Genomic DNA, 56,641 nt, shown 5'->3' with positions numbered 1-56,641 from the left:
CTCTCCCACTAATTGATTAATATACACACAAAGTATATTTAAAGTTTGTGAGTGTAGGTATGGGGGTTGAATACATGTTTATTTCAACATTACAAATAACAACTTTTACAAACAATGGCAACACTGCTATGTTGCACTGAGCCTTTCTGTTGGAAAACCACATCAGTGTCTTGACTTTCGGCTGTTGCAGATGCACCTCTCCCGACTTTACACCTTGGATTTTGTCTACAGTTGGTTGCTTTAAAGGTAAACTCACACACTACAGATAATTAAAGTACGTAGCATAGCGCAGAGAGCGGTGGAGGCGATGTTATCGCTTGGTTCCTTGATATGATCTATTTGCTATATAGGCTATTCCTCAAAGTAGCCTATTTTGCATTAATAACCGACCAAATATAATCTCAGCGGCTGTTCAAATAGTAAACCACACAACAAGAAACTGCCCCAAAAGGTGTTTTGTTTAGAAGTAATAAGGAGTGATTCCAGGCTATTGAGAAATGGTAGAACCTGCTGTTGCCAACTAGCTAGCCATGGGCTTTTTTTGTCTGACCAAACATGATGACGTTCTACTTTTAGCTGATTTCAGAATGATTATTTCACACGGAGATGTAGGGAGCTAAAAAGGCTAGCTAGCTTGCTATGATTTTCGCCAGACTAAAGCCAGCAGCCAGGCTCTTTCCATGACATAGACTATCCAGGTGAAAGCTATGATCCCTTATTGATGTCAGTTGTTAAATCCACTTCAATCGGTGTAGATGAAGGGGAGGAGACAGGATTCTTTATCCTTTAGACAATTTGACATTGATTGGGTATATGTGCTATTCAGAGAGTGACAAAAGGCAAGACAAAAGTTTTAAGTGTCTTTGAACTGGGTATGGTAGTAGGTGCCAGGCGCACTGGTTGTATGTAAAGAACTGCAACGCTGCTGGGTTTTTCATGCTCAACAGTTTCCCATGTGTACCAAGAATGGCTCATCACCCAAAGGACATCCAGCTAACTTGACACACCTGTAAGAAGAATTGGAGTCAACATGGGCCAGCATCCCTGTGGAATGCTTCTGACACCTTGTAGTGTAACATTAATGTTTTGTAGCGCCCCTTGTGTGTATACCCCCGTATGGTAAAGAAATGGTATGATGGTATGAAATCTGGATACCACACAACTCTAGTGACCACCCTCCTGAAGCGTCTCTACCTGTCTGAAGGAGTCTGTGCAAGGGGCGACTTTTCAGACTGAAGAGTGAGTTTCACAGATCCCCATCTGCGACACTTAAAATTGATGTCAAGGGCAGAAGCACCTTGATTGTCTGATTTTAAAGATGCCACGAGAATTTATATTCTTCTAAATCAGACTACAGTTGAGGAAGGTCATAGATAATTCAGTAGAAAGAAAATGTATGACGGAAAAGTATTGAATTCAAAGTGAAACAAGGTACGCTGGGTCTGTAACTTATAGGCCACAAGGTTTTTAAGAACACATGACAGTGCATGTATTTTGATGAGGTTTTATGAAGCATTTGTAAATCAACTTCTGTCAGGATGAATGATCTTGGAAAGACAAATTGCCATCTTTAACCCATTTGCAGGCATAGATCCACTCACAGTTTATTGTGCGTGAACTCTTGGTTCATGACCATGGCCTTTTGTGGATCGTCCTGTGACAATAACCTAGTAAAACCTGTCATGAAAATACACAGTGTACAAAACATTAGGAACACCTTCCTATTATTAAGTTGCACCTCCTTTTGCCCTCAGAACAGCCTCAATTCATCGGGCATGGACTCTACAACTTGTCGACAGCGTTCCACAGGGATGCTGCTGGGTTTCTGCTGGCCCAGGTTGACTCCAATGCTTCCCACAGTTGTGTCAAGTTGACTGGATGTCCTTTGGGTGGTGGACCATTCTTGATACCGACAGGATACCCAACTGTTGAGCGTGGGAAACTGTTGAATGTGAAAAACCCAGCAGCATTTGCAGTCATTGACATACACCATTCACCATTCAAAGGCACTTAAATATGTTGTCTTGCCCATTCACCCTCTGAATGGCACACATAAACAATCCATGTCTCAATTGTCTCAAGGCTTACAAATCATTCTTTAACCTGTCTTCATATACACTGGATTTAACAAGTGGTATCAATAAGAGATCATAGCTTTCAGCTGGATTCACCTGGACAGTCTATTAATGGAAACATTAGGTGTTCCTAATGTTGTGTACACTCAGTGTATAATGGAACCTAACTAATTGAATATGGAGGGAGCAGTGTAGAGGAAAGAGAGAGATAAAGTGAGATAGAGTGGTGTCTGTGCGTGTGACATGGGTGTGCGGGTATGTGTGTGTGAGGGAGAGAGAGAGAGTGAGTCCGGGGGTGGGGGAGAAGATTACTGTGTGTTTTACGTAAGAAGCTTATGTTGGCTACAGGGGAAATACACTGCAAACAGATGGGTCCCCATCTGCCAACATCTAACCCCTCTGTCAGATTGGACAGAGGTCTTTACACATTCAGAATAAACATGGAAACAAATATTCACATTTGGTATACTTATTACAGGAAACCTATATCATGGCTGTATTGTGTGACCAGAAGATTCACCTTCATAACTGAACTGATTAATCAATGGATTTAATAGTGATGATATTCCAATCTTATCTTGTTTTAGCATCATGGTGTTTCAAGGAATAATAACAAAATTCCCAGAAAAAGCAGCGTGTGGTGGTGGATTGCCCTCCTTAAATGCTTTTATAAACATTATGTAACATGTTGAACGGATTACTTGTTTCACATTTCCTGTAACATTTCTTGGGTTTATGACTGGGAACATCGTTTCATAATATAAACAGACATAATCTGTGATTTAATTTGATCTGTGAAAAAGCGGGGGGGGGGGGGGGATATCTACATTTGTTATAAAGCTTCGACTGCCTCTTTGCCTTTAAATGTCACATCAAGTCACCATCAGTATGTATCAAGCATACAGTGGCGGCCAAATTTTGTACCTTAGCACTTTTCTTATTTCTTATAAAATAACGTTGGTCTCCACGTGTTGCTTTTATATTGTCAACATTGCAGAACCAATTTTGTTTTGGAAAACTTAAGTTTACAATGACAAAATGATTGGCACCCAGGCGCTAATACTTGGTTAAACAGCCTTTGGTGAAGATAACTGCAAAAAATGCTTATTGTAGCCATCAATGAGCTTGCTGCACCTTTCTACAGGTAATTTATCCCACTCTTCAGCTGCAAACTGCTCCAATTCTTCAATGTTTGAGTGGTGCCTTCCATCAACTGCTGTTTTCAGGTCTCTATAGGCCACTCCATAGGTTTATGACGGAATTCAGATCTGGACTCATCGCTAGCCACTCCAAAACAGTCCAGTGTTTATTCATGAACCATTCCTGGGTGCTTTCCTGGGTGCCTCACTTCCTCTATCCATTTTTCCTCTGAAGTGTGTGTGTGTGTATGTGTGGGCGGAGAACCCTTAGTGTGCGGTGACCCGCTGCTCCCAAGGGCCATCGCATCCCGCCTGCTGCCTGGCAACACACTGTCACCATGGCAACAAAACCAACAAAAGCGCCCACCCACAGCCCACTTCCACATTACCCGCATATAGGGATGGGAATGCGTGCTGTGTGTGTGTGTGTGTGTGTGTGTGTGTGTGTGTGTGTGTGAGTGTGTGTGTGACAGGCAGACAAATGAGGCAGACAGACAGAGGAAATGAGAGCAACAATAATAGGGATGTAAAAAAGTACAGGGTTCAACATCATTTTTCTATAGTACTACTAACTACATAGATGGCATGATAGAAGATTGTAATACAGTACTTATGATATTGTAGGATGTAGACTGGAGGTTTTGTGATAATAATGTAAGTAACTCACTGGCAACACCGCTATTAAAGCTCTGCTGCTCTTTATCTATTTTTATACTATGACATACAGTTGAAGTCGGAAGTTTACATACACCTTAGCCAAATACATTTAAACTCAGTTTTACACAATTCCTGACATTTAATCCTAGTAAACATTCTCTGTCTTTGGTCAGTTAGGATCACCACTTTATTTTAAGAATGTGAAATGTCAGAATACTAATAGAGAGAATTATTTATTTCAGCTTTTATTTCTTTCATCACATTCCCACTGGGTCAGAAGTTTACATACACTCAATTAGTATTTGGTAGCATTGCCTTTAAATTGTTTAAATTGGGTCAAACTTTTCGGGTAGCCTGCCACAAGCTTCCCACAATAATTTTGGTGAAATTTGGCACATTCCTCCTGTCAGAGCTGGGGTAACAGTCAGGTTTGTAGGCCTTGCTCGCACACGTTTTTTCAGTTCTGCCCACAAATTTTCTATGGGATTGAGGTCAGGGCTATGTGATGGCCACTCCAATACCTTGACTTTGTTGTCCTTAAGCCATTTTGCCACAATTTTGGAAGTATGCTTGGGGTCATTGTCCATTTGGAAGACCCATTTGCGACCAAGTCTTGAGATGTTGCTTCAATATATCCCCATCATTTTCCTCCCTCGTGATGCCATCTATTTTGTGAAGTGCACCTGTCCCTCCTGCAGCAAAGCACTCTCACAACATGATGCTACCACCCCCGTGCTTCACGGTTGGGATGGTGTTCTTCGGCTTGCAAGCCTCCCCCTTTTTCCTCTAAACCGCCAAACAGTTCTATTTTTGTTTCATCAGACCAGAGAACATTTCTCCAAAAAGTACAAACTTTGTTCCCATGTGTAGACCGTAGTCTGGCTTTTTTATGGCAGTTTTGGAGCAGTGGCTTCTTCCTTGCTGAGCGGCCTTTCAGGTTATGTTGATATAGGACTCGTTTTACTGTGGATATCGATACTTTTGTACCTGTTTCCTCCAGCATCTTCACAAGGTCATTTTCTGTTGTTCTGGAATTGATTTGCACTTTTCGCACCAAAGTACGTTTATCTCTAGGAGACAGAACGTGTCTCCTTCCTGAGCGGTATGACGGATGCGTGGTCCCATGGGATTTATACTTGCATACTATTGTTTGTACAGATGAACATGGTACCTTCAGGCGTTTGGAAATTGCTCCCAAGGATGAACCAGACTTGTGGAGGTCTACAATTATTTTTCTAAGGTCTTGGCTGATTTCTTTTGATTTTCCCATGATGTCAAGCAAAGAGCCACTGAGTTTGAAGGTAGGCCTTGAAATACATCCACAGGTACACCTCCAATTGACTCAAATGATGTCATGAGCCATGACATCATGGAAAAGCCATGACATCATGGAAAAGCCATGACATAATTTTCTGGAATTTTCCAAGCTGTTTAAAGGCAGAGTCAACTTAGTGTATGTAAACTTCTGACCCACTGGAATTGTGATAAAGTGAATTATAAGTGAAATAATCTATCTGTAAACAATTGTTGGAAAACTTACTTGTGTCATGCACAAAGTAGATGTCCTAACCGACTTGCCAAAACTATAGTTTGTTAACAAGATATTTGTAGAGTGGTTGAAAAACGAGTGTTAATGACTCCAACCTAAGTGTATGTAAACTTCCGACTTCAACTGTTGATTGACATTACTGCATTTGGCCTCATCAGTCACAATTGGCTAATGCTCTTTCAATTGTACGTTTTTTCGCCAAATGAACCATTACCATTGAAAATTCTGTAAATATTGCACATTATAGTCTACCTTTACAATTCGACACATTAGAATTCCCCACCCAACAGTTAAATATTGACTCTTGATTTTTATAAAGAGAGAACGTCTCAACTCTAAATATGTGTAGTGCAACTTCGGAAACAGCAGGGGGACACAGAATCCTATACGTTGTCAGCTCCCAGCATAAGTAAAGCAGGTGGCATGTGAAATACACAAAAACACCACATGATGGAAGCATAGTCTTTAGAATGGTTATTATTTTTATTCCGTCTCCACTTTCCACAGATAATAATTACATACAGTGGAGGCGTTTCACAATTGTTCCTACATCAAATAGTCATTAGTGCAAGCAAATTAGTAGTGACAGTTGTAGTGGCTTAACTGTTCTGTAACAGTTACAGAAGAATTGACTGAATTGAGGTTACCTCTTTTACTAAATGTATTACACTTCATTTAAGCTACCTCATTTGAGATTTAATAAATAAATAAAAACAACAAGAAGAGTTATTTCAAATGAGAAAAAAAAAACATATTTAAGCGAATTATTTAATACAATAAATTAATGCACAATAAGGAATTAATGATATATTCATACTATTTGTTTAAACCAGGGTTGGGGTTAATTAGTTTCAATTGAAGGGATAGTTCAGCAATTTTAAATATTTAGATATTTGTTTCCCTACCTATTTGTTTCCCTACCTAAAGCAGTCTATGGAGTGACTGCAATCCACACTTTAGTTTTGTTACACTAGCCACTGCCAAAATTGTATTGGCATTTTCGGATTCCACTGAAGCATGTATTTGCCCAAGTCCTCTCCTAAATTGATTATATTACTCATTAACAATAAAAAATTTTTTTTAACTATTTTCAATTCTTAAACTTGAATGTCAATGTATTTCCTGAAATGAAACGGAATTAACTCTAGTTTAAACCAGATACATATATTATATATTAACAAAATACATGGCTCAGATTTATCTAATTTCAAGTCTTGTGTTGACAGGATAGTAAAAATAACATGCCTTGTATTGGACATATAGCATATGATTAATAGTAAAATAGTGAGAATGCATGTTTCCTATAATCTCTATCTGAAATAATGTGAAGATTTTGCCTCAAAATGAAAAATGAAAAAAGAAAGATAAATCGACTCTCATTGATGTATGTAAATACCAAATTGTTTGCAAGAAAGGGATATGACACATATGAGTAGACCTACTGTACATATTAAAAATACAACAGAGTAGGACTTGCACGCCTGCTCGGGCTGACAACTATAGTGATCTTTGCTTGGTCAATAGCAACGCGATGTCGCAGAGTATGCAACTAAAGTTCAGATTTCACCAACTTTAGTCCCACCCTGTTCATGCTTCCTCGCCCATACTTGCATCACCCAATGGTCCCCCCCTGCCCAACGGTCCCCTGCCCACTAAGCTTCCCTTCATTGAAGATGAAAAAGACTGTTGTTTCATCGCCCCCAAAATTCTAGATAAGCGTTTCCCAAACTAGTGGTCGCATTTTTTGAAAATGGGGTCGCTAGAGAAACTCTAAAATTAAACGAAATATCAATTGGTTCATAGAGCCGTGGTTATGTCAGTAGGTTACGGCTAGATGTGGTTGTAGTAAAAACAGCAGATCTTTCCACTTTGCTGGCTCTGGGATTCGAACCAGCAACCTTTCTGTTACTACCTGCCACACATTTACATGGTGGTTTTGCAAAATACACTACATGTCCAAAAGTATGTGGACACCTGCTTGTCGAACATCTAATTCCAAAATCATGGGCATTAATATGGAGTTGGTTCCCCCTTTGCTGCCACAACAGCCTCCACTCTTCTGGGAAGGTTTTCCACCAGATGTTGGAACATTGCTGCGGGGACTTGCTTCCATTCAGCCACAAGAGCATTACTGAGGTCGGACACTGATGTTGGGCGATTAGGCCTGGCTCGCAGTCGGCATTCCAATTCATCCCAAAGGTGTTCGATGTGGTTGAGGTCTCAGGTTTCTGTGCAGGCAAGTCAAGTTCTTCCACGCCGATCTCGACAAACCATTTCTGTATGGACCTTGCTTTGTGAACAAGGGCATTGTCATGCTGAAACATGAAAGGGCCTTCCCAAAACTGTTGGCCCAAAGTTGGAAGCACAGAATCATCTAGAACGTCATTGTGTAGAGTTAAGATTGCCCTTCACTGGAACTAAGGGGCCTAGCCCGAACCATGAAAAACAGCCCAGGCCATTATTCCTCCTCCACCAAACTTTACAGTTGGCACTACGCATTTGGGCAGGTAGTGTTCTCATTGCATCTACCAAACCCAGATTTGTCCGTCAGACTGCCAGATGGTGAAGCGTGAATCCTCACTCCAGGGAATGCGTTTGCACTGCTCCAGAGTCCACTTCCTGGCTGAGCCATTGTTACTCCTTGACGTTTCCACTTCACAGTAAAATCAATTACAGTTGACAGGGGACGCTCTAGCAGGGCAGAAATTTGACCGGCTGACTTGTTGGAAAGGTGGCATCCTATGAAGGTGCCACATTGAAAGTCACTAAGCTCTTCAGTAAGGCCATTCTACTGCCAATGTTTGTCTATGGAGATTGCATGACTGTGTGCTCAATTTTATACACCTGCCAGCAACGGGTGTGGCTGAAATAGCCGAATCCACTCATTTGAAGGGGTGTCCACATACTTTTGTATATATAGTGTTTATAGTCCGTTGTTACGTTTTCCAAAGGAATCACTGGAATTCTTATAATTTCCACCATAAAGGATTGTCAAATATGCCACCCTAATAATTTGTTTTAATTCTCAGTAGTCAAATGAACTCAAATCGAATAGATCGAATTAACGAAGCGTAGCCTACCAATAAACTTCTGATATGGACAGAAAGTGAAGAAAAAAATAGGCAATGTCACGCTTACAATGATACAAAGGATGGGATGAAAATGGAAGTGATTTATATTTGCGTTTTGGAACATTGACAGAAAAACAGTTAGTAGCCTATTGGCCTAGATACAAATAGGTAACGTATGAGGTTGTAAAATACCACAGACAAAAAAAAATTACTTGAAACGGAATTCATTTTAAATTGACTATATTGAATAAACCAGCGTTTTCTTAGTGGTTCATTGTGTAGCCTATAAGCGATATTCTATGTTACAGACTCTCTGTTACAATTAGAGATTTTAAACTTTTTTCGTCGCGTAACACAATGCAATGTTTGTTCCATTGCAACTTTTTTGTTAGACTAAGTGGCACTGTGTAACCTACTTCGAAATATATGTGCGTATAAACATGAGAACATGCTGTTTCTGTTCAATTAACCAAACATGATGAATGTTTTATCTGGGTTTATTATAATAAGTCTATTGTTATTAGGCTATTATTATCATGAGCCTAAATAGTCTCCCGCAAATGATTTCCCTGTCATGTATTGAAATTGCCATAAAAAAGTACAATAAAAAGTAATATTGGGCAATTTCATAATAATAATTAAGTAATTTCAATAAATGATTATATGAGTGAGAGGTGTTCATGATAGGCATTCGAAATCTATAGTTACCGTAAGAAAATATAAACATTGTATTTAGCGTATTAATATCATAATCTCGTCACCTGTTTTTCCCCTTTCAATCAGAGTTTACGAGAGCGACGCCAATTCTAATTTCCTAGTGCGGGACGCCATTTGAACAGGGGAACAAAGCAATAGATTCTCACATTTGTCCGAACGTTAGTTGAAAGTGGCAAAGGTTGGGAACCTCTAAACTCAGTCAGGAGCGCTTTGTCCGTGCGCTCCAGCCTGAGTTCATTAGCTCGAGCTTCCATCCACACCGTTGCTCCTCTGTTCAAACGGTCCTAATAAAGAAGGCCTCATGCTGGTAACTCAATCACCGAGGTTAGATGCCTTAAGACCGGCTTCTTTGACATCTATAGCCTGCCCTATACCCTGTAATTTCGCCTTCCAGTACTGATATTCTTTTCCATTACTATGGGGATCTTGCCATAACACGGAACTGGCATTTCTTTCGTGTCCTTATTATCTGAATGGAGACTTATCAGTGAGATAATGGACAGAACAGAGAGAGAGAGAGAGAGAGAGAGAGAAATGTGAAGAGAGGGATGGGTGAAGTTAGAGAGAGAGAGAGGTGAAGGTAGGCAAGTCGGTCAAATGGAGGTTAATCTTTTGATATTATTTTAACCAATGTCTTTTTTACACAGTACCTGAGAAATAATGGATGTATGCACACCACTGTGTCATTTATTTTCATGATGAATGACATGACAGTGGTGCAACAACTCACAATGCCATAAAAACAATGTGTGTGTAGGGGGGACCTTTTACTCAATACCAACAGTTGCATAATAAAATACAAAAAGTGTAATAAGCATGTATAAACCCAACCTGGTCTCAGAGCATTTTGTATTATTCTGTACGTAAATCCGAGACACTCCATTTAGTATGCTATTTTACATTTCATATGGTATCTATTAATTTGTGGATGTCCATCACCCATTTCGTAATATATGTAATGAATTTGCCAAATGTACAATATGTTAAAAATGTCAAAATGTACAAAATGTTACGAATTAGCAAAACATTTCATATGTTACGAATTCTAGCTAGCTGGCTAATGTTAGCTAGGCTAGGGGTTAGAGTTAGGGTTACGTTTAGGAGTTAAGTTAAAGGGTTAACCCATTAGAAAGTATTTACTAAAGTGATATGATTCATAATTTTGCTCACAATGTACTTTCCTTTCATTTAATTTGAGTAACATCAAGTGACACTTCGGATTCAGAAACACCAAATGATCAATGGAATAATTTTATGACATACTAAAAGGATGTTATTAGCTAATCATTTTTATATAGACCCTTCCCAGATAACAGTTTGCCACTGGAGGGAATGCACAAGGTCCTTGCATATCTTAGTAGTGAGTGATTTTCAAGACAGTAACACCAATGACGTGAAATTAGGGATACTTATTATATTCATAAAAAGTATTTTAATAGCCTTCTTTGTTTTGATTGATCTATACAATATATTCAATACTTTTGTTTACTTTCTAGCATTCAGAATAATACATAGTTATCTCTAAATCCCCAAAACACTACAACTCTGATGGGTCACTACTGGGACAAGCCAATTTGCTTTTTTAAAACAATGCATAAACATAAAGTGTTGCAGTATATATGACTTGCATTATGTTGTATCATTGATAAACAATTCAATATCAACCAAAACATGTATGATGTGTAACTATTTGTAACGATCGTCTTCGGGAGAAAGAGAGGAGGACCAAAGCGCAGCGTGGTAAGTGTTCATGATGATGTTTTTAATTAAACTCAGAACACTAAACAAAACAATAAACGATGTGAACAAACGAAACAGTACCGTGTGGCGACAAACACTGACACGGAAAACAAACACCCACAAACCAAAAGACAAAACAGGGTACCTAAATATGGTTCCCAATCAGAGACAACGACTAACACCTGCCTCTGATTGAGAACCATATCATGCCAACCACAGAAACAGACAAACTAGACATACAACATAGAATGCCCACTCAGATCACACCCTGACCAAACAAAACATATAAACATACAGAGCAAACAATGATCAGGGCGTGACACTATTTGTCATTTTAAAGTGTTTTTCAAATCCAATCCAATTTTATTGGTCACATACACTTATTTAGCAGATGTTATTGTGGGTGTAGTGAGAATCTTGTGTTCCTAGCTCCAACAGTGCAGTAATATCTAACAATACACACAAATCTAAAAGTAAAATAATCAAATTAATAAATATTAGGACGAGCAATGTCGGAGTGGCATTGGCTAACATACAGTAGAATATAATACAGTATATACATATGAAATGAGTAAAGCAGTATGTAAACATTATTAAACTGACTAGTGTTCCATTATTAAAGTGACCAGTGATTCCATGTCTATGTACATAGGGCCTCTAAGGCTTCTCGGTCCGAGCTTTGATGCACCTGTACTGACCTCGCCTTCTGGATGATAGCGGGGTGAACAAGCCGTGGCTCGGGTAATTGATATCCTTGATGGTCTATTGGCCCTTCCTGTGACATCAGGTGCTGTAGATGTCCTGGAGGGCAGGCTGTGTGACCCCTGGTGATGCGTTGGGGAGTGCGCACCACCCTCTGGAGAGCCCTGCAGGCGGTGCAGTTGCCGTACCAGGCGGTGATACATCCCGACAGGATGCTCTCAATTGTGCATCTGTAAAAGTTTGTGAGGGTCTTAGTGGCCAAGACAAATTGTTTCAACCTCCTGAGGTTGAAGAGGCGATGTTGCACCTTCTTCACCACACTGTCTGTGTGGGTGGACCATTTCAGATCGTCAGTGATGTGTAAACCGAGGAACTTGAGCTTTCCACCTTCTCCACTGCGGTCCCGTCAATGTGGATAGGGGCGTGCTCCCTCTGTTTTTTTCTGAAGTCCATGATCAGCTCCTTCATTTTGTTGACGTTGAGGGAGAGGTTATTTTTCTGGCACCACTCACCCAGGGCCCTCACCTCCTCCCTGTAGGCTGTCTCGTCATTGTTGGTAATCAGGCCTACTATGGTTGTGTTGTCTGCAAACTTGATGATTGAGTTGGAGGTGTGTGTAGCCACGCAGTCATGGGTGAACAGGGAGTACAGGAGGGGGCTAAGCATGCACCCTTGTGGGGTCCCTGTGTTGAGGATCAGTGAAGCGGAGGTGTTGTTTCCTTCCTTCATCACCTGGGGGCGGCCCGTCAGGAAGTCCAAGTCCCAGTTGCACAGGGTGGGGTTCAGACCCAGGGCCCCGAGCTTGATGATGAGCTTGAAGGGTACTATGGTGTTGAAGGCTGAGCAATAGTCAATGAACAGAATTCTTATATAGGTATTCCTCTTGTCCAGATGGGATAGGGCAGTGTGCAGTGCAATGGCGATTGCATTGTCTGTGGATCTATTGGGGCGGTAAACAAATTTAAGTGGGTCTAGGGTGTCAAGTAAGGTAGAGGTGATATGATCCTTAACTAGCCTCTCAAAGTACTTCATGATGACAAAAGTGAGTGCTACGGGGCGACAGTAGTTTAGTTCAGTTACCTTTGCTTTCTTGGGTACAGGAACAATGGTGGACATATTGAAGCAAGTGGGGACAGCAGACTGGGATAGGGAGAGATTGAATATGTCTGTAAACACTCCAGCCAGTTGGTCTGCGCATGCTTTGAGGACGCGGCTAGGGATGCCGTGTGGGCCGGCAACCTTGCGAGGGTTAACACGCTTAAATGTCTTACTCACGTCGGCCACAGAGAACGAGAGCCCACAATACTTTCGAGCGGGCCGCGTCGATGACACTGTGTTATCCTCAAAGCGGGCTAAGAAGATGTTTAGCTTGTCAGGGAGCAAGACGTCGGTGTCTGCGACGTGGCTGGTTTTCCCTTTGTAATCCGTGATTGTCTGTAGACCCTGCCACATATGTCTTGTGTCTGAGCCATTGAATTGCGTCTCCACTTTGTCTCTGTACTGACATTTTGCCTGTTTGATTGCCTTACGGAGGGAATAACTACACTGTTTATATTCAACCATATTAACAGTTACCTTGCCATGGTTAAATGCGGTGGTTCACGCTTTCAGTTTAACACAAATGCTGCTATCTATCCACGGTTTCTGGTTTGGATAGGTTTTAATAGTCACAGTGGGAACAACATCCCCTATACACTTCCTGATGAACTCAGTCACTGTGTCCGTGTATACATCACTGTTAATCTCCGAGGCTACCCGGAACATGCATGTTAAAGTTGGAAGTTTACATACACCTTAGCCAAATACATTTAAACTCAGTTTTTCACAATTCCTGACATTTAATCCTAGTAAATATTCCCTGTTTTAGGGCAGTTAGGATCATCACTTCATTTTAAGAATGTGAAATGTCAGAATAATAGTAGAGAGAATGATTTATTTCAGCTTTTATTTCTTTCATCACATTCCCAGTGGGTCAGAAGTTTACATACACTCAATTAGTATTTGGTAGCATTGCCTTTAAATTGTTTAACTTGAGTCAAACGTTTCTGTCACGACTTCCGCCGAAGTCGGCTCCTCTTCTTGTTCGAGTGGCGTTCGGCGGTTGACATTACCGGCTTTCTAGCCATCGCCGCTCCATTTTTCATGTATCCATTTGTTTTGTCTTGTTCCCTGCACACCTGGTTTTCATTCCCCAATCAATCTACATGTATTTATTCCTCTGTTCCCCATCATGTTTTTGTGTAAGATTGTTTGATGTTACGTGTGTATTGTTGATGCGCCAAACTGGCTTGTTTTTTCAGTGTTATTTTTCACGAAGATGTTTATTGTTAAACATAATTCTTGTGACTGTATTGCGCGTTTGGCACTTTTGCCTAAATAAAGTGTGCGCCTGTTCACAAATCTCTGCTCTTTTGCACCCGACTTCGCTACCAGTACGCACACAATTCTGACAGAATCAGGAGCAGGTACCCCGGTCAGAGGAGTCGAGGCGTGCGTCCAGGAACACGCAGCAATGCTACATCATCTCGGTGCCATGATGGATCGCGTTGTCCAAACCATGGGCCGCTGGGAGAGAGAGGAAGTCTCTCCAGTGCCTCGAACAGCGCAACCGGGGTTACCTCTACCCGTCCCGTCCAGATCCAGCTCCAGTGGGATGCGTCTCTCCCTTCCCAGGGAGTATGATGGGACGGCCGCACAGTGCCAGGGGTTCCTTTTACAACTAGACCTATACCTGGCCACCGTTCACCCAGCTCCCTCGGGAAGGAAGAGAGTATCCGCCCTCGTCTCATGCCTCTCGGGGAGAGCTCTGGAGTGGGCAAACGCCATGTGGAGAGAGGAAGACGCGGCCGGTGAACTCCTCGAAGTGGTCCAACGCCGCTTCTGGGCCGTCTTTGACCATCCGCCCAAAGGTAGAGCGGCGGGGGAACAACTCTTCATTTGAGGCAGGGGACGAGGAGTGCACAGGAGTTCGCGCTAGAGTTCCGGACCTTGACCGCCGGAGCAGGATGGAACGACAGGGCCCTCATCGACCACTATCGATGCAGCCTGCGTGAGGACGTCCGATGGGAGTTGGCCTGCAGGGATGACACCTTTGACCAACTGGTGGATCTGTCCATCCGGTTGGATAACCTGCTGGTCATCCGTGGACGTCCTGAGGGGGCTCTGTTGGTTCCATCTACCAGCACTCCCGCTCCGGTGCCCATGGAGTTGGGAGGGGCTGCGCGTAGGGAGGCTGGAGGAGGAGACTTCACGTGCACCATCTGTGGCCGCAGAGGGCACACTGCCGGTCGGTGCCGGGTTGGTCCCTCTGGGAGTCGTGGCAGCAGGCAGGGCACTCTGGCGTCACCCCAGGTGATTCTGCACCACTCTCATCCAGAGTCCTCTGTTGTCCACCTGTTTGTACCTGTTTGTTTCCCTGAGTTCTCACCGCATTCCCAGCATAAGGCGCTCGTCGATTCAGGCGAAGCTAGGAATTTTATCGACAGAGCGTTAGCTCTTAGTTCAGGGATCCCCATTATTCCTGTGGATAGACCTTCCCCGGTTCACGCTCTGGATAGTCGACCATTAGGGTCCGTGCTAATCAGGGAAGCCACCATCCCCCTGGCCATGGAGATGCAGGGGGGTCATGAGGAGAGAATCAGTCTCTTTCTCATTGACTCTCCTGCGTTTCCCGTGGTACTAGGCCTTCCCTGGTTGGCTCGTCATTACCTCACCATTTCCTAGCAACAGAGGGCTCTTGCGGTGTGGTCGCGAGAGAGCTCAGGCAGGTGTGTAGGGGTTTCCGTTGGTGCTACCACGGTGGAAAGTCCAGACCAGGTCTCCACCGTGCGCATTCCCCTAGAATATGCCTGATTTGGCTCTCGCCTTCTGTAAAAAGAAGGCGACTCAATTACCACCCCATCGACGGGGGGATTGTGCAATTAATCTCCTGGTAGACGCTGTACTTCCCAGGAGTCACGTGTATCCCCTGTCACAAGCGGAGACGGTGGCTATGGAGACATATGTCTCTGAATCCCTGCGTCAGGGGTACATTCGGTCCTCCACTTCACCCGCCTCCTCGAGTTTATTTTTTGTGAAGAAGAAGGATGGAGGTCTGCGCCCGTGCATTGACTATAGAGGTCTAAATCAGATTACGGTGAGGTACAGTTACCCGCTACCTCTTATTGCCACGGTGATTGAGTCAATGCACGGGGCGCGCTTCTTCACTAAACTGGATCTCAGGAGTGCGTACAATCTGGTGCGTATCCGGGAGGGAGACGAGTGGAAGACGGCGTTTAGTACCACCTCAGGGCATTATGAGTACCTCGTCATGCCGTACGGGTTGATGAATGCTCCATCAGTCTTTCAATCCTTTGTAGACGAGATTTTCAGGGACCTGCACGGGCAGGGTGTAGTGGTGTATATCGATGACATTCTGATATACTCCGCTACACGCGCCGAGCATGTGTCCTTGGTGCGCAAGGTACTTGGACGACTGTTGGAGCATGACCTGTACGTCAAGAATGAGAAATGCCTGTTCTTTCAGCAGGCGTCTCCTTCCTAGGGTATCGCATTTCCACATCAGGGGTGGAGATGGAGAGTGACCGCATTGCAGCTGTGCGTAATTGGCCGACTCCCACCACGGTAAAGGAGGTGCAGCAATTTTTAGGGTTTGCCTATTACTACCGGAGATTTATCCGGGGTTTTGGCCAGGTGGCTGCTCCCATTACCTCACTGCTGAAGGGGGATCCTGTACATCTGCAGTGGTCGGTTGAGGCGGACAGGGCTTTTGGGCACCTAAGAGCTCTGTTTACCTCGGCTCCCGTGCTGGCCCAATCCGGATCCCTCTTTGGCATTTATAGTGGAGGTGGACGCGTCAGAGGCTGAGATCGGAGCCGTGCTCTCTCAGCGCTCGGGCACGCCACCGAAGCTCCGCCTCTGTACTTTCTTCTCGAAGTAGCTCAGTCCGGCGGAGCGGAACTATGATGTTGGGGACTGGGAGCTGTTGGCTGTGGATAAGGCTTTGAAGGCGTGGAGACATTGGCTTGAGGGGGCTAAACACCCTTTCCTCATCTGGACTGACCACTGCAACCTGGAGTACATCCAGGCAGCTAGGAGACTGAATCCTCGTCAGGCAAGGTGGGCCATGTTCTTTACCCGTTTTGTGTTTACCCTGTCCTACAGACCAGGTTCCCAGAATGTGAAGGCAGACGCACTATCCCGGCTGTATGACACAGAGGAGCGGCCCATGGATCAGACTCCCATTCTCCCGGCCTCCTGCCTGGTAGCGCCGGTCGTGTGGGAGCTGGACGCGGACATTGAGCAGGCGTTGTGTACAGAGCCCGCTCCCCTCCAGTGTCCCGTCGGGCATCAGTACGTTCCGTCTGCTGTCCGTGACCACTTGATCTATTGGGCCCACACATCACCCTCCTCTGGTCATCCGGGGATTGGTCGGACGGTGCGCTGTCTGACTGGGAAGTACTGGTGGCCCACCTTGGCTCGGGACATGAGGGTTTACGTTTCCTCCTGCTCGGTGTTCGCTCAGTGTAAGGCTCCTAGACACCTGCCCAGAGGTAAGCCACATCCCTTACCCATTCCACAACGGCCTTTGTCACACCTGTCGGTGGATTTTCTAACGGATCTCCCTCCCTCACAGAGAAACACCACGATCCGGGTCGTTGTGGATCATTTCTCTGTCCTGTCGTCTCCTCCCTCTGCCCGGTCTCCCTACGACCCTACAAACTGCGGAGGCCCTGTTTACACACGTCTTCCGGCACTACGGGGTGCCTGAGGATATAGTGTCTGATCGAGGTCCCCAGTTCACTTCGAGAGTCTGGAGGGCGTTCATGGAACATTTGGGGGTCTGGATCAGCCTCACCTTGGGTTTCCACCCCGAGAGTAATGGGCAGGTGGAGAGAGTGAACCAGGATGTGGGCAGGTTTCTGCGGTCCTATTGCCAAGACCAGCCGGGGGAGTGGGCGGAGTTCGTGCCCTGGGCAAAGATGGCGCAGAACTCACTCCGCCACTCCTCCACTAACCTCTCCCCCTTTCAGTGTGTATTGGGGTACCAGCCGGTTCTGGCACCGTGGCATCAGAGTCAGACCGAGGCTCCTGCAGTGGACGATTGGTTCAGATGCGTGGAGGAGACCTGGGAAGCCGCCCATGGACACCTCCAGCAGGCCGCGCTAAGCCAAAAGACCAGTGCGGACCGTCACCGAAGTGAGGCCCCAGTGTTCGCACCGGGAAACAGGGTCTGGCTCTTGACCCGAAACCTGCCCCTCCGCCTGCCCTGCCGGAAGCTGGGCCCATGGTTTGTGGGGCCATTCAAAGTCCTGAGGAGAGTGAACGAGGTATGTTACATGTTACAGCTTTCCCCCGATTACCATATTAACCCCTTCTTCCTTGTGTCTCTCCTCAGGCCGGTGGTGGCTGGTCCGCTCCAGGCGTCTGAGGTGCGGGAGGTTCCTCCGCCCCCTCTGGACATCAAGGGGGCCCCGGCGTACTCCGTCCGTTCCATCCTGGATTCGAGGCGTCGGGCCTTCAGTACCTCGTGGAGTGGGAGGATCACCTCGTCGCCGGCCGGATCACCCTACGCCTCGCCCTCCGGGTCGTCCCCGAGGCCGGTGTCGACGCACCACTGGAGCCGCGCGTCGGGGGGGGGGGGGTACTGTCACTACTTCCGCCGAAATCGTCTCCTCTCCTTGTTCAGGCGGCGTTCTGCGGTCGACGTCACCGGCTTTCTAGCCATCGCCGCTCCATTTTTATTGTATCCATCATTATGTTTGGAGGAAAACGGGGGAGGCTTGCAAGCCAAAAAAACACCATCCCAACCGTGAAGCACGGGGGTGGCAGCATCATCTTGTGGGGGTGCTTTGCTGCAGAAGGAACTGGTGCACTTCACAAACTTGATGGCATCATGAGGAAGTAAAACTATGTGGATATATTGAAGCAACATGTCAAGACATCAGTCAGGAAGTTAAAGCTTGGTCGCAAATGGGTCTTCCAAATGGACAATGACCCTGTCAAGGTAGTTGGAATAAATGGACCAAGGCGCAGCGTGCGTAGAGTTCCACATGTTTATTTAATGAAACTCACAAAAAACAATAAAGAGTAACAAAACGTGAAGCAAATGCAGTGCTCACAGGCACTACACAAAAACAAGATCCCACAACCACAGTGGGGAAAGGCTGCCTAAATATGATCCCCAATCAGAGACAACGATAGACAGCTGCCTCTGATTGGGAACCATACCAGGCCAACATAGAAATACAAAAACTAGAGTACCCACCCTAGTCACACCCTGACCTAACCAAAATAGAGAATAAAAAGGCTCTCTAAGGTCAGGGCGTGACAGACCCCAAGCATACTTACAAAGTTGGGGCAAAATGGCTTAAGGACAACAAAGTCAAGATATTGGAGTGGCCATCACATAGCCCTGACCTCAATCCTATAGAAAATGTGTGGGCAGAACTGAAAAAGCGTGTGCGAGCAAGCAGGCCTCCAAACCTGACTCAGTTACACCAGCTCTGTCAGGAGGAATGGGCCAAAATTCACCCAACTTATTGTGGGAAGCTTGTGGAAGGCTACCCAAAACGTTTGACCACAGTTAAACAATGTAAAAGGCAATGCTACCAAATACTAATTGAGTGTAAGTACACTTCTGACCCACTGGGAATGTGATGAAAGAATTAAAAGCTGAAATAAATTATTCTCTCTACTATTATTCTGACATTTCACATTCTTAAAATAAAGTGGTGATCCTAACTGACCTAAAACAGGGATTTTTTTACTAGGATTACATGTCAGGAATTGTGTAAAACTGAGTTTAAATGTATTTGGCTAAGGTGTATGTAAACTTCAGACTTCAACTGTATATATACCAGTGGAGGCTGCTGAGGGGAAAACGGATCATATTAATGGCTGGAGCGGAGTTTTATGGCTGGAATGGAGTGAATGGAATAGTATCAAACAATTGTGTTTCATAGCATTCCATTACCTCCATTCCAGGAAATTATTATGAGTGGTCCTCCCCTCAGCAGCCTCCACTGAAATAGACTGCATATTTGGATATTGACTCCTATCCATGCAGAAGACTGACCCTGTATCTGTGAGTTAGAAATGACGATGAGCATGACGTGTTGCTTCTCTGGTGAGTGTGACATCTCTACTCTAACGCCCAGGAGGCTCTGATTCCATCTCCCATTAGATGGCTCAGCAAGTGTTATAAAATGTCAAAATACATTAATTTCTCACCAAATATGGAGTTTCGCTGAGCAAACGCTGAGCAACTGTTTTCATTTACTCCCGTTATGGCGGTATGTACTTCCAAAAAAGGTCTAAATAAAATTTTACAACCAAACGAAAAAATGTTCAGCAGAAGGCTAAAGCCTAATTGTATAAAACCGTCCTGAAATGTCCACATTGCACCTTTTTCCTTCACATCATTCATCATTCTCCTTCAACACTCTCCTCATTCAAATCATAGCCTCTAAATTTGAATATTGGCGCGACAGGGATGTAACCATCTCAGAATAGAGACAGGGGTGGGGGGAGTGTGAGAGGCTGCCAGCGATTTAATTATTTTTAGAACAGGGACCCTAAAAATAACCATAAAGCATCCTGCTTGGTCATTTTCCTTATGCGTGTTTATTTGACCCTTTATTCAATTAGATTTATCAAAACATTATGTTGATACACTGCGAACATAGGCTATGTCGCTGGCTCTAAATGTTTTGAAAATGAATCTTAGAAATGTAATTCACTCTATAAAAAACATTGAAGATGTAGAAATTAAACATCGAAACACAACATAAGCGGTCTACACTCGCCCTCTGCTTCAAAATAATTAATTCGCTCGTGATTCTTATGATTCCCTCCACGTTAGTTTTCTCAGTCAGTCTTGGTTCTCTCTAAATTGCATTGCGCGTGCGTAGTAGCCTTTTGTTATCTACTTTTGCATATATTTCTCACGTTGTACCGCTAAATGTATTGGTCTCGTCTGGTAGCGCCGCTGATAAAGCAATAGTGTGATCATGTATGTGGTATGCAGCTGTCTGCAAGGTTCTGAGATTGTGACGTACGACCTGCCAAGTATCTGCTTCTCACGCATGGTACTGTATCTTGGCAACTTGTGTCGCGCGCCTGTGTGTGTGACTGGAAGTTGGGGAGGAGGGAGTGGGGAGGTTCGGGTTGATAATGAACTTGAGTCATCTCATCAAGATTCTGAAATTCTCTTGTCAACTGCTACGGATCCGGGTTCCCATACATTGCTGGGAGAAAACCGGGGCCATTGTGTATTATCCATAGCCCATTAGCCGCACTTCCAAAAGGAGCCCCGTGGCCGAGAGCGGTTTAGGCTGTATTTATAAGGTGGTTTCCAGGAAAATATTTTAAAAAATGTAGAAGACAAGGCCATATTTTTTCAGTTATTCATATCAACAATAAGGGGTGAGCCAGTAACTACAATGGCTGTTTGGTGGATTCGCCCCTATTGAACAAATATTCAAAGGGGTTTCTTAGCCCCAACCCCATGTGTGATTATCATGATAACAACGCACCCAGCCCAGACTGCCCCCCTAAAACTCGCTTTCTTGGAAGTCTGAACCTGGCTGACAATTTAAGTGCACTTTCCAAACCTTATGACCTAACGGACGCGCTCTAGTTTGCTATGCATGAATTGTTGTAAATAGTTGAATACAACTAGCGGACCATTATGAAATATACTATTATGCATAAAATATATTTCACTTTGGTGTTTTTCTCCATCATGAATTGTATTAATTTATCCAGGCCAATATCTTGGTTACAATTCACGACGTCCACATGAATATACCCCAGTTGAATGTAATGCTAAGCTATTTTGGTTACTTCAATTTACACCCCAGTATGTAGTCCTATAATATTATAAGTTTGTTTGTGATGATTGATGTGTATAGGCCAGAGACAAAATTGTGTGTGTGTGTGTGTGTGTGTGTGTGTGTGTGTGTGTGTGTGTGTGTGTGTGTGTGTGTGTGTGTGTGTGTGTGTGTGTGTGTGTGTGTGTGTGTGTGTGTGTGTGTGTGTGTGAGAGAGAGAGAGAAAGAGAAAGAGAAAGAGAAAGAGAGAGAGAGAGAGAGAGAGGTGCGTGAATGCGTGCGTGTATATGGGATGCGGGAGGGGAGGGGGTTGGAATGTTACGGCAGGTCCACATTGTCACTCCACCGACTTGTCTGGTTAATTTCAGATGGTGGAGACAATGATGTTACCGCATTGTCACAAAGGGGTGGGCCTTGGCAATGGTATATGATTTCGGACACACGAGATCCAGACCATAACCAGTCTATCTTCAGGTTGGAAGACGAGGAGAACGGACAGCCCCAACTCTGCCTTTTACAGGGGGGAGGACGGGGTTGTCTGTGTGGGGAAATATTGCTACTACGATAGCTGTGAAGAAACAGGAGGACCCGGTTGATTTAAAACAGATGGATGATCCCAGGCGACGTCACTATCAACCGTCCGCACGAAGCTCGAGAACCTACTGCTGTTATTCTTAAAGTGCTCGTGTCGTTTACGTCGCTCTGCTCATACAGACAAGTCGGCAGTTGTGAGAGGCGCTTGACAACCCCACTAGATCCACCCTTGTCTTCTGAGGGTAAGAGTCGAACGTTATGGAATCAATGAACAATGTACAGGCCTATTTGTGACTGATGTTGCCAGCGAAATGTCTTTATGCATATGGTGACTGTTGGTTCTGCATTCTGGGTATGCGTAATGCATTACAGGTTCCTTGCCTGGCAAGAGGGATAGTCGCAGTCAAAAGGGAACTAACGTCATACAGTTGAAAGGGAAACAACGATTTGTGGATTAAATCGATATTACTTAAATGGTCAATATCTAACACTTGTACATTTGTAATTTTCACGAATCAGATTGGCTCTTCTCTTATGGAAGGCTAGTATGGGAAGGTAGAACGTCACCAACACAATAAGTATCCCAAAACATGTAAGCCTTCTATAGCCTATTGTTATCATGGAGATGCAGATATGACGAGAGCAGCCTATGTGAGCGAATGCGCACGATTCATTAGGCTATATAGGACGATGCCATTCGGGGTAAGTTTCCTTGGGTACGGAGTTGGAAGGTCACGCTGGCTTTCTATCCGATTAAAATCGCATTCACTGGGACATATGGCTCTCTCCCTCTCTGCTCTTTTATTATCGTTTTGCTGGTGTGGTCTGCGAATGTAAAGCCTACATAGGCTCACTTCGGTTAAGGAGATAATGAGAGATACTTATTCATACGTGCGTGCTTTTCGCGTTTGATGTTTGCAGACTTATTTGAGGCTTTGTGGGGAAACCTATTTAGGACCATGCAAAACTCACCAAATACCGTCATACGGTGAGTTCCTCTTACACAGCTCTTCTTATTGTATGGTCATTGCAGTGTTTGCGCCATATGGTGATCTTAGCCTACAACTAATAGCAAAACGAAAACAGATATTATAGGCCTTCCTTAGGCTACAATGAACACACACTCCATATGACTCCCCATATGACGGAACAAGCCATCACTGTATAAGCCTATATTCCTTTTGCCAACCTTGGAGGTAGACTACCCGATAGGCCTACATTCAAACTTGCCTCGTCTGCCTAGGTGTCACTTAAATCTAGCCCATCTTCTTCAACACACTATATAGGCTAAAATGTAACTGTTTTTCAAAACGATTGTTTAATGTATAGGCAGGCCTATGTCTTCGCATATGGCTATGGTGTATTGAGCAAGGCTATCCAGACAATCCCAAAATAATTGTTTTATATGTTTGAAATGCACTGTTAAAATATTAGTGGTCTATTCATAAAGGGCCAAGAGTAAAAAGCAAAGATGATTACATGATTACGTGAAACCAGCTGCGCGCGGACACAACACATGGGCTCGAGCAGCATGGGGATTATAGAGCAAAGCGCTTTATGGGGCCTGTTACGTAAATCATGTTTAACATTTGTGAGGGATTTCAAACATCTAATGTGCACTTTCTGTTTTCTCAAACAGACAACCTTGTTATATGAGTGGTTTACCTCCCAAACAGAAGGTCGTCATCCGACGTGAGTCGTTTTCTCATGGCTATTAGTCCAATCTATACGTCCCTTTCATAACAGGCATGTAATTGGAAATAAATCGCACATTTGTCAATTGAAATATCTGCTAGTGAGCTGGGAAGTTGTGCTCGGGCGATTATTTTCTCGCGTCACCCCACCTCCTTGTGAAATGTGTGATTACAAGGATTGGGGTATTTTGGGACTAAACTCCTGTAAATCTGATTTTGAAAGAGGTTGATTAAAAACCTTTTCGATTGTGGATTGGGAGTGGTGTTGAAACGTGACGTAGTTTTATGGCTTAAACTAGGCAGGCCTATAGAGTTTGGTTCTATATTAAACGATTAAATTCCTAACTTAATAACATTAGGCCTATCATTAACTATGAAATGCCCATTATTGTTATTATTATTGTTATTATTAATATTATGAATAGTTACTAGTTAGGCCCATTAGTAATTATTATTAGGCTTGTTGTTGCTATTATTACTGTGTTAGCCTATTCTGTTCTGCATAACATGGTGTTTATGCTAAGCCGAAGATGATTTGATGTTGCCAACTTAGAGGTTGCTAACTTAAATGGTAGCATTGTTGCCATGCCCTGTATTATGCTGTTACAAGCAAGATATAAGGGTAGTTATTGATGAGGTTACACAATGCATCTACGATATGACTGATGCAGGGTAAGAATAACTATTGTTTTATAGTGGCCTATTATGGTCATCAATGGGGGTGGAACAATACAAGTGTTTTGGTGATTAAAAGCACTTGCCTGCAAGCTACTTTAAGTGTGATTACTTGGTTTGTATTGGTTATTTGCGGTCTTGTCATTAACCATGCTTAAGACTGTTTGAATTGAACATGACACGTGAGTCAGGTATTTTCACACACACACACACACTGATTTGGGATCACTAACGCTTGGCACAAACAAGCATGTGTATCTTACTGCAGTTGTATTTATTCCCATGGCTTTCAGCAACCCTATGGCTTTCAGCAGCCCTTTCAGCAGCCCTATAAAATATATTTTATGGCGTTATTTTATAGCTGCATCTGAATTATGAGATTGCTTGGGTATTATTTTCCATTTTCGAGCACTAACGTCTTATTCCTTCAATTTCAGCACTTCCTCCCACAATATAAGATGAAGTAGCATACGACGCTGCACAGGTAAACATAATACATTTAGTCTATATATATATATATATATATATACTTTTTTTTAAATTAGTACTTTTTTTAACCGTTGATAGTCCTATATAGGCCTACACTATACATGCCATAAACAAGCGATTTGTACAACCAGTCAATTTGTCCCATATCAGTCTAAAATTAACTTGAATGGATCCTTCATTTGTACACCTTGGCCTCTTAGGATCACTAGAGTAAGCTACAAAGACAGAGGATATTCAAAATATACCAGATGGAATTTAAAATTCGTTTGATAGGCCTACCTGTGTAGCAGCAATCACATGACTCATGAGCAATAGGAACTAACGAAATGACATCTGTTTCTCTTTGGGGACACTTCGAGTGGGGCTTTGCGCATCGTTAGAAATGTACAGGAGACCATAGTGCTGCATACAACGTGTTCAGTGTGTGTGTTCTTCAGATACAAATCAAGTCTAATTTTGCACTATGAAAATGTCTCGCTCTCTTTCTCTCTCTTCCTCTCACACCACACTTACACACACACACACACACACTCACACAAATACACACTCACACTCAACTTGTATATCAAGGTATCGCCATCATTTTTATAAAGTTTATTGTAGGCCTATACGTTTAATATCTAGGCCTATATCAATATCATATTTAAAATGGCAAAAATAATTTCAAGTAAGACGTAAAGGTGTCCTCAATATCTTGTCCCTGATGGTTTTGGCTTCTTCGTTGATATTTGTTCTTATAGTTGATAACACAAAATAAAAAAAATCGACCTCTTGAGCAGCCGCACCAATCCATCCCTTTCAATTAAATGTATCACGAACTGGACATTCGAAAAACTTTCTAGACATCTTGACCAATATCCAAATGTTAATTTATAAGACAGAAGGAGCTCTGACATTTAAAAAACGTTTGAAGAATAGGCCTATAGCCTATTTCAAGAATCGTAGATGTTTGTATTGTTTGAATTGTCATAGGTTACAGAATTTGTTCCAAATAGTCAGCATTCAAATAAATAATCTTCATTTTCCTAATGTGTTTGTTTAGAGTATAATAATCATCTATCAGATATATTATGAAATGCATACTAATTTGATCCGATTAACACGAATACTCAAAGAATATGGAATAAATATGCATTGCGTTATTACAGAAAAGACCCCTAACAAACAGATCGGAAAGTGGGTTTTAGTTGTGCGTCTTCCTTATGAAAGACGTCACTTCACCTGTTCTGCCAATGACGATGCAGTGTTCATTTCTGTAAAGAAAATACATTATACAACCAATTTATTGTGCTTAGAAATTAAGCTTTTTTGCAATCAACTTAATAGTGTAGGCATATGCAACATAAATATATTATTTTATTAGAAAATAATTTCTCAGGGTTTTGTTTCATATTAACGGTTGAATTCATTCATCAAATCATCGTGATATTGGAATTACGCAACTAGATGGGGTCAAATATTCGATTGGATATTAATGTAGATACATATATGGAAGCGTGGGTCATTTAAATTAGGCCCCGTTGCGGGCAATGCACCGACTTTGCATTACTTATTCCTTTTGGAAAACAGTGAATGATGTTACAGTGGAAAATCATTCACTGTAATACAGTTTTAATTGAATCCAACAGTGATACATTTGCAAACAAGAATCCCTGCGTCTCAGATGCATTGTAACACAACGAAACACAAATTATGTAATTATTCAGACACTTATTATTTGATTAAATAAATATACTAAATATAAATATGTATAATTACGGTTATTGTATATAATATGCAAAATAATCATAATAATGAAAAACAGTAATAACACATCTCTTTTTATAAGGACCTTCACTTTGCCGAACTTATTGTGAAGAAAATGTGTTATTGTTTATGGTCTCAAAATGGCTGTCTCAACATCCCTATTTAGCTGAATAGTGCTTCCAATAGTCCTCTATATATACCTAAGCAATAAGGCACAAGGGGGTGTGGTATATGGCCAATATAGCTACGGGCAGCTTACGCAACGTGGAGTGCCAGCCTTTAGCCGGTATATTCGCCATTCACCACAAACCCCCGAGGTGCCTTATTGCTATTATAAATTGGTTACCAACGTAATTAGAACAGTACAAATATTTGTTTTTCTCATACCGGTGGTATATGGGTTTTCAGCCAATCAGCATTCAGGGCTCAAACAACCTGGTTTGTAATAAGTAATAATCTATAGGATGTCAATGGAATGCTTTTACATCAACCTATTCTTAGCTTTTAGGTAGACTTTGTTTTACAAACCTCAGTATATATCATGAAACACTACAATTCTGAGCGGGTAAGCGTACTTAACAAATTATATTAGGCCTACATAAGACATTAGAAACAGAGCCCTGCAAAAACCATGATGTGGCCTCTGCAAGAGGAATGTGGAATGATATTGAAACCAATTCCAAACATGAAACAGAGAAGTGATGTTCAAAATTCAAAAGTGACTAACGCGAATACAGTATGTGATAACCCTAAAACATGTCATTCTGTTAGCTTGTAGTTAAATAGATAGTATATTCATCATGAGATTTTTCAATTTTTTATTGTTTGGGGTAAATGTCTTCTGAGAATACATTGGAAATTAATCCCTAATCAATACACCATTACACGAAAGGCTTCAAATTACAGTGTGTGTGTGTGCGTGTGTGTGTGATTATGTGTGTGTGTGTGTGTGTGTGTGTGTGTGTGTGTGTGTGTGTGTGTGATTATGTGTGTGTGTGTGTGTGTGTGTGTGTGTGTGTGTTGTTATACTGTGTGCTCCTCTGTTGGCTGCTCTCATCTTGATGAGAAGTCACACCTTGCTGCAGACACACGAATGGAAATGCAACGAGTTCGCTCTGCCATCATCCCTCTCTCCGGCTTCATCCCTCTCTCTGGTGTCATCCCTCTCTCTCACACACACACTCCCTCACCCTTATGCTCATGAAATGCTCATCATTTATTTGACCGAAGCAGAACTTGAAGCAACAATGATGCTCTTGGTTGAATCTGATGTGTGTGTCCGTGTTCTTTATTGATCCACATCGATGTGAACAACAAAGTGGCACAAGCGAAAACCAACCTCCGTCATATTATTACAACAGTTGTGAATAACAGGCTAAGGAATTGGCTGTAGGTTTCTAATGCAGTGATTAATAACAGGCCATACTGATAGGCATATGCCAGTGCCATGATATTTACTAATGATTTGCTATTTGATAGCAGTAGTCATTTTCTAAGCGAGTCATTGAACAAGCACACTTCGTATTCTGATAGCGGGTTGGGAAACAAGTGATGTTTATTCAGGACCAGTAAATGGTACTCTTATAATGTTCAATTGATCTCTTAATTTTAAAATAACTGTAATGATTTTGGTATAATACAGGCCTACTATAGTAAATACTTCCGGCCACATAACAAGTAAGCTTGTTGTCCCCTTTGACAATAGTTGATTGAAATAGAATTCACACACTTGGTAACATGATTAGTCTCATTTTTAACAACACGATTAGTCAATTAATAGACAAATAATTGGAGGCAAAATCTTGTCCTGCATATATTGATGCGGACTGGAAACCTGTAGGCTACTGTTTATGAGGTTGTGTGGCACTGTGTATTTGGTCAATTGTTTAAGATGATAGAATTCTGTGGTTATTTGTTTTTCTTTGATATTGAAAGCTTTCCTCCTTCATTACAAAACCAACTGTACGTTTGTCCACACTCTCTTCACATTCAATACTTTGCCATAATAAGAGTGTGTCGTTTTCTTATCCTTCGTCTACAGGTGTGCGTATCCAGCCTAGCTTCTACTATCCTTCGCCACGTGGGTCTAGGTGGGCCCGAGGGGTTGGCTGTTATCTTTGGTTATCTAGCTGTATGAGTGGTGTACATTCTTCATAAAGCTAGATAACCGAAAGTAACAAGAATCCCATTGCGCTCCCGCAAAGCCTGTTTCTTGTGCCAACAAACAAAACAAAATGGCCGACGTCCGAGAGGAAGTGACTCAGCGTTTGTGCCCAGCCAACCAATCAGAAGACTTAAAGGTACAGTATGTCAGACTCAATTGTCACTAATGTTAAGCTCACATGAGGATGCATAGTAGGTTTGAGGGGTTATATGTGTAGCAGCTAAGAATGTATCGTAAGCTCACTTCAGAGCAAGCTTAAAATGTTGCAGATGAAGCCATCCAAGAGGTACTCTTTTGTACAGCTCAATCGGTATGCGCGTTGTCAAGGAGAGTGGTCACGTGTGTTGCGAAGCAGAGGATCACTGGTTCGAGCCCAGTATGGGGCAGTCGGACAGTGGAAGAAGCTAAGCTGTTAGCCGCAGACAGACCCCCGTTACATACACTGCCATTCAAAAGTTTGTGGTCACATAGAAATGTCCTTGTTTTTGAAAGAAAAGCACATTTTCTGTCCATTAAAATAACATCAAATTGATCAGAAATACAGTGTAGACATTGATAATGTTGTAAATGACTATTGTAGCTGGAAACGGCAGATTTTTTATGGAATGCCTACATAGGCGTACAGAGGCCCATTATCAGCAACCATCACTCCTGTGTTCCAATGGCACGTTATGTTAGCTAATCCAAGTTTATAATTTGAAAAGGCTAATTGATCATTAGAAAAGCCTTTTGCAATTATGTTAGAACAGCTGAAAACTGTTGTTCTGATTAAAGAAGCAATACAACTGGCCTTCTTTAGACTAGTTGAGTATCTGGAGCATCAGCATTTGTGGGTTCGATTACAGGCTCAAAATGGCCAGAAACAAAGACTTTCTTATGAAACTCGTCAGTCTATTCTTGTTCTGAGAAATTAAGGCTATTCCATGCGAGAAATTGCCAAGAAACTGAATATCTCGCACAACACTGTGTACTACTCCCTTCACAGAACAGCACAAACTGGCTCTAACCAGAATAGGAGGAATGGGAGGCTCCGGTGCACAACTGAGCAAGAGGACAAGTACAGACAGACTAACAGACACCTCGCAAGTCCTCAACTGGCAGCTTCATTAAATAGTACCCGCAAAACATCAACAGTGAAGAGGCCACTCCGGGATGCTGGCCTTCTTTAAGTGAATGAGGCTTTGAAATGGTACAGGCAAGCCATTACAGTTTGGCTTGCTTTACAGTATGTTTGAATTTGAAACATAGTTAAGCACTTCATGCTGTAACTTTGTGAAAGGTATATACGAGTAAAGGTTATACTGTAATTTGATTACCATTAGTATTGTCAACACTGACAGATAAAAGGAGGGGGAAGAGAGCGATAGAGAGAGATAGAGACCTAGCTGTTTCCTCCACCGGAGTGAAAGAGTAAAAGACAGCTTGAGAGTAAAAGGGCTCCCTCACCTTTCACTGGCATCTCTCTCTCTCTCTCTCTCTCTCTCTCTCTCTCTCTCTCTCTCTCTCTCTCTGATAAACTGTTTGCCATGGTAATCAAGCTTCAAAGTATTTCGTTTGAAGATAAAGCACGATTGATCTGCAGTTATTTTACTATTTCTAGTGCTAGCTATAGCTGGACACTGCTAACTACTGTAGCATGAGTTGTCCACATAGATGGGGGTATCGTGTAAATGATCTGTAGAAAGTGACTAACTAGACCTGTTAGCACATTCTGCCGTTGCACTACTTATAGACTACTACATCTCTCATCCCTGTTCCATGTTCGTATACATCGGTGCATTGAATTCGTTAAGCTGATTGAGTTACTGCATTCATTAGACTCAATGTTTGGTGAGCTGTTTGAAATACTTGCCACGGTTCTGTAAGGTAATTCCAATTGGTTAAAGACTGAGATTTTAACATGGAAATAGCAATCAGATCTAGCGATTGTTTGTTGATTCGACAAACGATCTGCACTCGTCTTTTTTGCTCTAGTATAGGCCACCGTACTTTCTCCTTTCACACTGCCGCACCACGTTTCTCCTTTCTGTCTCACTCACTCTCATTCATTTCATTTTATTCTCCTCGTTTTTTTTCTAGCTTGGATTCTCAGATGGTTGGTTCTGATTTGCATGCATTTGCATAATGAATGTCATTTGCATGCTCAGGGGCAGACCATACCATGAGAACGGGTATCTTGGTTGTTTGTGTGTGTGTGTGTGTGTGTGTGTGTGTGTGTGTGTGTGTGTGTGTGTGTGTGTGTGTGTGTGTGTGTGTGTGTGTGTGTGTGTGTGTGTGTGTGTGTGTGTGTGTGTGTGTGTGTGTGTGTGTGTGTGCATGTAGATGTTACGTTTGTGGAATAAAGCAATAATAGCCACGTCATCTTGTTGTTCATCCATAGTGTGTATATCAAAGGTTTGTATTGGTTTGTGTGCACATTTTGCCAGATACATCTCCTCCCTCATATTTCTACTGTAGTAATTCTTTAAGCATGCACAATATGTGTCAATGTATGGATGTGTGTGTGTGTGTGTGTGTGTGTGTGTGTGTGTGTGTGTGTGTGTGTGTGTGTGTGTGTGTGTGTGTGTGTGTGTGTGTGTGTGTGTGTGTGTGTGTGTGTGTGTGTGTGAACCTGAGAAAGACATGCGGGCATGTCCTGCTCATTGGCCTATAGACCTGACAATCATCTCCCTTCCTCCATCTGTCCCACCCCCCCTTGTTTTTCTGTCCTGGTAACCATTCTGTAATGCACTGACTAAATGAAAGATACTCACTTCTCTATCCCAGCATCCTTCGTTCACTCCCTCCTCCCTCCCTAGTTTGCCCCCTTCTCCTGCACAACGAGTCACAGCCCTGCTGCCACCATCTTAGAATAGGACAAGGACTGGCACAAAATGGCAGCACGTAGGTACTGTTGTTTTAGTGCCCTATTCCCAATCCTGCGCCTTCCACCCATTGCGCTTTGGCCCCCCCCCTCGCTTTCCTGCCCCATTGGCTGCCTCGAGACTGCGTTAATTACTGGCAGTGTGTTAATTGCATAGATCGCCCGAGAGGCATTATGGGAGAGGGAATGTGATCTGAGTTAATCACGAAGCCACTCTGTATTTTATGTCTTTTAAGCTGGCATTCTGAGGGGCAGCTGTGGTCTTCCTCGTCCTCATGCAGTGTTCGTTGTGCCCCTCCTTGCGATAAGACTGCAAATGTCGTCTTTCCGCCATTTTGTGAATTCGGAACCGCTTGCGAAGAGGAATTTATTTTACCTGACTTATTTTGGCTACATAAATCAAATCAACGGAAGGCGTTTTAATTACGAGTGCATATTAATGACAACACTGTGGGTCTATTTGCATATGGGGCATGAAAGCGTTTTATATTCATGGAGCATGTAGCTGAGGATGGTTAGATCATGTGAAAGATAACCTGCTACACACACACTCACACACACCATGTTATCAGCACAGAGCACTGTGTATACATGCATAGACACTAGAGACACACACACACAAACACGCACGCACACACACACACACACACACACACACACACACACACACACACACACACACACACACACACACACACACACACACACACACACACACACACACACACACACAATACTATGACATAAAATAACCTCACATAGAATATTAACTCAAAAAGCATGAGCACATTCCTTTATAAACACACAAAATTAAATAGATATCCCTAAAAGGATATTTTGTACACAGAGAGTTATTGAACATTTGATCCACTGACATCTGAAGAGTACAGTAACACCCCTTTTTACTTGCTAGTATTTAATGTGTTCGGGTGACAGAATTGGTTTAGTCTCGAGAAGAACTAAAATATGAGTTTAGAGGAAACCGATTGAAACTGGATGCACCAATGGACATACTGAGAATATAAAGTCGCACACACACTGACAAGATATCTGGTAGGACAATTAACACTTCTAGTAGTGTTGATCACTCTGTCCATGTCCATGGAAACTCAAGGGACCAACTTGGGAGGAGAGAAGTGGAGCAGACAGAAAGAGAAATGAGGAAGAGGGAGCTCCGCGTGAGAGCAGAGAAAACGAGAGGGGGGAGAGAGATAGGGAAAGAGTATAGGAAAGAGGAAGGGAGGGGAGACCGATGAGGAGAGAGAGGAGACAGTGAGGTCTCAATAGTGAGAGGCTTTCTTTGTCTTTCCATGTGAGGTTTATTTAAGGGAGGGGGTATTAAGAGGGATGGAGAGGGTGTGGGGGTGGGTTCAGCCTTGCCCAGCGCAGCCGACAAGCGGAGCATTGTCCTCCGTCAGTGCGGCGGCACTTGTGGCGTCACGCCATTATTTAGACCAGTGGAGGGAGAGGGGTCTGGAGACCGGCTTAAGCAAAACGCCAATTACAGCCGGCTCGCCCTGATTAATGAAACGGGAGAATTGGTAAACAATGTCGCCCACTGTCATGGTAACCCCCCTCCTCTGGAACCCCCCACCCACCTTTGTTTGCCGTAGGAGTGCTTAGACGCCTTAGATTAACATGGTGCTCTTGTGTAGCCAGTTCTTCACCCTCTCCTCGTCACATGAATCCCTAGTTGAGGAACTGAAGGTAAATGCAGAGTTTTCCCTCGCTGTTAATAAGTTGCCATTCAAGTAGAGTAGCAACACACACTCACACACGTCATATTATCCCTTCATAATGCTAAATATCAACATTCTGATTTGTTTGAAAGCAAACAAGATATACTCAAAGAAATACAATTAGAGTTGGACTTGTAATGAGAATGATATTTTTATTGTATTATTATATTACAACATCAATAATTTACATTCTAAATCCTTTGAAAATATTTGGATGGCGAAGTAAGAAGAGAATTAGGTCGTCCCACTGAAACAGTATCCCCTCAAATGTTTTGTTGGCGTTGCAGCTTAGTGTTAATCACAGCCTGTCTAATACTCGGGTCCACATTTCCATTCGTCCTACTTTATTGTTTATTTAAAGCGTATGCATTGAATAATTAGCTCGCCCGTACACCAATCAGGGGAATGCCAATGTGGGTTGCCATGGCGACCTCATCAGGGCCCCCCGCCAGCCACAAACAGGACAAAGACAAATAAAGCGTGGGAAAATACTCAGGGGCTTAGACAATGACAGTGGTAGGGCGATGGAGACTGAGACTGTGTTGGGAATGGATAAGGGCGGGAAGGAGGTGGAGGGGGGGCAGTAACTGGGTGTGTGTCTGTTGGGATTGGGGTGGTGGGTAGAGGGCAGCTTGTGTCTGGACTGTAGCTACTAGACATGTGGGTGGGGGGGTGGGAGGGGGCAAGGCATATTGCAGACCTGTCTAGCTAGGTCTGGGGGTGTGTGTCTGTGTGCGTGTGTGCGTGTTGTGAGGAGGGGTGTCAAGCTGAGGACAAGTGTATCAAGTCAGAATATTAAGTATATCTCAACATAAATGACAGCTGTACTATAAAGTATATGACAGACGCATTACTCTACAATTACATGTTAAGACATACGCATTCTATTAAAAGTTCCTTTGAGGTATATGCCACTTCAGAAATCCTATAGCTTTATGTAATATTACCATGGGGCTTGGGATGGCTAATGCTGTTTTTTGGTAATCTCCCAATCCTCCTGGTGTTTGAGTCTCTTCACATGACCCATTTTCTAAGGTTGGTAGAACCTTAGCCCTGGCCACATTCCAATCCAATACCAATCCTCCCTTCTCTGGGCCCTTGACGAGTTGTCTTAGGAGAACGGAAAGGACTGGGTTCATGTAGGCCTACGTAAGTGATATAATATAGACGGATGCTCCACCTAAGCTATACCAGATGGCTAGGTGGAGTTGGCACGATATTACAATCCTTGTAGTAGATCCACTCACACACAGAAGGGGGTCCATGAAAGAGAGCAAATTCTTGGCTCAAATTGAATCCCATTTTACCCAAAATCCCCCTCTGCTTCGCCCTACTAATGCAAGCTTGCCTGTTAGACCCGTAAAAGGGAGCACTTTTTAACCTCTGCCCTTCAATCCCCCCTAGGTGACCCATCACATTGAAGTTATGATGTCAAGGCCAGGCATCTGGCTCCGCCTCCCTCTGAAGTCCACCACCTGCCGACGCTCACCCCACCAATGGGGACGTCCATTTCCGAATGTAATTGTGCCCACCTGACCTAAATGGAAGCGGATTGACTCCTCTTGTTAAACCTGAAGCACTTTGTTGACGTTGAGGGATCTCCCTTTAGTTTGGGTGAACTTTGGGCACATGCCTGGACTGAACATGGGGTAATGTACTGTTGAGTCACGGATACCAATGGATACTCAACCACAGCTGAAAATAGGGTAATGTGCTGTTGAGTCACGGATACCAATGGATACTCAACCACAGCTGCGTCTGTGGGCCTAACCCTCAGACTGTCTTCTGAACGTCTGGATATGCCAATCAAAGTAGAAGTTTAAACGGACTACTGTGAACTGGTGCGTCTCGGTCCTCCCACAACTAACTGTCTGGATACATGGACAGAAATGGACATATCTGCGCTAAGCAGCCGGATGTGGACCACGCTAGTTGAGAAGAACATTGACTAATATGCATATTGAAGCATACTGGACTGGCGTATGGAACGCCAATGAGTCCGAACGGTAGACACATAGAACTGGAAGCGGAGTTGTTGTTCCTGAGCCGGAGTATACCATTCAACACAGACGGCATGGAGCACTAGCCCCGTGTTTATGGACGAGTGCTGCGTGAGGGTTTTAGTGAGGGTTGTGAGAAGTGTGTGTGTGTGCGCGCGCTGTGTTGTGACGGTACACTCTACACACAGCTGTATCTGTCACATCTGCCGTACATTCGAGCCGCGGGTGTCAGCACGCTGATCTGTTGATGTGTATGTGTGCATGTGTGTGTCTGTGTCTGTGTATGTGTATGTGCACGCACTTTGTGTCATCCTCACTCAGCGCAAGTTCTGTTCTCGGATTGTAAGCAACACACACACACACCACAAGTCATAGTAAAGGTCTTGTAAACTGCTTCTGGTTAATGGTCATTGGATGTATCATGCGCTTATGCTACAGTACCTGGCAAAAATGATATTTGACACTGGAGGTTATATGGTTTAGTAGTGGAATCCTTCTGCGCCACTGATTTTATTATCAAGGGGAGGCAAACAAGTATTTTATATTGGACAGACCACATAGTGTTCCGATAATGTGTGTATAGATAGAACACATGCAATTCATTAAAATAGAAACATAGAAATGCATCTTGAAATCTATGCAAATTAATCAACAAACAATTGTATCATTTGCTTATGAGAATCATTCAGATTCTCTGAGGGTTTAGATTTTTTTCCAAGGACAATCTGTTAAATATTGTAGGGTGATGTGAGAGAAATGAAATGAAAGTGCATATATAGAAAGGTTTCTATGCTCTGGTCCAGACTTAAAAATATGTTGGGATTTTACACTGTTTTTCTCAACTGCTTTGATACATTTTTTGTATCAATATCGAAATATAAACATTGGACTGGTTAATTTACTCAACTGTGCAGGGACATGTATACATCTTCAGATTGGTTCTAATGGATCGACTGCAAAGTTTCATATACATTTTTCCATACAACTCTGTAACGACTCCCACCGAAGGTGGCTCCCCTTCCTGTTCGGGTGGCGCTCGGCGGTCGTCGTCACCGGCCTACTAGCTGCTACTGACTTTTCCTCCCCCTCCCTTTTTGTTGATTATTGACACCTGTTTGTGGTTAGGGTGATTTGTGGGGCTTTATTACCCAGCAGCCCGGCCTGCTGGGTGTGCGGGATGTTGTGTGTACAGTCTGTACATTCTTGTGTGTCAGGGTACGTGTTCGTTGGTTTGTGTTTATTCGTGTTTCTCACTTTGTTTGTGGTGAAGCATTTGTTTTAGAGTAGCGTCGTGTTTTCACCCGTGTGGGGAATTAAATTTGGAATGCTACTCTGAACTCTCTGTCTCCTGCGTTTGACTCCTTTCATCCACGATACCCCGGGCATTACAAACTTCAATTATTTCTGGGATTTCATGTCAACATTTTTACTCTATGCAGCTTTTATATTTTGTCACTTTTGCAGCTTTTTGTCATCAGTAATGTGACTATCATTCGGAGCAACTGCAAATCATATTTTGATTTCTGTCATTTTTAGAATGTTGAAAATGTTTCATATTTTTGTTGTTGGAATTTTTAGAAAAACTATGCAATGGCTGTATGATGAATGTGTTTGATAGTGTGATGTACTGTACGGTTTAACAACAATGTGTACTCGACATGATCAACACGTATAGGACCACACTATATGTAGTGGGTTACTGTGCAATTTGTTGCGAGGATTGTGCAATCAGAGTGAATGTGGGCTCTACACGAGGAGTTTAAACTAAACAGTCCGAGTGAATGTGGGCTCCACACGAGGAGTTTAAACGAAACAGTCGGAGTGAATGTGGGCTCTACATGAGGAGTTTAAACTAAACAGTCGGAGTGAATTTGGGCTCTACATGAGGAGTTTAAACTAAACAGTCGGAGTGAATTTGGGCTCTACATGAGGAGTTTAAACTAAACAGTCAGAGTGAATGTGGGCTCTACACGAGGAGTTTAAACTAAACAGTCAGAATGAATGTGGGCTCTACACGAGGAGTTTAAACTAAACAGTCAGAGTGAATGTTGGCTCTACACGAGGAGTTTAAACTAAACAGTCAGAGTGAATGTGGACTCTACACGAGGAGTTTGAACTAAACAGTCAGAGTGAATGTGGGCTCTACACGAGGAGTTTGAACTAAACAGTCAGAGTGAATGTGGGCTCTACACGAGGAGTTTAAACTAAACATTCAGAGTGAATTTGGGCTCTACATGAGGAGTTTAAACTAAAGAGTCAGAGTGAATGTGGGCTCTACACGAGGAGTTTAAACTAAACAGTTAGAATGAATGTGGGCTCTACACGAGGAGTTTAAACTAAACAGTCAGAGTGAATGTGGGCTCTACATGAGGAGTTTGAACTAAACAGTCAGAGTGAATATGGGCTCTACACGAGGAGTTTAAACTAAACAGTCAGAGTGAATGTGGGCTCTACACGAGTAGTTTAAACTAAACAGTCAGAGTGAATGTGGGCTCTACACGAGTAGTTTAAACTAAACAGTCAGAGTGAATGTTGGCTCTACACGAGGAGTTTAAACTAAACAGTCAGAATGAATGTGGGCTCTACACGAGGAGTTTAAACTAAACAGTCAGAATGAATGTGGGCTCTACACGAGGAGTTGAAACTAAACAGTCAGAGTGAATGTGGGCTCTACACGAGGAGTTTAAACTAAACAGTCAGAATGAATGTGGGCTCTACACGAGGAGTTTAAACTAAACAGTCAGAGTGAATGTGGGCTCTCCACGAGGAGTTGAAACTAAACAGTCAGAGTGAATGTGGCCTCTACACGAGGAGTTTAAACTAAACAGTCAGAGTGAATGTGGGCTCTACACGAGGAGTTTAAACTAAACAGTCAGAGTGAAGTGTCTGTAGAAGTATGTATCATGTAGAAAGCAAGAGTGTAATTGATGGACGGTGTGCACTATTTGGAATGTATGCAATTTGTATGGAGGAAGTATGCACTATGTTGAGGGTGAACGCAATATTTTTATGACAATGTTGGATTTTAAAGAGATGCTTGCATGAGTGCACTATGTCCCACAAATGCTTGGCCTATGTTAGCCATGTTTGCACATGATCTCTGAATTCTAACTGTATGGGACTGATTCATTCTTGTACCATGTACTTTGTACTATGCAGGATTAGTTTACACAATCAATAAATGTTTACATTGAAAAAAGAAAACAACACAAATGTCTATCTGGAATTTCAATCTATCTATTCAGTTGGTTTTTCATTGAGTCAATTCATAGTTCAGCGTAAGTTTGTATTGAGATTTCATAAATGAGTATTTCTTCGCTAAGGACGTTACCTGGAGGCACAGTATTCCAAGATCCAGGTTCTGGAGCATAGACTGTATGAAAAAAATAGTACTTTACAGTAAAAGAAAATCCCTGAACATTTTAATGAGAATCACCATCATCTGCATTGTAGCCTTTTTACAGTAGAGTTCACTTGTTCTTCAGCAGGCCTACGTTTGCTGTCATTTTGAGGGACCGTTTTTAGTGTCAACCAAGGAGCCATGTGTTCAGACGGGAACATAAGCACATAGACGAATTATCAATGTTTATGCGGTTGCGCAATTTCAGAGTAACCGCGGGCCGCATCTGGGAAACATGTGGGACATCGCGACATGGCCGCTCGTAAGGCAGCACGGGCCAGTGGAACAGCTGTTATCATCAGAACTTAGCAAAGCAGAGCCATTTTACAGCCAGTTATTTTGTGTCAATAATTGGCTACCAATTTAACGGCTTGATACAGTCTTACTAGGTGCTTTGGGGCATATATTGTTATATATTATTTAACAATCCTGCCTTTGTTGAGCATATACCACTATCTCCAAGTAACGATACTGACACTACACCCTGTGCACCTGCCTTTGGAGTACAGGGTTGCTGGTTTGATCCTAGCCAGAGTCAACTACCCTGATTGGTATATCAGTGTCAGAAGTGGGATCCATTGACACGTATATCCAGCTAAAATGCAGAGATACTTGAAAGTTGAAGCAGAAGTAGTGTAGAAATACTATTGGAGAATCTCAATTGCATTTCCTTGAATCTGACCTCATCCAACAGGTTTTGAGAAAGAGGCGAGGAGAGAGGACACGAGGAATCAAGGAAACACGATTCTCCCACCGTCCACTTCCATAAACTTGACTCAATGCGGACTTTGATTAGTGTGCTCGCCGGAGGAGCACATGGTTACTGTTTTGATCCTCACCAGATCCAACTGTCCTCTGACTTTACGACAATACATTACGAGTGCTTCAAAAGTTCCCTCTATCATTAGCACAATCATAGAAAGTGTTACTGTCATGTTGCCAATAGCACTTTAACAATCTTGTTGAAAGTTTGTCACTTTATGGACTTCTGTGTCTTACTGTTTTATATACCAAGATATGCTATATGGTGGATAGCATGAAAGTTCAATATTTTGTTTTGTCTTTGAGGATTTTAACAAGAATGGTTTATTCCATTCTCATCTGGACCATTTTTGGGGAAATCACAACCAAAGTAATAACATGATAGGTACGTCTGAAGTCAGCCTGGGGACTTAGCCTTATCTCCAGACAGCAGAAAGTTAGGGGAACGTTCTGATTTGAAAAGAGTCAAAAACAAAAAGAACATGTCTGGGAGCCAAGTAGTGGGAATGCCATCCAAGTCCCCGATTAGCATTCCAAAACGCACGTCTCCGTGGGTTGTCTACTACAGGAGTCCCCCAGGACTGAAGAAGGGGGTGGGTCAGAAGATGGAGGGGGTTTAGAGAAGGGCAGACGGGAGATTGTGAGCAGACAGCTCCACAAAGGGAGGTTGAGTATTGGGGAGAAGGGTGGGGGGGACTTGAGGGTAGACTGAGGAAAACGTGGGGTCTCTAGGAGACCGAGATAGGGTTCAAGTTCAAGGGTATATCCCAGTCTACATTTTATTGACCTGTCCCAAGTTCCCAAATTCCTGCTGTGGGACAGGTCTACATAGTTGGCCCAAACTTGTCCGAGACCAAACATCTGAAAAACTAAAACTATACTGAAACTATTGTATTTGACAGCAGAACAAACTAAAATCAAATAAAACCCATCATAAATAATGTTTTTTTCTTTTTTACTTTGGGCAAAATCAAATGGGGTTTTCAAGCTTTGAATCTGGTGGGTAAAAGCTGCCAGTAGATGGCAATGTTTCAAATAGGCCTAGCTTGTGCATCACTATCACTAGCTATCAGTAGCTAACAGGAAGAAAAATCAGAGCATGAGTGTAAACCATAGGTGTGACTATGAGTGTAAACCAAAGGTGTGAACAATAGCAGCAGCAAACCTAACACCAGCATTGGTCGGTCGCAAAAGCAAAAGCCCTGTATGGCATTACATTGCTGGAAATTATCAAAGCAAATGTACGTAGCGGCAGAAGATAACATCGTGTGTGGAACAGAGAAAAAAGGGAGAACCTTCACCAACATCAGAGTTCATCTGAACAGCACCCACAAAGAATTTCAGATAAAGACAAGGTAGGACCGTTATTTTATTTTTGGAATTCAGTCAGGAATCGACTCCTGGTATCATATGAACACAAATAAGTGTGGCAAATGTAAAGAAATGGCAGAAAATGTGCTTTAAAACTGCTCGTGTTTCTCTCTGCCAAGAAGAATAAATGACAATATCCATATGGACCTTTACCACCTAGGAAATGTGTGTGACTGGACCATCTCAAATAGTACTTGATTACCCCTGCTATAGGCCTACGCCTACATGGCTCCTAGCCTCCCATGCATGAGTCTACTTTCTGTCCCGAACCCTAACATTGAAACTCAATAATATAAAAAAGATAAATGTTTTTATCAAACTGAAGCTGAATAAAAACTAGTAAATCAAGTCTTAAAACTAACTGAAACTAAACTGAACTTCAAATTAAAACGAATGGAATATCACAAAACTATAATGACCTTGATCCATACACATTGGATATCAATAGATGTTTCTTTGTAAATCTGAAGGACGTTATTGTTATTGTTTGTTCGATCTGGCTCTGGGCTTAAATCAATCGTTTAACTATATCGCATGTGGTATGCTGATCTAACGATGCTTTACTTATTTGGTACTAGTAAAAATATCCTGGAGCTAAAGCACAACACGCAAGGCATAAGAAGCAAGTCACCACAGACACTGAGAAATTAGACAGGGTGCAGACTCAGAGACCCTGCAGGGACAATGGTGGACTTGGATGTGTGTGTGTGTGTGTGTGTGTGTGTGTGTGTGTGTGTGTGTGTGTGTGTGTGTGTGTGTGCGTGCGTGCGTGCGTGCGTGCGTGCGTGTGTGTGTGTGTGCGTGCATGCATTCCATCCACATACGGCCTTCTTAGACAGTCTGTGAAATCCACAAGTTGTGTGACCCTTGACCCCCTTGTGATGACTGTGATGTTCTGATAGGCCTCTGGGGTGTCCCCACAAACCCACCTGTGGTGCTCTCCCTCCCTATTCAGTTCTTAGGGCAGCAGATACATCCTTCTCGTCTAAAAGGTAAATGCCACGGGCAAATGGGCGGGGAAAGAGGCTGGCAAGGGGTGTATTGATTCAAGAAGCACAAAAAAAGTAATGGCTGAAATATTGTGCGTTCACTAGTTGCAGCACTCTAAACTCACCTGGGATAATGTGCATTTCCATGTATTTGCAATGCTCACTGCTATTCCGCATTAGGAAAATGTCCTATGTATGGTCATAATAGGATAGATTTCCAAGTAAACTATACAGGCGGACAGAAGAAGACCTGAGTCCTGTCTACTTATCCTGTCTTTTTCAGTGTTATGGTTATGTAACTCACTGCGTGTGCTTTTATGAAGATAATGTCACCCTTACTAGTGGGGCTGGGAATTGCCATTGATTTCACAATACAATATTATCACGATACTTAGGTGCCGAAACAATATGTATTGCGATTCTCACGATTCTACTGTACATGTATTGGGAAAGGGGAAAGGGACATGGGGATACCTAGTCAGTTGCACAATTTAATGCATTCAACCGAAATGTCTTCCGCATTTAACCCAACCTGTCTGAATCATAGAGGGGAATTGCGATTCAATACTGTGATTTGATGTTCCATGCTCACCATATGTCTGCCGCAGAGGGACAAGAGAGAGCCAGGAGAAAACGAGTTTTGATCAGTCATGGAAATAAAAGTGCTGAAAACAAATTGGCTCCCTATTTAAAAAGATGGAGAACAAGCTATGATGAAAAAATACAGGTGGGTTGGTGCAGGTACAGCTAACTAGCGCAAAAATATATTGCGATGTTGTTGAAACGATACGATTTGATATATCGTCAAAAACAATATCCAGATATGTAAATGTATCGATGTTTCCCCACATCACCACTGACTGGACAAGAAGTAGAGCTGTGCCTTTGCACTAATGTATAGGAAATGTTTCTTCTCCAGTTTCCAGTGACAGAGAGGGTCGAAGCCAGACTAATTGGTTCTTGACCTCTGGTCTAAGTGATCCTGAAGGCTGGTGATGAGGTTGAGCTCTTGACCTCCCTTGTGCCGGAGCACACTCAGAGGTCAGGCAGGGGTTAGGGGTCACAGTGGAGTACCCTCAGGGACAGTCAGAGAAAAGGAAGTAGCTAGCAGTAGTACTCAACACACACACACACACACATTTACTGATACTTCACACATACTACACACAGAGATAGCAAGTCATTCATGGTGGTGTATTTACGAAATTGCCTAGGCAATGTTTGCGTGTGTGTGTGTGTGTGTGTGTTCACTCACTGTTGTAGTCAGACCTTGACAAAGCCTAAGGACCCTAAAAATGACTTCCCTTAAAAAAACTGCACGCATTATAAAGATCATGCACTGGAATGCACATTTAAGCATCCATCCACATCCAGCAACTGGCTGAGAAAAGAGAATTGTCGGGCTATCTTCTTCTGTCTACAAATCAGACACATTCACTTGCTTCCTTGTTTCCCACACATCCAGTCTAGGGCTGTTGAACTTGTCTTAACTGAAGTATCACTTGACTAGACAAATAATAGGGGGTCTAAGAAGATGAGAAAACAACTTCACATAGATTGGGGGGGTATAAAACTGCTTCAGACACAGACACACATACATAAGACATGGCAAGAAATCAGCCATGAGTGTGTCATGGCCCTTTGGAGGGTTTTTAAGCACTTAATTACACATATGAAAAGAATGGGTCAGACGGAGCAGACAGCTGAAAGAAAGACAGACGAGACGAGGCCCTTCAGTCTGTCTGTGTCAGACTGTGGGAGTGTGTCTGACTGACTCTCTCTCTCTCTCTCTCTCTCTCTCTCTCTGTGTGTCTGTGTGTCTGTGTGTCTGTGTGTGGTGTGTGGTGTGTGTGTGTGTGTGAGAGAGAGAGAGAGAGAGAGAGAGAGAGAAAGAGAGTTTGTGTGTGGGAGTGCATGCATGGAGTGGGAGTGTCCGTGTGTTGGTGTAGACATGTCTGTATTAGAGGTCTGTGTGCATGCAAGTCTCTAATCTGACAGTGTGGGGATGTGTTTGTGCCAGTGTCTGACACATCATGTGTGTGTGTGTGTGTGTGTGTGTGTTTTAAGTGCTATTGATAAACGACTTGCAGTCTTGCCAGTCAATGCATCCATATGACCTATAAAATATTTGGGTCCTTTGTACCCACAATGGTTCCAATTATCTAATTAAAATGTGTTGGAGTCTCTGAGTGGGCAGGGAACATACATGCATATCACTGTCACGTTCGTTCGTCGTAGTGAGGAGACCAAAGCGCAGCGTGATGTGAATACATCTTATTTAATGACAACGACAAACAATAAACAAACTAATACAAAATAACAAAATGAACGTGAAGCTAAATATAACGAGTGCAGACATGCAACATCACATAGACAATCACTCACAAACCAAACTGGAAAATGGCAACCTAAATAGGATCCCCAATCAGAGACAACGATAAACAGCTGCCTCTGATTGGGAACCAATCTAGGCCACCATAGACCTACATAATGCCTAGACTACACACACACACCTAGACATACCCAAAACCCTAGACAAGACAAAAACACACATACCACCCTCGTCACACCCTGACCTAACCAAAATAATAAAGAAAACAAAGATAACTAAGGTCAGGGCATGACAATCACAAACTAGTAGAGGGGCTTGGGAACAGACCTGGGCAGACATGTCTGGCACAACCTGTCTTGGAGTCTTTTCTCCAGGGTCCTGGGTGTGTAGTCTGCAGCCGGACAGAGGGGCGGGGTGAGAACCACAGGGCAGGGTGAGAATCCAAGAGGGGGGGACCTTCCATCATCAGCACAGCTATTTGTTGTCTGCCAGGCATAAAGGGGAGGGATCAGAGGACACATAAGTTCACAGGAACTGAGGTCTTTCACATGCTAATGAGCTCAGGGAATCCCAACCCGCCGGGAGTGTTGAGTGGAAGTAGGGGGGTGACGGGGGGAATGGGGGGCGTAGCAAGCAATCTGCTTCAGTTTTCAAGATAATCTATGTCGATGGAGAAGCTGGTTTTTACATATTGTGTATATTTATATATTCTGAGCACATTTCCGTTTGTTGGCAATTTCAATTATTGCATTTAAAAAATATATACTTACTAGCTGGACAGGCAAACACCGCCGAGTATACTAAACTGTAAACCAATCAAAACTTGTGTACTATCCAGGAACCATCTCCGCTGATCACAACTGCCAATCAAGTTCTCCGTATCTAAGGTACTAAACACAGCTGGTGACAGCTCGAGATATCTCCGTCCAACAAACTGCTATCAGGTAAAGTATTTTGTAATTATTTGTAATCAAACTTTGTAGTTATAGAAATGTGATACCATCAATCCAAGCTGTAAAATGACTCCCAACTTAGAATGCAGCAACCTTAGTAATGCAGCTAGCTTGCTCGTTAGCTAGTTACAACAAGTAGATCTGTTGCTAGCTAGCAGGAGCAGATAGCTTGAATCAATATCTCACATGTTATTCCGGGATAAGGATCATTTTAGCGATCAGTTTATTTCAAGTAATTACTTAAGACTACAAAAATCTATAGGGCAAGTAGTGTAAAGCTAATACAGTCATCAAGGCAGAACCCACTCATTTCCTTCATACTGAATAAGAAATGCCACATTATCCCGGTCAATAGTTGGAGTAGGATGATCTCAGAGCACCCTCCCTGCCTGGGATTGTGTGGAAGTTCATTTTCTAGCTCACGAGTTACATTCCTTTGCTGTGAGGATTTATTTGATTAATTCTTGTCTCTCACGTTTGTCTCTTGATCTATTCAGCTCTCCTATGTACTTCTCCCAGAGATCAACCAAGTGCTATTCACCAACCACGGGCTGATTCACTCACCTGTAAGAAGATCCATCCTACTGCAGTTTGAGCTAGCCCTGCCGTCACTATTTACACATTGGGACCACATATGCATTTGCCAGTTGTCTTTTCTTTGTGGATTTTGTCTTACATTGTGTCGTGCATTTTAGAGTTGAACACCCACTACAGATACACATGCTTGTTAGAGAATCTTTACTCTTTATTGTCTCTCTATTTCGTCTCCCATGATCTATTCATCAAGTCCTGCAGTTTGAGCTAGCCCTGCCGTCACTATTTACACATTGGGACCACATATGCATTTGCCGGTTGTCATTTCTTTGTGGATTTTGTCTTACACAGTCTAGTGCATTTTAGAGTAGAAGAACCACTACAGATACACGTGCTTGTTTGAGCATCTTGAAGACTAAATTCAATGTAGAATCAGATTGACAGGTGACAAACAGATTATTTTGCTTTTGTAACAATTCTATTGAGAATTCTATTGTCCCTGTCAGTAGTGCAGAATTTTGCCATAGATGGTAGAGTTCTCATCTCTGGACCACACAAGCTTTAGACCACACAAGCATTCTGCTAAGGCATTTGTCTCTCTATACATCGGTCAGCTACATTGGTGACGAGAGTGGGATCCTTTCGATACGCCTATGGGCCCCGGGCACACAAATGCTCCTAGAGAAAAGGGGGAATACTGAAGCATGCCTTGATGACAGTTCTACAGTCTCAATCAGAGGCCCAGGCTTGGAATATTTGGTAAAACTCTCATTTCTGGACCACAACATTGTAAGATTGTCGCCTCCACGGCACTTGATATACATTGATTGGTAGGTTACACCATATTTAGATACACTACATGACCAAAAGTATCTGGACACCTGCTCTTCGAACATCTCATTCCAAAATCATGGGCATTAATATGGAGTTTGTCCTCCCTTTGCTGCTATAACAGCCTCCACTCTTCAGGGAAGGCTTTCCACTGGACGTTGGAACATTGATGCGGGGACTTGCTTCCATTCAGCCACAAGAGCATTATCAAGGTCGGACACTGATGTTGGGCGATTAGGCCTGGCTCGCAGTCGGTGTTCCAATTCATCCTAAAGGTATTCGATGGGGTTGAGGTCAAGGCTCTGTGCAGGCCAGTCAAGTTCTTACACACCGATCTTGACAAACCATTTCTGGATGGACCTCGCTTTGTGAACAGGGGCATTGTCATGCTGAAACAGGAAAGGGCCTTCTCCAAACTGTTGCCACAAAGTTGGGAGAACAGAATCGTCTAGAATGCAAATGTATGCTGTAGCATTAAGATTTTGCTTCAATGGAACTAAGGGGCCTTGACCAAACCATGAAAAACAGCTCCAGACCATTAATCCTTCTCCACCAAACTTTACAGTTGGCACTAGGCATTCGGGCAGGTAGCGTTCTCCTGGCATCCACCAAACCCAGATTTGTCCGTTGGACTGCCAGATTGTGTAGCGTGATTCATCACTCCAGAGAACGCTTTTCCACTGCTTCAGAGTCCAATGGCGGCGAGCTTTACACCACTCCAGCCAACGCTTGGCATTGCGCATTGGGGATGTTAGGCTTGTGTGAGGCTGCTCAGCCATGGAAACCTATTTCATGAAGCTCCCGATGAACAGTTGTTGTGGTGACGTTGCTTCCAGAGGCAGTTTGGAACACGGTAGGGAGTGTGGCAACAGAGGATAGACGATTTTTACACACTACGCTCTTCACCACTCAGCGGTCCCGTTCTGTGAGCTTGTGTGGTCTACCACTTCGTGGCTCCTAGATGTTTCCAGTTCACAATAACAGCACTTACATTTAAGTCATTTAGCAGACGCTCTTATCCAGAGCGACTTACAAATTGGAAAGTTCATACATATTCATCCTGGTCCCCCCGTGGGAAATTAACCCACAACCCTGGCGTTGCAAGCGCCATGCTCTACCAACTGAGCCACACGGGACCACTCACTTACAGTTGACCGGGGCATCTCTAGCAGGGCATAAATTTGACAAACTGACTTGTTGGAAAGGTGGCATCCTATGACGGTGCCACGTTGAAAGTCACTGAGCTATTCATTAAGGTCATTCTACTGACAATGTTTGTCTATGGAGATTTCATGGCTGTGTGCGCGATCTTATACACCTGTCATAGGGGTGTTCACATCCTTTTGTATATAGTGTACTTGAAATACTGCCTAAGAATCCTTTGCTATTTGTCTCCGTATTCAATAATGGTGATATGCTATTTGTTCTTTGTACGAATGTAGACTACCGTTGAAAAGTTTGGGGTCACTTAGAAATGTCCTTGTTTTTGAAAGAAAAGCACATTTTTTGTCCATTAAAATAATATTGAATTGATCAGAAATGTTACAACAATAGTTGTAAATTACTATTGTAGCTGGAAACGGCTGATTTTTAATGGAATATCTACATAGACGTACAGAGGCCCATTATCAGCCACCATCACTCCTGTGTTCCAATGGCACGTTGTGTTAGCTAATCCAAGTTTATCAATTTAAAATGCTAATTGATCATTAGAAAACTTTTTTGCAATTATATTAGCACAGCTGATAACTGTAGTCCTGATTAAAGAAGCAATAAAACTGGCCTTCTTTAGACTAGTTGAATATCTGGAGCATCAGCATTTGTGGGTTCGATTACAAGCTCAGAATGGCCAGAACCAAAGACCTTTCTTCTGAAACTCATCAGTCTATTCTTGTTCTGAGAAATGAAGCCTATTCCATGTGAGAAATTGACAAGAAACTGAAGATCTCGTACAACACTGTGTACTACTCCCTTCACAGCACAGTGTAAACTGGCTCTAACCAGAATAGAAAGAGGAGTGGAAGACCCCGGTGCACAACTGAGCAAGAGGACAAGTACATTAGAGTGTCTAGTTTGAGAAACAGACGCCTCACAAGTCCTCAACTGGCAGCTTCATTAAATAGTACCCGCAAAACACCAGTCTCAATGTCAACAGTGAAGAGGCGACTCTGGGATGCTGGCCTTCTAGGCAGAGTGTCTGTGTTCTTTTGCCCATCTTAATCTTTTATTTTTATTGGCCAGTCTGAGATATGGCTTTTTCTTTGCAACTCTGCCTAGAAGGCCAGCATCCCGGAGTCGCCTCATCACTGTTGACGTTGAGACCTGACTCCGATAATCAACTACTGTAATCATGATCTTCCGTTCAGAATGCATTTTGATCAATCAGCTGTGTTTGCTAGGGAAGTAGAAAAAGTGTGACAGCAATCAGGCACCCGAGGACTGGAGTTGCCCACCCCTGTAAGAGCCCCTTGTTCACCATTAGAACTGCAGCCTCATTCATTCCAACAGTCATCAAACTCATGAACATTAAAGAAAGATAACGCAACAGCGTTGTGTGCAACCTGACAAAATTCACATTGAAATGAGAGTTACAGGTATGTAATTCTCATTGAAAGCAAGTCTGATAAGCAGTCAATTCGTTCTATATGTGCTATTTCTTTGCTTTTCTGTCCTTAAGTTTTATTTTTGAACACACAGCTTGAAAAAGAACAGGAACTCTTCATCAGGGTATAATGACAAACACTACAGGGTCACTAGTTTATATAGTTTGAAATGACACACACAGGGGTCTGTAATCATGGCCGGCTGTATCATGATTTCATTGTTCGATTTACAGATATTAATAGAACATAGAAAACAGTATGAATGGATGACATACGATCATAGATACAATTTGGCCACATAGGCCTACAAACAGTATTTACAATAGATAGCAAAAACCCAATTATCCCAATTGAATCTGAGCTCCTAGAGTGTGCGGCTCTCCTTTTCTTTTTCAAATGTTCTACCAGCTCCTCATCTAAACAGGTGTGCGTTTCTTCCGCCTCCAGATTGTACACAGTTTGACAGATGAAAATTCGCTATTTTAGGTTATTGAAAATATATTTCACAGCATGATTCTCTACAGCGGTTTAGATGGAACAATGATTCTCTACAGCGGTTTAGATGGAACAATGATTCTCTACAGCGGTTTAGATGGAACAATGATTCTCTACAGCGGTTTAGATGGAACAATGATTCTCTACAGCGGTTTAGATGGAACAACGATTCTCTACATCACACTACACTACAGTATTGCTTGTTTTGTCACATAAACTGAAATTAGGCAACTTTTTGGGTGACCCGACCAAATTCACATAGACATATATGAGTTATAGATCTGTTATTGTCATTGAAAGCAAGTTTAAGAAGCGGTAAATCGGTTCTATGTGCGCTATTTCTATACTTCTCGTTCTTAAGTTTCATTTTTGAGTCTTTTACTTTAGGTTTTGTACACCAGCTTCAAACAGCTGAAAATACAATATTTTTGGTTATGGAAAATATATTTCACAGCGGTTTAGATGGTACAATGATTCTCTACACTTGACTTGCTTATTTTGCCACATAAACTGAATTAGGCAAACTATTAGACATTTTGCAACCAGACAATAGCGTAGCAATTTCTACATATTAGTGCCTTTAAGCAGTGTGTTTTGTGTGTTACCCGGAGGGTGTCTGTTGTTGTGCGTGATGCTTTGAGAGTGTGTAGTGTGTATGATCATCTCTGACTAGACTTACTCTTTGTGAGGTTATGGCATTGATAGCGGGAGAGTGTGTATGAGACCAGCTCCAGACAGCGAGGGGGGGGGGGGGGTGACATCATCTTAATATGACTCAGTCTAGTCAGTCTTTCTCAACTAGTCAGTGGTCTTTTGTGGCCACGAGTCGTGAGAGCCAGACCACCACACGACCACTTGTTGTGGGGGACACGCACAGACATGCATTATGTAACAACATGCTTGCTGAATTTCTTCAGCTTGGGATGAACCTTCCTCTAATTCAAGCTTCATATCATTAGCTGACACAAAAGGGACATCCAATGAACATTCATTTAATGTTTGCATAGACAAAAATACACAAACACACACACACATACACATTAGCTACGTAAATGATCACATTGAGCGTTCTCATTCAAAGGGAGAGACAATCTTACTTATCCATTTTCATGTTTGATTTGTAATATTCGGCTTGCAGGATAATGGCGTTTAATTTAATGCTGCTTGCCTGGCGAAATTTCAAGCATCACCCACATGCGACCTCATCCGGACTTCAGGGGAATGACTGATGCCTTACACATGTGCCATGCACAATATTCTTTAGTCTACGCTTGCACTTCTGACTCCAATGCTAAATTGGAATCCTTCCATGCCCCTTCGATTGTGATTTGGTCAAGTGTGAAACTCGCCATCTAGAAACAATTGATCCTTGATTGCAATATGGTTTTGGAAGCCTTGTGAATACTTAATTATCATCTTAAAAGAACTTTACAAGTACAAAAGATACACTTACTGTTAGCTTTTTTACAACACATTACCACAGAGGTTTTTTGTGTAACACAGCTTCGAGCCAACGTTCTTTTGGTGTTCCCTCCCGAGTTTCCATTACCTCAGGAAGTGCAATGCAAAATACCTCTGTGGGAATCTGTGTTAAAACGGTGCACATTAAGTGAACCTTTAGTATTTGTCAAATCATTTTGGGGTGATATGAAAGTAGAGTTTCTGAGGTTTCCAAAACTGTACTGCACGCAATGATTATTAACAGTTAAACAGAGAGGGACAGTTGTAGGCTACACACTGGCCTCGTGGTGGTCAATTGTTCTAATGAGAACCCAATGGCTGTATGAACTCTGGTTCCGGAGAGTTAGTCTACTCTGGCCAATACGATCCATGTATAGGAGCCAAAACGAGAAGGGAAGTAAAAAGCCATATTACATTTTGAGTCCAGAAGGTTTACAAAAACAATGTGCTAATCTATATTTAGGTTAACTAAAATTGTTCCTGATTTGATGTAGGCCTAATCGTAATTGAGAAGTAAACGGTAATAGCAACACCCGAAAAATTATTAGCTACAACGATCAACAAAACAAAACCCAGAAAATATTCACTTATAAAGCTTATCAAAATATTTGATGAAAAAATAATATGGGTAGGGCATCTAAAAGACAGGTTTAAAATAGTCTATCCAAATGTCACAAGCAAGAGACGGATGGATTTGCTAATAGCCGGCCTATTACACTGAATGCAACAACAACAAAAAATCTGTCAGTTATGTATACCCAGAACATGACAAGAATGTCCTATGGAGATTTAAACAAGGAGGTTCAGACTGTGAAGGCTACTGATGGTTTTCAGGGAGTAGGCTGGTTTACGAATACAGGCCTAAAATTTGATAGTGTCAAGCCATTTCAACTAAAATCAACAATGTGGAATGGGGGGGGGGCGGTGGACATAGGCCTATAGGCATAACATCTGACAGGAGATTTACCCCATCCGTGTTAATTTGGATAGCTACACTAGCTTCGCCCTCATGTGGGTGCTAGCAAGTATGCTAGGTAGTGCTAGATATCAAAAGCCAATCCAGTAGGGTCTGGAAGCAATAGTGAGATTTGATTGTTCAATCATGCTGCGATATCGCAGAGTATTTGCATAAAGTTCAGCTTTCCCCAACTTCGGTCCCACCCTGTTCACCGCGACCATGCTCCCGCCCACTTTGCTATCAAGCTCAACGCGGATCGTTGGATCCCCTCTGTGAGGTGGGAACGTAGGCTTAAACAACTCAAATTAGTGTGAAAAATAAGACAGACAAAACCGTGTATTTCCATGAAAGCTAACTTTCCATAAACGGTAGCCTTCTGATTTCAATAGCCTAACAGGCTAAGCCTTATAATGGTGGGGTAAACATTGTAATAATAAGAAAAATATATTTATATCCACACAGGTCAGTTTTACATTTGGGATAAAAAGCTAAATAAAATGCTCCTAAATTGTGTCAATGGAGTAGCCCAGCCAAACTCAACTGGTGGACCACGGTTCGGGTTTGGACCCAGAGATGGGTCAACATTGCATTTTGTTATATAAAAGTCAATATATTTTTTTGACAGCTTCAAAAAAATCTATCGGGCACAGCGGCCTCTTTATCTCAGCAACCAACCCAGGTCACAGTTGTAAATGAGAACTTGTTCTCAACTAGCCTACCTGGTTAAATAAAGGTGAAATAAACAATAAAAATCCTCTCTTTCTTATCCATGAGGCCATCAAAGGGATGCTGACAAAAAGGGTGATGGAGACCACTGACTTCAAATCTATCACCACATATGAGGCTCCAGCCATGATAGGAAGAGGGAGGGGACTGGTAGCACGTTTGAAAGAGGACCACCCTGACCTGACATCATATCACTGCGTCATCCATCAGTCTGTCCTGTGTGCCAGTCTGGGAAAAGAGTGTTCTGAGGTCATGACAACGATGATGAAACTAATCAGCTTTTTGAAGGCAACATTATCCCTACAACACCAGCTGCTACAAGGCATTCTGACAGAGGCCAATGGCAGTTTTTATGACTTACTATTGCACAACAATGTCAGATGGCTCAGCAAAGGCATGGTTTTGGAACGCTTTTGGACCATTCAGGAGAAAATCAAATCTTTCTTATCAGATCAAAAGAGTGACAAGGCAACTCAGTTTTCTGAGTTTTTGGAAGATGAGGAGAAGATGAAAACAGTTGCATTTTTGACAGACATTAGATCACACCTTAATCAACTGAATGTTAAGCTGCAGGGATGGCACAACACAGTGTGTGATATGATAACAGCAGTCTGGGATTTCCAGAAGAAATCTGAGCTTTTCAAGAATGATCTCCAGGGAGAACTTGTCCACTTCCCCAATCTTCTAGTGCAAACGCAGGGAGACAAAGATGTTCCCAACCATGTTGATTTCATCCAGAAGCTGATGGATAACTTCAAGGCTTGCTTTGATGACCACTGTTGGAAGAGAACTGCTGCTGCTCATCCAGAACCCCTTCTTGGTCACAAATGTGACAAAGTTGTCAGAAGTAGCAAAACAGATCTTCAGATGGGTAGATGTTGCATCACTGCAAATGGAGTTGATTGAGCTGCAAAAAAATGTGTCTTTGAAGGTGCAGACTGATTGTGACCCTGTCACTTTCTGGGGAAAGATGGTACCTGCAGCTAATGTCCCTGTTCTCAAGAAACTCTACATCCTGACTATGTTTGGCTCCACATACAGCTGTGAATCAGCCTTCTCCACAATTAACTTTATTAGAAACAAATACCACACCAGGCTCACCAATGAACACCTGCACCAGTGTCTCAGAGTTTCTCTCACACCATTTGTGTCACGACTTCTGCCGAAGTCGTTGCCTCTCCTTGTCCGGGCGGTGTTCGGCGGTCGACTTCACCGGCCTTCTAGCCATCATCGATCCATTTTTCATTTTCCATTGGTTTTGTCTTGTCTTCCCACACACCTGTTGTCAATCCCATTCATTACCTGTTGTGTATTTAACCCTCTGTTTCCCTTCATGTGTTTGTCAGAGATTGTTTTATGTCAAGTGTTGTTTTATTGGTGTATAGGTGTGCGACGGGTCCTTGTACCCATTTTTATTTGATGTATGTATATTTCTCGTGTTTGGAGCATGTCATGGACATTTATTAAAACTCTCCATCTACACTTCGTTTACTCTCCTGCGCCTGACTTCCCTGCCACCTATACACACGACGTTGACAATTTGTGCCAAAGTTCAAAGCATTGGCAGGAGACAGAAAGTGTAATTTCTCTCATTAATGCAGGGCAAGGCCCAGAGTGACGTATCCATGAATATTGCACGGCCCACAGTGACGTTCTGTGCATTCAGATGATTCTTTTTGTTCAACTCTCTTTTGTTCTCCAGAAAACATGCACTTTATTTCATAGAAGAAAAAAATATATAATAATTCAAGGCCCATGTACAATGGTTCACGATGCACTTTGTGCATAGACAATTATGCAACCGCTTTCGTTCTTCAGCAATGTTGCACATGTTAACATTCGAAAGAAGTTGTAATTAATTCAAATTTCGTGTCTCATTTAATGTACATTTTATATAACAACGTTTTTCCTAAGTCGTAGACGACTATGTGTGTTACTACGCTGTACCACAGCGCCGATAAAAGACGATAACCATCCGGACCTTTGCACCGAGGAAATTTGTGTCACTGGACCTTCAAATGAGTATCCCTAGCCTAAAGACTATAATTGGTTTACTGTATAAAAAAATATAATGTATTTTTGGGTGGATAATGCGCGAATTCGTGCACATTGTCTCGTGCAGAAGTGCTTTTCAAGTAGGCAATGAACAGCCTTTAGACTTCCTGCGCTACTTATATTCTTGAGTCCCTCCAATGCTTCCCCTCCCCGTTCCCGCTCACATCTTGCTACAGTAATGGGAGTACATTGGCAAGGATCCGATAGACATCAATAAACGTCTGCACTGGGTGGCAGACTAAACTGGATGGCACAAGCGCCATGTCTAAAAGATGGAACTTAAAATACTATTTAAATAATTCCCGATAGTGGCAAAACGCCCAACAAAAGTGTATTGCATAATGTTCAAAATTATGAATATTGTCATGCTGCGATGTTTCGACCCTTTCTTACAAATTAGGTTACAATTATGTTATACGCCAATCTGTGTCATTTATAGCCTATACGCCCATAATGTGCCCAATATTTCCTGCATAAATCATCTCTTGTTATATAGGCCTATCAGTTTAATTAGATACATTTCCTTTCATAAATGTCAGTCTATAAGATTATCAGTTGTAAAAAATAAAATAAAAAGGAAAGTGCTGCTTTCAAAAGCAAGATAAACATCACGAAAATAGGATATAAGCGATGGAAATTGGACTCTCTTTATATATTTTTCTTGGAATTAGCGCATTTTCATCGTGAACATTTTGCAGAGATATTAGTTAAACCTATTTATTTGTTAATGCATGTCCCATATAGGCCTAGATGTAGGCCCTATATCAAAAAGGAATCACGCTAAATCTGTTTCAATTCTTTTCAGGTAGGGCTATTTCATCTAGCTCTTGAGGGAGGGTACAGGATTCATTCTCTTATTACCAGCACAAGTCATATCCGGAGGGAAGAAGCCCTTACTGCCGAGGTCACGCTCTTATATGGTCAAATGTTCGTGTCCGCCGAGATGCATGCTCTGCATGATGCAGCAGCCTATTCGTTCACTCTCTGTGCTGTTCTCCAAAAACTGGATTAAGAGTGAAGAAATACAAACAACTTCGATTTTCAGAGCTGCTCTTCGATAATGCAATAGCCTATATAAAATGTTCTAATGTTCCAAGTTCCAACGAGCAAAAATGATCATTTAAGAATATAGTTGGCCTATAACACTCTATTCTGAAAGTTCCCCTATTTTTCACACCACTAGTCTATAGCGTGTTGTATTGTAAACTGTGGTGCATACAGTTGAAGTCAGAAGTTTACATACACTTAGGTTGGAATCATTCAAACTCGTTTTTCAACCTCTCCACAAATTTCTTGTTAACAAACTATAGTTTTGGCAAGTCGGTTAGGACGTCTACTTTGTGCATGACAGTAATTTTTCCAACAATTGTTTACAGACAGATTATTTCACTTATAATTCACTGTATCACAACTCCAGTGGGTCAGAAGTTTACATACACTAAGTTGACTGTGCCTTTAAACAGCTTGGAAAATTCCAGAAAATTATGTAATGGCTTTAGAAGCTTCTGATAGGCTAATTGACATAATTTGAGTCAATAGGAGGTGTACCTGTGGATGTATTTCAAGGCCTACCTTCAAACTCAGTGGCTCTTTGCTTGACATCATGGGAAAATCAAAAGAAATCAGCCAAGACCTCAGAAAAAATTGTAGACCTCCACAAGTCTGGTTCATCCTTGGGAGCAATTTCCAAACACCTGAAAGTACCACGTTCATCTGTACAAACAATAGTATGCAAGTATAAACACCATGGGACCACACAGCCGTCATACCGCTCAGGAAGGAGA

The 56,641-nt window shown here is 42.6% G+C and overlaps 1 long non-coding RNA gene across 2 annotated transcripts; it reads left to right on the top strand.

Annotated features, from left to right (window-relative positions):
* The first annotated feature begins 21,936 nt into the window (after positions 1 to 21,936).
* LOC129819837 (uncharacterized) lies at positions 21,937 to 38,594 on the top strand. 2 transcript variants are annotated; one of them, XR_008754126.1, is made up of 5 exons: positions 21,959 to 22,259; positions 24,824 to 24,870; positions 28,663 to 28,921; positions 34,792 to 38,138; positions 38,271 to 38,594. It is a non-coding gene; the product is annotated as an uncharacterized LOC129819837 (long non-coding RNA). The 2 variants fall into 2 exon arrangements; XR_008754125.1 differs by lacking the exons at positions 24,824 to 24,870; positions 38,271 to 38,594 and having other exon boundaries at positions 21,937 to 22,259; positions 34,792 to 36,724.
* The last annotated feature ends 18,047 nt before the right edge of the window (positions 38,595 to 56,641 follow it).

This window comes from Salvelinus fontinalis, chromosome 22 (assembly GCF_029448725.1).
Source record: "Salvelinus fontinalis isolate EN_2023a chromosome 22, ASM2944872v1, whole genome shotgun sequence".
NCBI classification, from domain to species: domain Eukaryota; kingdom Metazoa; phylum Chordata; class Actinopteri; order Salmoniformes; family Salmonidae; genus Salvelinus; species Salvelinus fontinalis.
The sequence above is the reverse complement of the archived record's forward strand: the minus strand, read 5'-3'. Positions and strand labels throughout refer to the sequence as shown.